The following is a 60,948-nucleotide window of genomic DNA, read 5'->3' on the forward strand; positions in this document are numbered from 1 at the left end:
TAAGCTGAATAATAATAATAATGAAGAGGAATTTACAGACCCACTGGGGTATAGGTATTTCTTTTCCAGATGGAAAGAAAGAATTCATCTTTGGTAGACTTTTAGCAACGACTTTCCCACTAAGGAACCTTTGATGCGGTAGCCTGCTCACCTAGTTACAAATTATCTTAGAGTCTGTACAGGCAGACTTCAGAGATATTGCAGGTTCTGTTCCAACCACCACAATAAAGCGAGCATCACAATAAATTGAATCACACAAATTCACTGGTTTCCTAGTGCATATAAAAGTCATGTTTATACTATACTGTAGCCTATTAAGTGTACAATAACATTATGTCTAAAAAAACAATGTATATACCTTAATTAAAAATACTTTATTGCTAAAAAATGCTAACCATTACCTGAGCCTTCAGCATGTAGTAATCCTTTTGCTGGTGGACGGTTTGAAACATTGCTAGAATGATCAAAATACGACACGGACACGTGAAGTGAGCAAATGCAGCTGGAAAAATAGTGCTGACCGACTTGCTCGATGCAGGGTTGCCAAATATCAATTTGTAACAAAACGCAACGTCTGTGAAGCTCAATAAAATGAGGTATCCTGTACTTGGCCCCTTAGAGCTATTCAAGAAAAGCACAAAAAATAAATGTATGGTGATTATTAAACTCATATTGACCTGAAAATGAAGCGCTTTGTGACTCCCAAAAATGGTGTCCTGAAAAACACGTGAGGCAGTTACAGACAGGGCCTGGGAATTTGGGAAGCGTTCTAAGCATTCTCCTTCCTATTATTGGTGCTATATCACAAAAGCTACTTGGAGAATGGACTTGACAAAGCTTCGGCCAATAAGCTAGAGGAATAGATTCACACTGAAGTCTTCTGATGTTAAATTTTGTGGCCTACTACACATCCAAAATTCAAGTCATAGATCTCTGCTTTCAAGACAAGATTACAGCTACCCTTATTAAATGTGCAATCACCCCAGAAACAGACAACAGCCAGGTACATGAGAAAGCATGTCAGGAGACTTTTCCAGGACTGCCTTGACATTAAATACCCAACTGGATATTATCCCCATAAACCTCTCAAGTGTCCTAGAAATGCCAATACTTCAGCAAATAGTGACAGAATTGAGTCAGTAATCATAGCAATTCCAACTTCAACAACTCACAGGGATCACATCTCAGATCATATGTCCTTTGTCCTTCACTGATATTGACAACATAACGCTTCAAATTTGAGAGAGGCGTTCTTTTTTTTTTTTTTTGGGCTGTGCCGTGTGGCTTTTGGGATCATAGTTCCCCACCCTCTGCAGTGGAAGTGTGGAGTCCTAACCACTAAACCGCCAGGAAATTCCCAAGAGAGACATTCTTATAGGTAGGTTTTCAGCTGGAGATCTTTGATTGTAAGCAAAAAAAAAAAAAAAAAAAAAGAATTCTGTGTAACTTGAGCAAAAATGAAAATGTATTGGAAGACTATAGGGAAGCTCAAAAGAAACTCATAGGAAAACTAAAGAACCAGGCTTGGAACAGCCAGGAACCAGGGACTCCAGAGGGTCTGGCACCACTCAGCAGCTTGACCCAAGCATATACCACCACTGGAATACATTCACTCAGCCAATACATATTTACAAGTACCTACCACATACCAGACACAGTTCTACATGCTAGGGATATAGCAGTAAACAAAACAGACAACATCCCCTTTCTTGTGGGTCTTTCATTCCAATAAGGGGAGAGAGACAATATTCCAAACAGAATAAACATTTAAAAAAGCCATGCTAGTCCAGTGGTTAAGACTTCGCCTTCCAATGCAGGGGGTGTGGGTTCAATCCCTGGTTAGGGAGCTAAGATCCTACATGCCTCGTGGCCAGAGAAAACAGACATATTACATACAGAAGAACAAACATAAGAATACAATAAACTTCTCATCAGAAACTATGCAAGCCAGAAGACAATGGAACAACTTTAAAGTGCTGAAGAAAGAAACTGTCTACTTAGAATTTTATACCCAGGGAAAATATCTTTCAGAAACAAAAGCAAAATAATTTTCCAGACAAACAAAATCTGACATGATTCATTGCCATCAGACCTGCACTGCAAGAAATGTTAAAGGAATCAAACAGGAGGAAAATGATACCAGATGAAAACATGGATATATACACAGAAATAAAGAGATCTGGAAAGGTTAAATATGTAAGTAAATATTTAAACAATTTCTTCACATTATTTTTAATGTCTTCAAAAACTGACTGTTTAAAGCAACAATATACTATGCATTTTGGTGTTAATAACACACATAGAACAAAAATCTATCAAAATGATATCATGAAGGATAGGGGAGGAAAATGGAAGACTATTGTTGTGGGCTTCCCTGGCGGTGCAGTGGTTGGGAGTCTGCCTGCCAATGCAGGGGACATGGGTTCCAGCCCTGGTCCGGGAGGATCCCACATGCCGCGGACCAACTAAGCCCATGCTGAGCCTGTGCTCTAGAGCCCACGAGCCACAACTACTGAAGGCCACGCACCACAACTGCTGAGGCCCGCATGCCTAGAGCCCATGCTCCGCAACAAGAGAAGCCACCGTAGTGAGAAGCCAGCGCACCGCAATGAAGAGTAGCCCCTGTCTGTTGCAACTAAAGAAAGCCCGCACAGCAATGAAGACCCAATGCAGCCAAAAATAAATAAATAAATAAATGAATTTTTAAAAAGACTCTTGTAAGGTTCTCACAGTTTACTAAGAGGTATAACATCATTTAAAACTCGATCATGATAAGATAAAGATGCATATTGCAAATACTAGGGCAACTACTAAAAGGGTAAAAGAGGCGGAGCTAATAAGCCAAGAGAGGAGACTACATGGAATACTAACAAGAATATTCAAATAATACTAACAAGTTCAGGAAAGAGAGAAAACGACATTTATAAGACATTCCATCCACTAACAGCACAAAGATATACCGATGTTGGGCCATAAAACATGTCTCAATATATTTAAAATAATTGAAATTATACAGAGACATTTCTACAGTCACAGTGGAATTAAACTAGAAATAACAAAAATATCTGGACAAGTCCCAAATATTTGGAAGTTTAGAAAAGCTACTGAACATTACTTTTAATTCCAGTCAAGACAAAGTATGGAAGGGATTTACCCTCCCACTTGAAACAACTGAAAACAAACTAGACAAAATATGCAAACCACGTCACTCAAGACATTGGACGTGAGGCAATGCAAAACAATTATCTCTGAAATATAAAAAATAAGTGAGGTGAGTCCTAATATTGCTTCACATTACCAGCTGGAGAAAGTTTCCAGGGTACAGCAAGGGAGGGGGAACCTAGGCAGGCCCCCTGAATTGGGTACACAGAGATGGGAGTCTGACAAAAAGAGGGTGACTAGAGTTCATATGATAGAGTATGAGAGAGGTGAGAGCTGAAAATAAAGAGGAGTCCAGAGGTCTTCAGGGTCTCCCTCAAATATTCATAAAAGTACTGATTAGTGCATGCAAGTGAGAAAACTACCCAAGACCAGGGAAATAACCACCAAAAACGATTACAGGGAGCAGTGCTCAGAGATCACACACAGTCAGGAATAATACCTCTTGTCTACAGTCAGTGTGGGAAATCTCATAATTAAGTGAGCATCAGTTAGAGCTGTGGTTCCCAAATGGAAGGCACTTTTGTCCCTAAGGCGACATTTGGCAATATCTGGAGACATTTTTGTTGTCACAACAGGGGGCATGCTACTGGCATATAGTTTGTAAGGGCCAGGGATACTGTTAAACATTCTACAATGCACAGGACAGTCCTCCACCACAAGGAATTATCTGTCCCCAAATATCATTAGAACTGAGGTTGAGAAATCCTAGGTTAAAATAATAAAAAGAATGTTGCCTCGGTAGTGGTGAAAAATAAACCCCAGACTAAACCCTATTCTTGCCCCAACTAACAAAATTTAGCTCATGCAAGACCTGAAAGCATCAAACTATTTCCACATAACTGCATCCCAGAACAAAGCTCAAGAATATTTATTCAATATCCAATAAGGTAAAACTGTCAATCCCCAACATCTAATAAAAAATTACGAGACAGGCAAAGAAGAAGAAAAACATAACCCATAATGAGGGGGAAAATCTGTTGAAGTTGACAGAGAAATAATAGATGGTGAAATTAATAGAAAAGGACATTAAAATAATTATTATAACTATATTCCATATGTTCAAGAAGCTATAGGAAAGGTCGGACATGTTAAGTAGAGGAATGGTACATGTGAAATGATCCAAATTAACTTCTAGACATGAAAACTAAAATGGCTAAGATGAAAAATATACTCGATAGGCTTAATGACAGACTGCACATTGCAGATGAAAAGATTACGAAGACATAACAATATATACCATCTAAAATGAAACACGGAGTGAAAACAAACTAAAAGCATAAATAAATAAACAGAGCATCAGTGAAATATGGCACAACTTCAAGCAACCAAATATATATACAATTGAAGTCCCCAAAAGACAGAGGAGAGAGGGGCTATTCAAAAAATGTTTAAAGAAATAATGGCCAAAACCTTTCAAAAGTTAATGACAACTATAAACCAGCAGATTCATGAAGTTAACAAACCCAAGGATAAGAAACAGAAGAAAGCTACACTAACACATATCATAATCAAATTGCTTGAAATCAGTGATAAAAAGAAAATCTTAGAAGTAGCCAGAGGAAAAAAGAATAATATACTATGTATAGAGGAAAAAAGGTGAAGATAATAGAAGATTTCTCATTGTAAATCATACTATGTGATTCCATTCATATGAAAGTCCAGAATAGGGATCCATAGAGACAGAGAGTACATCAGTGATTGCTTAATGCTGGGGGGAGAGTGAGGACAAGGTGTAGGGAGTGATAGCTAAAAGATACAGGGTTTTTTCTTCAGATGATAAAAATAATCTAAACTTGACTGTGGTGATGGTCGAACATACCTCTGAACATATTAAAAACCATTGAATTGTATACTTTAAATGGGTGAATTATACGGTATATGAATAAATCTCAGTAAAGATGCTTAAAAAGATAATGGACTATTTTAAAGACAAAAACAACAACATTGCACTGGGAGATTTATAATATAGGTAGAAGTATAATGAATGAAAACTATAGCACTAAGGTGAGGAGGGAAGAAATTGAAGTATACTTCTACATGATTCTCATACTTTATTTGAAACAGTATAATGTCACTTGAAGACAGATTGTGATAAGTACAAAATGTATATTATAAACCTTACAAGAAACACTGAATAACAAAACAGAGTTATAGCTAATAAGCCAACAAAGGAGATAAAATGGAAACATAAAAAACACTCAATTCATCCAAAAGATGGCAGAAAAAGAGAAACAAAGAACAGATGGGACAAATAGAAAACAAATAGAAAATGACAGATTTAAACCCAACAGTAATGAGAATCAGATTACAATAAACAGGCTAAACACCACACACACAAAAGGCAGACATAATCAGATTGGATTCAAAAAAAGCAAAACCTAACTATATGCTGCCCACAACAAAGCCACTCTAAATATAAAGAAAAAATAGGCTAAAATTTAATTCTGACACTAGTCCAAAGAAAGCTGGAATTGCTATATTAATATCAAAGTAGATTTCAGAAGAAAGAATATTATTAGAGATAACAAAGATCATTTTATAATGTTAAAGGTGTCAATTTATCAATAGAACATAACAATCTAAACATTTGTGAACCTAAGAACTGACCTTCTAAATATATAAAGAAAAATTAAAAGAACTTGAAAATTAACTAGAAAAATCGCCATTATAACTGGTGATTACAATACTCCTCTCTCAATAACTGAAAGTATGTACATAAAATTCAGCAATGTTATAGAAGACCTGAACAAGAAAATCAGTCCATTGGACCTCATTGACATATATAGCAGAAATCACACTTTGTTTTCAAATGCACATGGAATATTTACCAAGAAAGCCCATACTGTGGGCCTTAACACAAGTCAAATTAAATATTAAAAGACTCAAGTTATATAAAGTATGTTCTCTGACCGCTATAGAATTAAAGTAGAAATCAGTTAAGAGAAAGATATCTGAAAAATCCCCAAATATTTGTACTCTAAATAAAATACATATATATATAACTTATGAGACAAAGAAGAAATCAAAATGGAAATTTTAAAATGTATTAAACTAAATGAAAATGAAAATATACATATCCAAATTTATGGGAGACAGCTAAAGCAGTACTTAGAAGAAAATTTATAGCATTATACACCTCTGTTAGAAAAGAAGAAAGGTCTCAGATCATTGACCTCAGCTTGTACATTAAAGAACTAGAAAAAAAAAAAAGAGCAAATGAGCAAACTAAGCATAAGAATGGAAATAATAAAGATCAGAGCAGAATCATTGAAACAGAAAACAAAAACAATAGAGAAAATCAATAAAATAGAAATCCGGTTCACTGAGTCAATCTATAAAATTGATAAACACCTAGCCATGATGATGAGGGAAAAAAGTGAAAAGACATAAATTATCAATATCACAAATGAGAGAGGTAACATCACTAAAGATTCTGCAGCTATTAAAAGACCACAAGAGGATATTATGTTTCAACACATGAAAATCATTCAGTGTAATACACCAGATTAACAAAATAAAGGAAAAAAAATACATGATCATCTCAGTTGATACAGAAAACATTTGAGGAAATTCAATGCCCTTTAATGATTAAAAAAACACAATAAACTAGGAATAGAAGGAAACTAACTCAGCAGGGACAGAGTTTTAGCTGTATAAGATGAAAAGAGTTCTGGAGATGGACGGTAGGGATGGTTGCACAATAATGTGAATGTACTTAATACCACTGAACTGGATAATTGTAAAGGGTTAAAATGATAAATTGTATGTTATGTATATTTTATTTCAATTTAAAAATGAAGGGGAAGATGGTGGAAGAGTAAGACGTGGATATCACCTTCCTCCCCACAGATACAACAGAAATACATCTACACAGGGAACAACTCCTACAGAACACATACTGAACGCTGGCAGAAGACCTCAGACCTCCCAAAAGGCAAGAAACCCCCCACGTACCTGGGTAGGGCAGAAGAAAAAAGAATAAACAGAGACAAAAGAATAGGGACAGGACCTGCACCAGTGGGAGGGAGCTGTGAAGGAGGAAAGATTTCCACACACTAGGAGCCCCTTCACGGGCGGAGACTGCAGGTGGCAGAGGGTGGAAGCTTTGGAGCCGCGGAGGAGAGCGCAGCCACAGGGGTGTGGAGGGCAAAGTGGGGAGATTCCCGCAGGGAGGGTCGGTGCCGACCACCACTCACCAGGCCGAGAGGCTTGTCTGCTCGCCCGCCAGGGCAGGCGGGGCTGGGAGCTGAGGCTCGGGCTTCGGTCGGAGCGCAGGGAGAGGACTGGGGTTGGCAGCGTGAACACAGCCTGCAGGGGGTCAGTGCGCCACGGCTGGCCGGGAGGGAGTCCCGGGAAAAGTCTGGACCTGCCGGAGAGGCAAGAGACTTTTTCTTCCCTCTTTGTATCCTGGTGCGCGAGGAGAGGGGATTGAGAGCACTGCTTAAAGGAGCTCCAGAAACAGACGCGAGCTGCGGCTAAAAGCGCGGACCCCAGAGACGGGCGGGAGACGCTAAGGCTCCTGCTGCCGCCACCAAGAAGCCTGTGTGCGAGCTCAGGTCACTCTCCACGCCCCCCTTCCGGGGAGCCTGTGCAGCCCTCCACTGCCAGGTTCCCGGGATCCAGGGACAACTTCCCCGGGAGAACGCACGGCGCACCTCAGGCTGGTGCAAAGTCACGCCGACCTCTGCCGCTGCAGGCCCGCCCCGCACTCCGTGCCACTCCCTCCGCCCCCCCCACCTCGGCCTGAGTGAGCCAGAGCCCCCAATCAGCGGCTCCTTTAACCCCGTCCTGTCTGAGCACAAAACAGACGCCCTCAGGCGACCTACACGCAGAGGCGGGGCCAGATCCAAAGCTGAGCCCCTGGGAGCTGTGAGAACAAAGAAGAGAAAGGGAAATCTCTCCCAGCAGCCTCAGGAGCAGTGGATTAAAGCTCCACAATCAACTTGATGCACCTGCATCTGTGGAATACCTGAATAGACAACCAATCATCCCAAATTGAGGAGGTGGGCTTCGAGGGCAAGATCTATGATTTTTTTCCCCTTTTCCTCTTTTTGTGAGTGTGTATGTGTATGCTTCTGTGTGAGATTTTGTCTGTATAGCTTTGCTTCCACCATTTGTCCTAGGGTTCTATCCGTCCATTTGTTTTTTGTTTTTTGTTTGTTTTTTCTTTTTAAAAAATTTTTTTTACTTAATAATAATTTTTTAATAACTTTATTTTATTTTATCTTACTTTATTTAATCTTCTTTCTTTCTTTCTTTCCTTACTTCCCTCCTTCCTTCCTTCCTTCCTTCCCTCCTCCCCTCCCTCCCTCCTTTCTTTCTTTCTTTCTTTCTTTCCTTCTTTCTTTCTTTCTTTCTTTCCTTCTACTTTTTCTCCCTTTTATTCTGAGCCGTGTGGATGAAAGGCTCTTGGTGCTGCAGCCAGGTGTCAGTGCTGTGTCTCTGAGGTGGGAGAGCCAACTTCAGGACACTGGTCCACAAGAGACCTCCCAGCTCCACATAATAACAAATGGCGAAAATCTCCCAGAGATCTCCATCTCAACACCAGCACCCAGCTTCACTCAAAAACCAGCAAGCTACAGTGCTGGACACCCTGTGCCAATCAACTAGCAAGACAGGAACACAACCCCACCCATTAGCAGAGAGGCTGCCTAAAATCATAATAAGGCCACAGACACCCCAAAACAAACCACCAGACGAGGACCTGCCCACCAGAAAGACAAGATCCAGCCTCATCCACCACAACACAGGCACTAGTCCCCTCCACCAGGAAGCCTACACAACCCACTGAACCAACCTTAGCCACTGGGGACAGACACCAAAAACAACGGGAACTACGAACCTGCAGCCTGCGAAAAGGAGACCCCAAACTCAGTAAGATAAGCAAAATGAGAAGACAGAAAAACACACAGCAGATGAAGGAGCAAGATAAAAACCCACCAGACCTAACAAATGAAGAGGAAATAGGCAGTCTACCTGAAAAAGAATTCAGAATAATGAGAGTAAAGATGATCCAAAATCTTGGAAATAGAATAGACAAAATGCAAGAAACATTTAACAAGGACATAGAAGAACTAAAGATGAAACAAGCAACAATGAACAACACAATAAATGAAATTAAAAATACTCTAGAAGGGATCAATAGCAGAATAACTGAGGCAGAAGAACGGATAAGTGACCTGGAAGATAAAATAGTGGAAATAACTACTGCAGAGCAGAATAAAGAAAAAAGAATGAAAAGAACTGAGGGCAGTCTCAGAGACCTCTGGGACAACACTAAATGCACCAACATTCGAATTATAGGGGCTCCAGAACAAGAAGACAAAAAGAAAGGGACTGAGAAAATATTAGAAGAGATTATAGTTAAAAACTTCCCTAATATGGGAAAGGAAATAGTTAATGAAGTCCAGGAAGCACAGAGAGTCCCATACAGGATAAATCCAAGTGGAAATACACCAAGACACATATTAATCAAACTGTCAAAAATTAAATACAAAGAAAACATATTAAAAGCAGCAAGAGAAAAACAACAAACAACACACAAGGGAATCCCCATAAGGTTAACAGCTGATCTTTCAGCAGAAACACTGCAAGCCAGAAGGGACTGGCAGGACATATTTAAAGTGAAGAAGGAGAAAAACCTGCAACCAAGATTACTCCACCCAGCAAGGATCTCATTCAGATTTGATGGAGAAATTAAAACCTTTACAGACAAGCAAAAGATGAGAGTTCAGCACCACCAAACCAGCTTTACAACAAATGCTAAAGGAACTGCTCTAGGCAAGAAACACAAGAGAAGGAAAAGACCTACAATAACAAACCCAAAACAATTAAGAAAATGGGAATAGGAACACACATATTGAAAATTACCTTAAATGTAAATGGATTAAATGCTCCCACCAAAAGATACAGATTGGCTGAATGGATACAAAAACAAGACCCATATATATGCTGTCTACAAGAGACCCACTTCAGACCTAGAGACACATACAGACTGAAAGTAAGGGGATGGAAAAAGATATTCCATGCAAATGGAAACCAAAAGAAAGCTGGAGTAGCAATTCTCATATCAGACAAAATAGACTTTAAAATAAAGACTATTAGAAGAGACAAAGAAGGACACTACATAATGATCAAGGGATCGATCCAAGAAGAAGATATAACAATTGTAAATATTTACACACCCGACATTGGAGCACCTCAATACATAAGGCAAATGCTAACAGCCATAAAAGGGGAAATCGACAGTAACACATTCATAGTAGGGGACTTTAACACCCCACTTTCACCAATGGACAGATCATTCAAAATGAAAATAAATAAGGAAACACAAGCTTTAAATGATACATTAAACAAGATGGACTTAATTGATATTTATAGGACATTCCATCCAAAAGCAACAGAATACACATTTTTCTCAATTGCTTATGGAATATTCTCCAGGATAGATCATATATTGGGTCACAAATCAAGGCTTGGTAAATTTAAGAAAATTGAAATTGTATCAAGTATCTTTTCCGACCACAATGCTATGAGACTAGATATCAATTACAGGAAAAGAACTGTAAAAAATACAAACACATGGAGGCTAAACAATACACTACTTAATAACGAAGTGATCACAGAAGAAATCAAAGAGGAAATCAAAAAATACCTAGAAATAAATGACAATGGAGACACGACGACCCAAAACCTATGGGATGCAGCAAAAGCAGTTCTAAGAGGGAAGTTTATAGCAATATAATCCTACCTTAAGAAACAGGAAACATCTCGAATAAACAACCTAACCTTGCACCTAAAGCAATTAGAGAAAGAAGAACAAATAAAACCCAAAGTTAGCAGAAGGAAACAAATCATAAAAATCAGATCAGAAATAAATGAAAAAGAAATGAAGGAAACTATAGCAAAGATCAATAAAACTAAAAGCTGGTTCTTTGAGAAGATAAACAAAATTGATAAACTGTTAGCCAGACTCATCAAGAAAAAAAGGGAGAAGACTCAAATCAATAGAATTAGAAATGAGAAAGGAGAAGTAACAACTGACACTGCAGAAATACAAAAGCTCCTGAGAGATTACTACAAGCAACTCTATGCCAATAAAATGGACAACCTGGAAGAAATGGACAAATTTTTAGAAATGCACAACCTGCCAAGACTGAATCAGGAAGAAATAGAAAATATGAACAGACCAATCACAAGCACTGAAATTGAGACTGTGATTAAAAATCTTCCAACAAACAAAAGCCCAGGACCAGATGGCTTCCCAGGCAAATTCTATCAAACATTTAGAGAAGAGCTAACACCTATCCTTCTCAAACTCTTTGAAAATATAGCAGAGGGAGGAACACTCGCAAACTCATTCCACAAGGCCACCATCACCCTGATGCAAAAACCAGACAAGGATGTCACAAAGAAAGAAAACTACAGGCCAATATCACTGATGAACATAGATGCAAAAATCCTCAACAAAATACTAGCAAACAGAATCCAACAGCACATTAAAAGGATCATACACCATGATCAAGTGGGGTTTATTCCAGGAATGCAAGGATTCTTCAATATACGCAAATCAATCAACGTGATACACCATATTAACAAATTGAAGGAGAAAAACTATATAATCATCTCAATAGATGCAGAGAAAGCTTTCGACAAAATTCAACACCCATTTGTGATAAAAACCCTGCAGAAAGTAGGCATAGAGGGAAATTTGCTCAACATAATAAAGTCCATATATGACAAGTCCACAGCCAACATCGTCCTCAATGGTGAAAAACTGAAAGCATTTCCACTAAGATCAGGAACAAGACAAGGTTGCCCACTGTCACCACTCTTATTCAACATAGTTTTGGACGTTTTAGCCACAGCAATCAGAGAAGAAAAGGAAATAAAAGGAATCCAAATCGGAAAAGCAGAAGTAAAGCTGTCACTGTTTGCAGATGACATGATCCTATACATAGAGAATCCTAAAGATGCTACCAGAAAACTACTAGAGCTAATCAATGAATTTGGTAAAGTAGCAGGATACAAAATTAATGCACAGAAATCTCTTGCATTCCTATACACTAATGATGAAAAATCTGAAAGAGAAATTAAGGAAACACTCCCATTTACCATTGCAACAAATAGAATAAAATATCTAGGAATAAACCTACCTAAGGAGACAAAAGACCTGTATGCAGAAAATTATAAGACACTGATGAAAGAAATTAAAGATGATAGAAATAGATGGAGAGATATACCATGTTCTTGGATTGGAAGAATCAACATTGTGAAAATGACTCTACTCCCCAAAGCAATCTACAGATTCAGTGCAATCCCTATCAAACTACCACTGGCATTTTTCACAGAACTAGAACAAAAAATTTCACAATTTGTATGGAAACACAAAAGACCCTGAACAGCCAAAACAATCTTGAGAACGAAAAACAAAGCTGGAGGAATCAGGCTCCCTGACTTCTGACTATACTACAAAGCTACAGTAATCAAGGCAGTATGGTACTGGCACAAAAACAGAAAGATAGATCAATGGAACAGGGTAGAAAGTCCAGAGATAAACCCACGCACATATGGTCACCTTATCTTTGATAAAGGCGGCAGAAATGTGCAGTGTAGAAAGGACAGCCTCTTCAATAAGTGGTGCTGGGAAAACTGGACAGGTACATGTAAAAGTATGAGATTAGATCACTCCCTAACACCATACACAAAAATAAGCTCAAAATGGATTAAAGACCTAAATGTAAGGCCAGACACTATCAAACTCTTAGAGGAAAACATAGGCAGAACACTCTGTGACATAAATCACAGCAAGATTCTTTTTGACCCACCTCCTAGAGAAATGGAAATAAAAACAAAAATAAACAAATGGGACCTAATGAAACTTCAAAGCTTTTGCACAGCAAAGGAAACCATAAACAAGACCAAAAGGCAACCCTCAGAATGGGAGAAAATATTTGCAAATAAAGCAACTGACAAAGGATCAATCTCCAAAATTTACAAGCAGCTCATGTAGCTCAATAACAAAAAAACAAACAACCCAATCCAAAAATGGACAGAAGACCTTAATAGACATTTCTCCAAAGAAGATATACAGACTGCCAACAAACACATGAAAGAATGCTCAACATCACTAATCATTAGATAAATGCCAATCAAAACTACAATGAGATATCATCTCACACCAGTTCAGAATGGACATCATCAAAAAATCTAGAAACAATAAATGCTGGAGAGGGTGTGGAGAAAAGGGAACCCTCTTGCACTGCTGGTGGGAATGTGAATTGGTACAGCCACTATGGAGAACAGTATGGAGGTTCCTTAAAAAACTACAAATAGAACTACCATATGACCCAGCAATCCCACTACTGGGCATACACCCTGAGAAAACCATAATTCAAAAAGTGTCATGTACCACAATGTTCATTGCAGCTCTATTTACAATAGCCAGGAGATGGAAACAACCATTATTGGATGAATGGATAAAGAAGATGTGGCACATATATTCAATGGAATATTACTCAGCCATAAAAAGAAACAAAATTGAGCTATTTGTAATGAGGTGGATGGACTTCGAGTCTGTCATACAGAGTGAACGTCAGAAAGAGAAAGACAAATACCATATGCTAACACATATATAAGGAATTTAAGGAAAAAAATGTCATGAAGAACCTAGGGGTATGACAGGAATAAAGACACAGACCTGCTAGAGAATGGACTTGAGGATATGGGGAGGGGGAAGGGTAAGCTGTGACAAAGCGAGAGAGTGGCATGGACATATATACACTACCAAACGTAAAAGAGATAGCTAGTGGGAAGCAGCCACATAGCACAGGGTGATCTGCTCGGTGCTTTGTGACCACCTAGAGGGGTGGGATAGGGAGGGTGGGAGGGAGGGAGACGCAAGAGAGAAGAGATATGGGAACATATGTATATGTATAACTGATTCACTTTTTGTGAATTTGTTATAAAGCAGAAACTAACACACCATTGTAAAGCAATTATACTCCAATAAAGATGTAAAAAAAAGATTTGTATAACAGTTTGCCTTTTAGAAACGTCTTTCATATCTATTGACTTAGTTAATCTTCATAGCAATCCTTTGCTGTTGAAGTGGGAGTAGTACTGATAACTCCTACTGAGTGCTTACTCTGCACTAAGCTCAGAGGATAGACAAGTACAATTACTAATTCTACAGATGATGAAACTGACTCTTGGAAAAGGAAGTATTGAAATTTCAGCTCAGTTATTCCTCATTTTTTAAAAAAAATTAAAAATAAAAATGAAAAATGGTATGAATAACTTTGTGCCAATATGTATGTCAATTTGGATGAAATGGACAAATTTCTTGAAAGACACAGATTACCAAGGCTCATAAAGAAGATATATGTAACCTGAAAAGTGCTGAACATATTAAAGAAATTGAAGAGCTGTTTACAACTTCCCACAAAGTAAACTCCAGGCCCAGATATCTTCAGAGGTAAACTTCAGCAAATATGTTTTAAAAATTTATATTCAAACACTTCCAGAAAATTGAATAGGAGGATCTCCTATTCTAAGTCCCCAACTAATTCTATGAAGCCAGTATTACCGGTAAACTCAAACCAGGTAAAGACATTAAATGAAAAGAAAACTCCAGGTAGATATCCTTCCTGAACATAGCTATACATTTCTAAGACAACATTATCAAATCAAATCCAACAGCATGAAAAAAAGATCATGACCAAATGGAGTTTATCCCAGGAATACAAAGTATATTTAACATTCAGCAATTAGTTAATGTAATTTACCATTTTAACAGACTAAAGAAGGAAAACCATGAGACCATCTCAACAGAAGGAGAAAAAGCCCTTAAAAAGTTCAACATCCATTCATAATTGAACCTGTCAACAAAACTAGGAATGGAAGGGAACTTCCTCAATCTAAAAAAAAACATGTTAAAAAACCCCACTAAAATCAACGTCATACTTAATGGTGAAAGGCTGACTGCTTTTCCCTTAAAATCAGGAACAAGCAAGGATGTCTACTCCCATCACTTCTGTTCAGCACTGTACTGGAGCTCCTAGCTATTGCAATAAGGCAGTGAAATTTATGGGAAAATAAATATATATATATATATAAACAAATTCCTTTCCCCCACAAACAACATGATCATGTACACAGAATATCCTAAGAAACTTATAAGATGTTAACTAGGATTAGTAAGTGATTTTCGCAAGGTCGAAGGGTACAAGGTTACTATGTAATAACCAGTTGTAATTCTAAATACTAGTAGAAAACAATTAGAAATTGAAATTTAAAAAACAATACAATTTATTATGGGATTTAAAAAACCCAGAAAATATGAGGGATAGACTTAATCAAATAAGCATACTGAAAACCCCAAAACACTTTTGAGAAAAATTAAAGGCACACGTAAACAAAGAGATTTGTCAAGTTCGTGGGACGAAGGCTCAATATTGTTAAGATGTTAGTTCTCCCCAAATTGATCATTAGATTCAACCTAATCACAATCAAACCCTAACAGGATATTTTAATAATAATTGTCACACTGATTCTAAAAGTTATATAGAAATGGAAGGACTTAGAATATCCAAAGGAACATTTAAAAATAAAGAGTTTAGAAGGCTTACCCTATTTAATTGCAATGCCACAGTAAGCAAGACAATGTGGTATTGGCATAAGGATACATGCATAGATCAATGGAAAAGAATAGTCCAGAAATAGAGCCATGTATATATGACCAATTGATTTTCAACAGGTGCCAAGGTAATTCAATAGGAAAAAAAAAATCTTTCAACAAATAATGCTGGAATAACTGGGTGCCCATATGGAAAAAAGCAAACCTTGACCCTTACATCACACCACATGCAAAATTAATTCATGAAAGGATTATAGAATAAAAGCTAAAAATATGAAACTTTGATAAGGCATCACAAGAGAAAATAGTTGTGGCTTTGGGGTAGGCAAAATTTTGTTAAATTGGATGAAAATAGCATGATGTATAAAAGAAAAATTGACAAATTGGACTTCACAAATTAAAAAGTATCTGGCCTTAAAAGAAAACATTAGCAAAATGAAAAATGACAAAAAGAATCATATACAGAATGTACAAACAACTCTTACAGGACAATGATAAGAAAACAAACCACCCAATTAGAAAATCAACAAAAGATTTGGACAGACTAGTCATAAAAGATGCTATACAAATGGTCAACAAGCACACGAATAGATATTCCACACCGCAAATCATCAAAAAAATGCAATTTAAAACCACCTGAAGCATCTCTAATAACTAATACTAAAAATAACTAATACTAAAAAAATTTTTAATACCAAGTGTTGGCAAGGATGTGAAGTGACTATAACTCCCATTCACTGCTGATGAGAATGTAAGATGATACATCCAATTTGAAAAACTGACAGTTTCTTAAAATGTTAAGAAACACCTAACTTATGACCTAGCAATCCCACTGCTAAGTATTTACCCAAGTGAATTAAATATAAAATGTTCACGGCGTATTTATTCACAATACTCAAAAATTGAAAACAGCTCAAATATTTCAAAACATATGAATGGGTAAATAATTGTGGTGTATTTATACAATAGAATACTATTACACGATTAAAAAAGGACTATTGATCCACACAACATTAATGAATCACTAAAATATTAGTGTTAGCAAAAGAAGCCAAACACAAAAAGAGTACATGTACTGTGTTTCCATTTTTATGAAACTCTAGGAAAAATATATCTAATCTATAGTGATGGGAGGCAGATCACTGGGAGTAGGGTGTGGGGATGGACCAGAAAGAGGCACAGGAAAATCTTTTAGGGCAATGGAAGTATTCTATATCTTGATTGTGGTTGTGATTACACAGCTGTATACCATCCAACTATAAAATAAAATGTACCCATTTAAAATGTATGTAAACTATACATCTGGATAACTTAAAATGTATGAATGGCCAAAATCCAAAAACTGACGATACCGATTGTTGGCAAAGATGTCACATAACAAGAGTTCTCATTCATTGCTGGAGGGAATGCAAAATGATACAACTCTGGAAGACAATTTCTTACAGACAGTTTCTTACAAAGCTGAACATAGTCTTACCATCCAGTCCACTAATTGTGCTTCTAGATATTTACCCAGATATATCTGTCCTGGATGGAATCCTGGAACAGAAAAGGGAACTTAGGTAAAAACTAAGGAAATCTAAATTAAGTCTGGATCTTAGTAATAATCATATATTGGTATTGGCTTATTAACTGTGACAAATGTACCATACTAATGTAAGATGTTAATAATATGGGAGACTGGGTGTGGGGTATATGGGAACCCTGCATTATCTTTGCAATTTTTCTGTGAAACTAAAATTATTCTAAAGTTTACGTAAAAAAAAAAAAAAAAACCTGACGCCTGATCCAACTCCCCAGAAATTCTGATTTAATTCGTCAGCTTTGCAGCCTGAGCATTGGGAGTTTTGAAATCTCTCCAGGTGATTCTAAGGTGCAGCCAGGTTTGAGAACTCTAGGATGAGAGCCTGAGGGTGAGGACTCCAATCTGGACAAGTGCCAGGAGCTATACACATATCCACAGTGCCTCTCATGCCAAATTTAACCTCATAAAATCGTATTTCCTCAGCAGATAATGTTGCCCTTTTTATAGAATAAATAGGTGGAACCAGACAAAATATCTTTTCTTATTATCCTAGATTAAATAGCGCTGTTCCAAAGAGCTTTCTGTAATGATGAAAATGTTCTATATCTACTCTCCAAGATGGCAGCCGCTAGCCGCCATGTGGCCATTGAGTACTTGAAATGTGGCAAGACTGAAGAAGTGAAATTTTCATTTCATTTCGTTTCATTAATTCAAACTTAAATAGCCACATGTGACTAGTCACTACTGTATAGGACAGCACTGCTCCATAAAAACACAATCAAATCCCTAAGAAAAGGCTTCTCAATGTTCTTTTTTGTATTTGGACTAATTTTTTCTCTCTCCAACTTTTTTCTTCCTACAGTTGGAGTCTCCTATTTGCTAGGAGGCGCTTGTACTTTAAAACAGCAGGACAAGTGCTACCTCACTCCCCTACCTTAGCAGCAGAAGGGTTTGGCATCCTTCCTGGGCCTCCCCAACCTGTGGTGGTGCCTGGTGCCGCTGTTGGCTGCAGGAAGCAGCCATTGTGCCCTTGGAGGAGGGCGTTTCGTCCCATCCCTGACACCCCTTCCTGGAGTATTTTGGTTCAGTCCAACACTAATTTTTCAACTGCTCTCTCTGGAGTTAATTCCAAACTCCTAGAGAAGAAAGGAAAATAGGGTCCCCTGGCAGAGGGATGCAGATGTTCTGCTATTTATCTCCATTTAAAAAATAGCTTCTCCCCAACCCTCTACCACATCCACAAATTTCTACTATACTGCACAGCTAATGACTACATTAAGCATTTGGAAGGTCTGCATTATTGTATTGCTGTTAGCTCCACGGCAGAATACAATTACACTATAGATTGCTTAGGCTGTCTGGGTGATGGGAAGAAACAAACATTCCGGAGGGGCAGTATAGATTGAGCTTTATCACATACAACTCCCCCGATTGCCAGCTCCGTATCCTGAATACTGAAAGCAAAAGAACAAAGGCAAGATTTTAGAAATACTGTTGCTGTGCTGGGGCCGCACACCTTGTCACTTACACATTACAGGCGGAAGTTCAGCTGTCTGTTTGTAATAGGTGTGGGTTTGTGTGGTTTTTAATGATGCAAAGAGGTCAGGTGAGGATGGTATTTTTTTTTTTAAGTAACAGCTTCCACTGTCAGAGGCTGTTCCAAGCTTATTTCACAGAGATCAGGAAGAAATCTAGATTACCATGAGCAATTAGCAAAGGACAAAAAACTGTGATTAGCATTAGAATTAGAAATTCTCAATTGATTTAGAATTGAATTCTAAATTCAACTTTGCCACATCCTAGGCAGGCCTGTGGTTTCAGGGTTTGTGTTTTTAACAGCCTCGTTGAGATGTAATTTTAAATACTATAAAATCAGCCACTTTTAATGCACAATTCAATGATTTTTAGTAAATTTATATTTTTGCAACCATCACTACTCTCCAGTTTTATAACATTTCTTCCACTGCAAAGAGATCTCTCCTGCCTGGTCAGTCACTATTTATTATCCCCACCCTTCTCCCAAATTTAAGCAACTACTAATCTATTTTCTGTCTCTACGGATTTGCCCGTTCTAGATATGTCATATAAATGGAATCATGCAAGTTGTAGTATTTTGTGACTGGCTTCTTTTACTTAGCATAATATTTTCTTTTGGTTTGTTTGTTTGTTATTTTTTTTTGGTTGTGGTTCTTCTTTTTTTTTTTTTGGCTGCAGCATGCAGGAACTTAGTTCCCTGACCAGAGATCGAACCCTTGCTCTCTGCGTTGGGAGCGTGGAGTCTTAACCACTGGCCCGCCAGGGAAGTCCCTAGCATAATGTCTTCAAGGTTCATCCATGGCAGAGCATGTATTGGTACTTCATTCTTTTTTATGGAGGAATAATGTCCAATTGTGTGGCTATACAACATTTTGTTTATCCATCATCAGTTGATGGATATGTAGGTTGTTTTCACCTTTTATCTATTATGAATAATGCTGCTGGGAATGTTTGTGGACAAGTTTTTGTTTGGACAAATATTTTCAATTCTTTTGGCTATATACCTAGGAATGGAATTGCTGGGTCATATGGTAACTCTATGTTTAACTTTTAGAGGAACGGCCAAACTGTTTTCCAATGTGGCTGCACCATTTTACATTCCCACCAGCAATGTACGAGGGTTCCAATTTCTCCACATCCTTACCAACATGTTATTTCCCATTAAATATATATACAGCCCTCCTAGTGCGTGTGAAGTACGCATTAGGATGCTGTGACTTACATTTCCCTAATGACTAATGATGTTGAGTATCTTTTCATGTGCTCACTATTCATTCACAAATGTTCTATGTTGAATTTTTAGTTGAATCAATTGGATTGTCTTATTATTGAATTGTAAAAGTTCTATTCATATATTGGGTACACGTTCCTTATCAGACATAATATTTGCAAATATTGCCTCCAATTCTCTGTTATCTTTTCCTTTTCTTACTGATGTTTCTTGAAGAGCCTAAGTTTTTCGTTTTGATAAATTCCAATTTGTAATTTTTGCCTTTTACTGATTGTGCTTGCTTTTTTAAAAGTCATATCTAAGCAATCTTTGCCTAACCCAAGGTCAGGAAGATTTTCTCCTGTTTTCTTCTGAAAGATTTACAGCTAACAAAATATCCTATCTTTATACCTCAACAAATAATACCCTCATGACAACCTGGAAGGCCAGGTTCAAACGTAAAACTCTTGGACTCGAAGTTCTACCTCTCAATATAGAATACCAGCCCCCTGCAACTGACCCCACACCTACCCGGCTTCCGTTCCCACTCTGGGCTCACCCCTCACTGTGAGGGGCTGCACACGTGTTTATGTGCACTTACTAGCCCATGCCTCTAAATTCCATTCCCAGTGCCCCCAAATAGCAAATAGCTGCCCCCTGGCCACCCCTCGGGCACAGAGGTGCCCACACCAACTGCAGCATGTGTCCCTGGGGAGACAGACACAGGGAAGGAGCTTGTGAAAGCTCTGGAAATGGGCTTGCAGCCATCTAGGCAAGGAATTCCAGCTTCCCAGGTATCCACTGTGTGGTCTAGAAAAGGGCCAGCTGCTCTGTGTGGGCTCATCTCCTTGATTCCACTGTCTCCTCCTCAAAGTGAGGCCATCTAAGTCACAGGGACCAGAGTGGGGCTCTTTTTGCATAGGTCCAAGTGTGGTACTAAGCCCGCCAAATCCTCAGGGGGAGGAAGACAGGAGGAAACCGATGGCCGGTGAGCCCAGAGAGTTGCCCACGGAGGTCTTGCTCTTCCACGGGCTCCTATCCAACCTGAAAACAGAAACGGGCAGCTTGTGCGAACAGGAGCAATTCATTTCCATCAAGGCAAAGGGGGGAAGCAAGCTCAGAGAGGAGGCTTCAGTCTCAGGCCTAGAAAAGCTGGACTACGATATACCTCCACTTTCCTGTTTTCTCTTCCATAATCAGATTTCAACCAGCATTCCAACAGTCTCGTCCATAGACCTATGGTTTAACAGGGCCGTCTATGGGGCTCCAAGATCTTCTTGCTAGGACAGTGGGAAATCTATTCCGGTGTGAGGATTTCCTGGGCCCAGGTTCTCGTCACTGGTTGCATCCAAAGGCAGTGCCCCTTTATTTTATAACTGAAAATTTGTACGTTTTGACCCCCTTCACCCATTTCAAAAGGTACAAACTTCCAGTTATGAAATAGATAAGTCATGGGATGTCATGTACAGCATGGTGACTACAGTTAATAATACTGTTTTGCATATTTGAAAGTTGCTAAGAGATTAAATCTTAAAAGTCCTCCTCACAAGGAGAAAAAAAAGAAAAGAAAAAATAATGTCATAACTACGTGTGGTGATAGCTGGTAGCTATACTTATTGTGGTGATCGCTTTGCAATGTATACAAATATTGAATCATTATATTATACACCTGAAACTAATATAGTTTTTTTTTTATTTTGTGGTACGCAGGCCTCTCACTGTTGTGGCCTCTCCCGTTGCGGAGCACAGGCTCCGGACACGCAGGCTCAGAGGCCATGGCTCACGGGCCCAGCCGCTCCGCGGCATGTGGGATCTTCCCGGACCGGGGCACGAACCCGCGTCCCCTGCATCGGCAGGCGGACTCTCAACCACTGCGCCACCAGGGAAGCCCCTAATGTAATTTTATATATCAATTATACCTCAATTTAAAAAATGTCTCCAGACGTTGCCAGATGTCCCCTGAGGGACAATATTTTCCCTGGTTGAAACCACTAGAACTAGATAGAATATTACACAGCCTTGACAATGACAGGTTTACAAATTTTGTGTAATAAAAATTGCTTATGTAACAACATAAAAAAGCAGAATAAAAATATACTCACAACAAGGCCACAATGAGTAATAAAGCAGTGTGTGAATGAAAGTTGTGACTGTAATAAAACACTGAATGAAAACAATGCCCCTTTAAACGGACGGTGAACACCAAGATACTGCATAGTAGCTGTTCCGTAGGTGTGTGGATGACGGCTCTGTTTATTCATGCTTGAGCAAGAGGCTGATAGGAAGGTAGCGCAATGCAGGGGGACATTCACCTCTGGGTGGCCCATGGGTGAGTATGCGTATGTTACAATTCCTTTGGTACAGGTGGGACATCTGACACTTATTCACTCAGAAGCAAGGGCTGGCCCGGAACTCAGGACCAGCTCAGCAGCATCAATCTGTCATCTTTCACATTCCTTCTTAGGTTGCCTTTCTCAGCTTGGCTGGAGCCTCTGAGCCAGGTAACCATTTCGAAGATTGCCATAGACACTAGAACTCTGTTGTGGTAGAAGCTTCCAGAAGACAGATGTCTCCAAGAGAGGGATGGCAACCAAGATTTTTGGGCATGCTGATACCCGGCAGCAGAGTATAGACTGGCACAAGCTGGAAAGATTTTGAAGAGGCAAAGGAATTGGAATCGTCTCCATGCACAGTAATGCGGACAGGTGCTTCCAGGAACAAAGAAATATATAGTTGCTGGGGCCTCAGTTAGCTCCCTGTTAGATGCATCAATATGGCAGAGACAGAGACGGAGAGAGAGGACTGAACCTGAGTGTACGAAAATGATGAGGGACAGAATGTGTTAGACCGCAGCATGCCCAAGAATGGCTCCCTAGGTCCCGTTCACAACACTGATTTCTATTCTTTACGGATTCCTGGAAGTTCTAGTACTATTACTCCATAGAACGATTATAATCAAGCTCCCAACTTCCTAATATTTTCTCTCTTCAGGGTTCTGTTAACCATCCATCTTCCTTTCCATTGTTCTGTGTCCAAAAATGCGATAGCATATGATGTAGAAAGTTCATCTCAGTAAATTTAGGGTTTTTCAATTACTTATTCATTTAACAAACACTTCTTGAGGTTCTACTATGTGCTAAGCCCCATGTTGGATGTTGAGACTCACATGATGAACGTAACCAACATGATCCCTGATCCGGTGGGATTTACATTCTATCAAGGAAGAAGGATAGACAGAAGTAAACACATAAGCATAATAGAAATATCATCAAATAATGAAAACGACTTTGAAGACAGAGTAGCAAAGTGACTATAAAGACAAAATAGCACAATGGCAGCACCGGAGTGAGGGTGGTCAGAGAAAGCATCTCTCGAGAGATAACCTTTGAGCTGAGAATTGAATGAAGAGAAGGAGGCAGCCACGCAAATACTGGGGGAAAAAAAGCATTTCAGGCAAAGGGAAGAGCTGATAAAAATGGCAAGGCAGAAACAAGCTTAGGTTGTCTAAGGAGCAGCCAGAAGGAGGAGGAGAAGGGGGAAAGGAAGAGGGTAGGAGATGGCACTGGAGGAGCAGGTGGAAACAGGTCATCTAGGGCCTGGTAGTTCAAGTGTAATATGTTAAGATTTTATTGCAAGTAAAGTTATAATTCACAGGAGGAGTTTAAGCATCCATCCCTCCATCTTTCAGTAATGGCGCCCCAATTTCCTTACTGGAAATGTCTTCTTTCCACACTGGAAATAGTTCAGTGGGACTGTCAGTCTAGGTGCCCCAGACCCTTGGCACAAGACCCAGGCTAAATCAATAGAGTGTACCCTCACTGGAGGTTCTTCTTGTTGATCTTATAACAGCTTTATTGAGGTAAAATTCACAGACCATACGATTTACCCATTTAAAGTGGAAAATTCTGTGGTTTTTAGTATATTCAGATTTGAGCAACCATCACCCCAGTTGATTTTGTAACATTTTCATCATCTCAGAAAGAAATCCTGGGTGGGATAGGGAGGGTGGGAGGGAGATGCAAGAGGGAGGAGATACGGGGATGTATGTATATGTATAGCCGATTCACTTTGTTTTACAGCAGAAACTAACACACCATTGTAAAGCAATTATACTCCAATAAAGATGTCAAAAAAAAGAAAGAAAGAAATCCTGGACCCTTTAGCTCTTACCCCTCTACCCTCTTCTGTCCCTCCCCTGCTCCAGTTCTAAGCAAACCCTAATCTACTTTCTGCCTCTGCAGTCTTCCTTTTTCTGGACCTTTAATATGAATGGGATCATATAACATGTGATCTTTTGTGCCTGGCTTTTTTCACTTAGCATAACGTGTTCAAGGGTCATCCATGCTGTAGTATGGATGAGGGCATCATGGCTTTTAATGGCTGTACATATATACCGCATTTTGTTTATCTGTTCTTCAATTGATGGACATTTGTGTTGTTTCCACTTTTTGGCTATTTGTACTAATTCTACTATGAACACTTGCGTACAAGTCTTTGTGTGGCCATATGCTTTCCATTCTCTTGGGTAGATACCTAAGACTGGATTTGCAGGGTCATATAGCCACTCACTTTGAGGAACTGCCAAACTGGTTTTCACAGTGGCTGCACTAATATACATTCTAAAGAGCGAGGCACGAGGCTTCCAATTTCTTTACAATCTCACCAACACTTGTTATTTTCCATTTAAGAAAAAATTATAGCCATCCTAGTATGTGTCTGGTCGTGTCTAGAAGTGGTACCTAATTGTGGTTTTGATTTGCATTTGCCTCATGCCTAATGATATTGAGCATCTTTTCATGAGTTCACTGTCCTTTCTATAACTTTTTGGACAAATGTCAATTCAAATCTTTTGCCCACTTTTTTTTTATTTGTCTTTTTCTTATTGAGTTGAAAGAGTATTTTTTAAAACATATTCTGGATACTAGCTCCTTATCGGATATATGATTTGTAAATATTTTCTCCAAAGAATTTAATTACGATGCACCGAAGGTTTTAATCATGATGAAGTCTAATTTATCTATTTTTTCTTTGGTTGCTTGTGCTTTTGATGCCATATATAAGAAGCCATCGCTTAGTCCAAGGTCATGAAGATTTATAACTACGTTTCATTTTCTTCTAGGAATTACATAGTTTTAGCTCTTATGTTTAGACCTTTGATCTATCTTGAGTTGGTTTTCGTATAATATATGGTGTGGGGAAGGGGTCAAAAATCCTTCTTTTCATGTGGCTATTCAGCTGTCCCAGCACCATTCACTGAAATAGCGAATCTATTGACCACAGATGTATGGGTTTATTTCTGACCTCTTAAATCTGTTGCATTGATTTATAGATCTATCTTTATGCCAGTACCACGCTGTCTTGATTACTGCAGTGTTGTCTGAAAACCAGGAAGTGTGTGTCGTCCAACTTTGTTCTTCTCTTTCAAAATTGTTTTCATTATTCTTGATCCCTTGCATTTCCATGTGAATATTAGGATCAGCTTATCCATTTCTGGACATATCTTTTTCCATCCTTTTACTTTCAACTAATTAATGGCTTTCAAACTACAGTGTGTCTCTTGTAGACAGCTTATGGTTGGATAATGTGATTTTTAAGTCAATTGTACTAATTTTTGCCTTTTAATTGTGTTAATCATTTACATTTAATATAATTACTGATAAGGTAGGATTTATGTCTGCCATTTTTCTGTTTGTTTTCTACATTTCTTATGTATTTTTTGTTTCTCAATTCCTCCATTACTGCCTTGTTTTGAGTTAAATATATATGTTATAGTGTACAATTTTTTTCATTGTTATTTATTTTATTCTATATTTTTGAATTATTTTCTTCATGGTTGCCCTGGGGATTACTATTAACATCTTAATCTATAAATGTCTAGTTCAGATTAGTGCGAAGTTAATTTCAATAGTGTACAAAGACTTTGCTTCTTCATGGCTCTTTTCCCCATATAATATTATCATCAAAAATTGTCTCTTTATACATTTTGTGCCCTTCAACGTGTATTTATAATGATCACATTATGCAGTTGTCCATTAAATCATATAGAATATAAAAGGAGTTACAAACAAAAATACATTTATGCTGTCTTTTGTATTTACCTATGTAGTTATCTTTACTAGTATCCTTTATTTCTTCATGTGGATCCAAGTTACAGTTTAGTTTTCTTTCATTTCAGCCTGAAGGACTTCCTTCATTATTTCCTGTCGGGAAGGTTTGCTTGCAACGATGTCCTTCAGTTTTTGTTTATCTGGGAATGTCTTAATTTCTCCTTCATTTTTGAATGATATATTTTTTTCTGTATACGTAATTCATGGTTGATAGTAGCTTCTTTTGTTTCGTTTTTTTCCCTTTCAGTAAATTCATTTGAAAATGTCATCTCACTGCTTTCTGACCTCCATGGTTTCTGATGAGAAATCAGCTTACCTTATTGGGGATCCCTTGTAAGTGAAGAGTCACTTCTCTCCTGCTCCTTTCAAGATTCTCTCTTTGTCTTTGGGCATAATTCGATTATGTTGTGTCTAGATGTAAATATCTTTGAGAATATTGTACTAAGAGTTCATTGAGCAGATATACAAATGGTCAATAGCACATAACCACATGACCATAATGATGGTCAACGTCATTAGCCATCCGGGAAATGCAAGTCAAAACCAAAATGAGATATCACTTCACACTAAGTAGGATAGAAATAATTAAAAGGTCATATAATAACATGTTGGCGAGGTTGTGAAAAAAATTGAAACTCTCATACTCTGCTTGTGGGAATGTAAAATGGCACAGGAGTTTGCAAAACAGTTTGGCGGTTCTCCAAAAAGCTAAACATAGTTATCATATGACCCTGGAATTCCACTCCTAGGTATATACCCATGAGAAATGCAAAGTATGTCCACACAGAAACCTGTACATGAATGTTCATAGCAGCATTAGTCATAATAACCAAAGGGTGGAAAAAACCCAAATGTTCATCAACTGATGAAAGAATTAATAATATGTGGTATATCCATGCAATGGAATATAATTTGGCCATAAAATAAATGGATACTACAACAATGCATGAACCTTGAAAACATTATGCCAAGTGAAAGAAGCCAGTCACAAAGGACTATGTATTATAAGATTCCATTTATATGAAATATTCAAAATACGTGAACCCATAAGCAGAAAAGATGTTACTGGTGGCTTAAGGCTGGGCACGGATAGAGAGATTGGGAGGTGATGACCGTGGTGTGTAGGGTTTCTTTCTGGAGTCCTGAAAATATTCCAAAGTTTATTAAGGTGAAAGCTGCAGAACTCTGTGAATATATTGAGTCATTGATGTGTACACTACAAATGGGTGAATTGTATGGTATATGAATTATATCTCAATAAAGCTGTTTAAAAAAATAGATCAACAAGAAGTGTCTTCGTGAAGGTAGCTTACTAGTTAGTGCTTTGTAATCATAAAATGCTTGGCAATAAGACCTGGGCTTGAGTCTTTACTGCTCACTAGCTGTGTGACTTTGGGTGAATCATTTTCTCTTTCTGACTCTCGTTTTCCTCATCTGTAAAATGGGGTCAATAATAGTACCTACCTTATAAGGTGATTGTAAGGATTAAATTAAATATTGAATAAAAGGTGATTTCCAATCCTGAATATATGAAGACCCCAAGAACACATCTGTGGACTCCTGAGAATATGTTCTGTGGTCTCAAGTTTGAGAAACACTGCCATTTGCATTGATCACAATCACCAATACCAGTGCTAAAGCAGACACGGAAGCCAAGTATCACAGTTCACTTATGTGTGGTCCCCAAGATCATCCAGAATATACTTACTCATCAAAATCATAGAGAACTCACTGACCCTAACCCCCTTGAGAATATATCCACTGCAACTATAACTCTCATTACTGCTGGAGGGAGTGTAAAGTGTTACAACTACTTTGGACAACTGGTTGGCAATCAGTATACCTACAATGGAATATTATTCAGCCTCATAAAGGAAGGAAGCTCTGACACCGGCTACAACGTGGATGAACCTTGAGGACGTTATGCTAAATGAAACGAGCCAGTCACAGAAAGACAAATATTGATACTACATGATTCCATTTCTGTGAGGTCCCTAGAGTAGTCAATTTCATAGAGACAGAAAGTAGAAGGGTAGGTGCCAGGGGATGTGGGCAGAGAGAAACAGGGAGTTGCTCTTCAATGGGTATAGGGTTTCAATTTTGCAAGATGAAAAAATTCTAGAAATCTGTTGCACAAAGGTATGATATTGTTAACACTACTGAACTACACACTTAAAAATGGTTAAGATGGTAAATTTTATGTTACAGGTTTTAAACCACAATTAAAAAAAATAAAAATAAAATACTTTCGAAAGAAAAGAAAAGGAGTATTTGCCGTTGGGCCACAAAAGCCAGAAGAGCTGGCAGCTGGGAAGCCATGTGGTACCAACACAGCCAGCACTAAAGTTTCTTCTGTCTATTTGCTCTGGCATCAGGGTCCAGCTTCTCACCTAAAGTCCAACACAGTGGTCTTCTAGCTTCGTTGCATGTTGGAATCACCTGAGGGGATTTTATATGTTCTGATGTCTCAGCCCCACCCTAGAGATTCTGACCTACTTTATCCAGGGTATGGCGTGGTAATTTAAAAAAACAAAACCAAAAAACAGGTATTTCTCAAATACAGCCAGGATGGAGGCCCACTGATCTAGGGAGATTCAGAGCTGGTCTCCTTGGGGACTTGTGATGGGGTTCCCGGGACTGATGCACTTTAAGGGCCTGAAATGAAGTAGCTAGTGGCGACAGAGAGAAGGCAGAATCAGCTGAGCTTGGTGATGATTGGAGTGGTTCGGGGGAGTCAAGGGTAACTTCCGGGTTCCTGGTTTGAACGACAGAAAGATGGTAGTGTGAATCAATCCGGTAGGGAAGACTGGCTAGAGGAACAGTATTTGCAGGGGAAGACCATGGATTCAGGTTAGGAGAAGACTTACGGAGCTTGAGATGCCTATTAGAGGTCCAGGTAGGGATGGTGCGTAGGGAATTGGATGTTGTAATCTGGAGCTTGGGGAGAGGTCCACGGCAGCGGTAAATCTGTGTATCATTGAAAGGTATTGGGATTGATGAAATCACCCTGGGGAGGAAGTGTAGAGAGGGAAAAGAGAGCTCAGGACCAGCTTCTTGAGTACTCCAGTACTGGCTTAGGAAACTGAAAAAAAATGGTAAAAATAATAACAGCTAATCTTTATTAGAAATTAATTTGTGCAGAGCCCTGTTCTCCAACCCTGTTCTAAAGGCTTTACTTGTTTTAACTCAACGCTCAACAACTCTATGAGTTAGGGCGTTGTGATCAGCGTCTAACTGAGTTTTGGTTTCTGACTGCTTTGTTTGTTTCGTTTTGTTTTTTTCTGGCTGAGCCGTGCAGCATGCAGGATCTTAGTTCCCCGACCAGGGATCGAACCCACGCCCCCTGCATTGGAAGAGCAGAGTCTTAACCACTGGACCACCAGGGAAGTCCCATGGTTTTTGACTGCTGAGAGCTTTCAAGCCCCATTCCTCCTCCTTTCCCTTTGGCCCCATATCTGAGCAAGTTCAGTGCTCTGTCCTGGGCACCAGTGGGAATTTCAAACCATGAAAGGCCCAGCCTCTGCACACAAATTCCCACCCCAGCTCCACCCCCTCTCACCACCATAAAAACCTGAAGCCATCCACCATCACCTCACTGCTGTTTTGCCCTAAACTGAACCTGAGCCCTTCACCTTGGGGAATCTTTGTGCTGTTCACTGTGTGAGTAATCGACTATATTAGTTTCCCGTGGATGCTATAACAAACTACCACAAACCTGGTGGCGTAAACAGTAGAAATGTATTTTTTTACAGTTCTGGAGTCTGAAATCAGTTTCACTTGCCTGAAATTAAGTGGTTAGCAGGACCACACTTCCTCCGGAAGCTCCAGGGCAGAATCTGTCCTCAGCATCTTTCAGCCTCTGGTGGCTGCCAGCATTCCTTGACTTGTGGCTGCATCCTCAAAAAACTAGAATCTTCAAATCTTTCTCTGTTCCATCTCCATATTGCCTCCTCCTCTGTGTGTGTGTGTGTCACCTTTGTCTCCCTCTGACAAGGATACATGTGACTGCATTTAGGGCTCACCTAAATGGCCCACCTAAAGATAATCCAGGGTAATGTCTTCATCTCAAGATCCTTAACTTCATCACATCCACAAAGATCCTTTCTTCAAATAAGGTAACATTTCCAGGTCCAAGGGATTAGGGCCTGATGTCTCAAGGAGCCATTTTTCAGCCTACCTCCCATGCATTGGTGCATTCTTGTGTGGAAGAAGCCTGTCCAGTATCCAGCAGGGGATAGCAGCCTCCCAAATAAAACAGCAATATTCTTCCCAATTCACAGATGACTGGAATGAGGGAACTGAGGAGCTTGCGGAAGTGAGGGAAGATGTGTTGTTTGGTTTTGTTTCTGCCCACAGGACTACTCCCTCATTACCTGAAAAAAACTCCTGGATCCTTAATAGTGATCAGGCAAGAAGTGAAAAGGCCATCTGTAGTGCAGTTTGCTGGCCTGGAAGTATCGGAGGAAAAGAAAAGAAAAATGCAAGACCCAAAGGAGCATGCCAATTCCTCAGTATAGAATGAGCTGATTGTAACCATTACCGCTGAGCAGAGCGAATACCTTGAACGCCTGCAGGGAGCTAGCAAGTAACTCCAAAGCTACAGTAGCTGTTCAGACCTGTTTACACGGAATTAAAGCTACAGTCGTTATCCATCACCCTACTTTCAGCGAGCAGCACATACTCAATTCACATCGGTAGTTACCTTGACAGTAGTTACTCTGATGTAGTTTTTCATAATTATCAGGCTGACTTTGACGTTTGTTCTTCACAGTTCCTTACCAGTTTCCCCTGACAGTTTATCCAGCACGTATGGTTAGTTGTATCCTTTGACATTCCTCAGTGAAGTTGGGTTAAGTTCAGTTTCCCCACAGAAGTTAGAAGATCCGGGTTCAAGTCCTGGTTCTGCCACTCTTGCTGAGCAACATGGACCAAATCCCTCCTGCTCTCTGGGTTTCAGATGTTGCATCTGAAAAAGAAGGGAGGTGTATGGCCCTTTGCAAAAGCACACAATTCTTTATAGTGGCTGAAGCATCCTGGACCTTCCCCGAAGACAAATGGTCTAAAAGGCAACTCAAACCACAGTACCACTGACCCACACAGGAGGCTGCTGCCTTTGCAGTGTCTCACGTTGGTCCTGAATTCTAAGACGTGGCATTGGGCAAAGAAAGGTCATCATTCTTCTTTGCAATGACTGTAACAGAGCTCATTCTTGGCAATTACTGTAGATGGGAAGGAGAAAATGCTTTCATGATGAACAAAAGCTTTTGTGTCTCCTCCAAGCAGTGGAAAACTGCCTAGATGGACACACTAAACCACCCTGATGGGAGACTTTGGAATGTCTAATTTGAAAAACAGGCACGTGGCAAGCCAATGAAGGCTTCTGCTTCCCTTCATCTCCATCTCTTTGCTTCTCCCCTACTTGTTCCACTGTGCCAAAATTGAACCGTCTTTTCTCCAGAAACTTTAAAAGTTTACCATAATCATTTTTATTGGTTTTAAGCAATTACTAAATTAATCAGCAAAATAGTACAGCCAGATAACCAGCTTAATGTGCTCCTGGGGTAGACAGCCTTTAAAGAGGCTCTTTATTCCATAACAGCTAACCCATTTCCCTCTAGGATAAAACAGTGGGGACACGGGCTTTGAGCCTGATAAAGTCAGGCTGTCATCCCAAGTCTATTATTTCCCGTGTGACTTTGGGCAAGTTGTTAACTTTTCTGGCCCTCCATTTCCTCATCTATAAAATCAGTCTCATAATAGCTACACCCTACGGTAAGTGGGTTACGTGGATTCTATCCCTTAATGCTCACAGTAGCTTCGGAGGTGGCCGTCATCTGCCTTTACTGTGAGGATTAAGTGAGATAACTCAGGCAGGCAACCAGCATGCAGTAGGGTGCTCAAGAAAATGGTGACCAGTTACCTCCGTGCGCTCAGCTTTGTGCCAGGTACGATAGAGGAAGTCAAGAAGTATTTACTCACTAAACATGAATTGAGCACCTACCATGTATTCATTTTAAAAGTAGAGGGAGAATGTTCAGAGAAAGTACACAACTCAGTTTCTCAATCTTGACTGGTGGTCTTCTGTTAGGAAGGGTTTGGATGAGGTTGGATTAAATACCCCTACTGGCCAGATAGCCTCCAAGTGTCATAGGTTTCTCTCCCGTATTTCCTAGTTCAGAGCTCAGGGCCACAAACTGGGATTTGATCCTCTGGTGGGGGTGGGGTTGTGGAGGAAGCATCCCTGGCATTGCTGATGAGGCTGGATAGAAACCAAAGCAGAGGCGGAAAAGATTTGGGCCATTCAAGTGGTCTCTGCAAGAGAAGCCAGGGGCTTGCACTCCCTCCTGAACAGAAAGGCCTTTCCCCGAGTTGGCCCCGGTCCACTGACTCTCCCTCCCACATCCCCGTCTGTCGCACATGCTCCTTACAGACCTTGCCAGACTCCCACTCTTTGATCTTCTTGGCATCTTCAGGTTATTCCCTGGGTCTGGCAGGAGACTTATATGCCCATTGAAATTCAACTCATCTTACGAGTTTGAATGGCCCCTCTGGGGACACTATCAGGACTGACATTTGAGGCCACCTTTCTATGACATATGGTGAGAACGGCAGCTCTTTAATATGATATGAGCTGATGAGAGGAATTTAATCCCTATTAAAGCCATCACAAATGTATGGTTAATTTTTCAATAAAAATAAGAGTGATATTTATGTAGTACGCATAAACCAATTATGAACATAAATCAATTAATTAAAAGTATCTGGTGGTACTACACACCAGATGTCAGCTTATTGCCAGATGCCAATATTTATAACCTTATCCATCTATATCATACATATACCCTGCTGCATTGATTAACATATAAACACTTTTGAATTACATGTGGTGTATAGGTTTATATATGAGAAAACACAATTAACCAAGGAAAAAACTATAAAGATGGTTGAGGCACTAAACAGCCTAAACAACAAAGGAATGCCAAAGATTAGACTATGGTACATTCAAGCATCAGTGATTTAAAGTGAGAAATGCTGTGTATAAAGACCTCACACTTAGCTTTCAGATTACTGGTTCCAAATTGCAAAAAAATAAAATAAAAATTTTATCCACTGAATTTCACTGAGCCACTGTAGCAGGTTGAATAGCGCCACCCTTCACCCCCCAATTCATGTCCACCTGGAACCTCAGACTGTGATCTTCTTTGGAAATAGAGTTTTTGCAGTTACAATTAGTTAAGAATCTCAAGATGAAATCATTCCGGATTTAGAGTGAGTCTTAAATCCAATGGCTGGTGTCCTTATGAGAAGACAAGAGGACACAAAGAGACAAACAGGGGAAAGCCATGTGAAGATGAAGGCAGAAATTAGAGTGATGCATCTGCAAGTCAGGAAATGCCAAGAATTGCCCACAACCACCAGAAGCTAGGAGAGAGAGGCATGGAACTGATTTCCCCTCAGAGCCTCTAGAAGGAATCAACCATCTCTACACCTTTATTTCAGACTTCTGGCCTTCTGAACTGTAAGACAACACATTTCTGTTGTTTTAAGCCACCCAGTTTGTGATCATTGGTCCAGCAGCCATCGGAAACAAATACAACCAACCACCTTAACTTCTATATCCAAACTTGACAAAGCATCAAAAATGAGAACTAATACGCCACCTGATTTGTGAATATAGAAGTATAAACTCCAAATAACATATCAGCAAAGCAATTCCTGAAAAATAATAACTTTTTAAGACTTGTTTACTAGGACCAGGCAGGTTTTATTTTACATGTTTATTAGAAAAATCTATGATTAGTATTCATCACATCAGAATCAAAGCCATATGACCATCTTAATAGGTGTTAAGAGGGCATTTGTTAAAATCCACATGAGTTCCTAATAATCGTTCTTAATAACATGTGATCATGAACATATTTCCTTAGCAGGACATACAATATGCATCTGAATGTGTGTATGTTGTGTGTCTGTGTATACACACATGTTCTTCCTAGCTCTATCTACTGAGAGGACCTAGAAGCAATGACCCCAATGGCAATGACCACACCTAGTGCCCAGATCCTGATTTCTGAATACCATTCTCCTTGGAGAAATGGACTGGGGCGGTAAATGTACAAGATGCGCCCGAAGCATCTTGTATACCAGAAAGTAGGAAATGCTCGAAGAATAAAAGGATGAGGATATGTCAAAGGAATTTAGGAGCCAACCTGAAAGAGCAGTCAACGGTTAAAGTTGGACCAATTCGAGCAACAAAATAAAGTAGTATAACCCGAAGTATAAAATAAATATACATGAGTTCATACTGACATATACATACTTGATTGAATAAATAAATGAGGTAGAAAGAAAAGCTCTTTCAATTCATAAATATAGGCAGAATAATGGACATAGAAAATCACCCTTTGGCAAACGCCACCGTTTTTAAGAAGAATCAATAGCAGATGCTAAAATTGGTGCATGAAACTATGATGAGCAACAGGATATTTACATAGTCTCAAAATATTTTACCACAAGATATTTATTATTACTAAGGGAAGCATACTAACTTTACAGTGAAGAAAGCCGGCAAAAAATGATCAAAGTTAACATGATCAGCATGGGACGTATCACCGTCACGCACCTCCTGATATCATGCCCTAAGAAGCACACAGAATCACTTCTGAGGCATTCTTGCCCCAAATGCAAAATATGAATTTAATCAAGGAAATGTCAGACAAACCCAGCTTGAATGACATTCTACAAAATAAGTGGCCAGTTCTCTTCAAAATTTCAGAATCGGTAAAGATAAAGACTAAAGGACCATCCCAGATCGTAAAAGATGCAGGAGACATGACAACTACATGCCATGCGTGATCCTGGATTGGATCCTGGACCAAAAAAGAACAGATATCAGTGGAACAATTGTTAACATCTGTGTAACATCTGTAGATTGGTTAATAATATTGTATCAATGTTAATTTTCTGGTTTTGATACTTATACTATGGTTATGTAAGATGTTAACTTTTGAGGAAACTGGATGAAGGGAATATGAGACTCCTTTGTACTATTTTGCAAATTTTTGTCAATTTGAAATTATTTCAAAATCAAAAGTTAAATTTAAAGAAGCGCCTCTCAAATTTTTAAAATCCTAGTGTATATCATGCAATGGAATTTTATGCAAATATTAAATTTAGGGTTTTCTTAAAGTAATAAGGTACCAATGAGGAAATGCTCACACTATATTAAATGAAGATATACTTTGTATGTAAATTTTATGTTCTATATGATCCCAATTCTGTACAATTATTCATAGATATACACATAGCAAAGCAAGAAAAATGAAGGTAATACTGCGAAGGAGAGGACAAGATGATCGTATTTTCAGATGTTATCACACTCTGCTTCTACTTAGAAATACACGAGAATCAACTATAAGAACTCTTAAGATAATTCAATTAGGTGGTTATAAAATAAATGTACAGGATTTAGAGTATTCTGTATGCCAGCAATAACAAGTTGGAAAATACAATTTTAAAAGAAAATCCCATTCACAAATAAAACCTTTAGAATATTAAGGGTAGACTAAGATTTTAGCAAGAGGGATTTGAAATCTAAGCTAGTAAAGAGTTTGGATAGAGCTGGTAGAATTGGTTCAATATGGGGAAAAATAAAGTGAATCAGTATTCTTGCACTATAGGCCATTGAAGAGTAGCAGAATATGCCACCCCAAAATATGACTCTTTGTTAAGGATTATTTTGAGCTGATTATTTTGAGAAACTGCAGACACAGGAGAAGCTCTAAAAACAGAGTAGAAGCTACCCTTTTGTAAGAGACATTTACATTAGAAAGGGGTCTGTACCAGGAAGGGAGCTGTTACTAGAGATCTTTATTTTTTTCATCTGAGACGCTTACCTACATGGCAGGGAAAATTCTGTTTACCGTATATTTCCTCTTCTCACCCTCCTGTGAGTGGCCTTCTTCCCCTTTGAAACCCCAGAGCCCTGTCCCTTTCCTTAGCCCAGGATGGTATATAAGCCTGAATTGCCTGGCTGCCTTTTTGAGACTCATATCTTTGTGGGGTTCCTGTACCTACATATGTGCATACATAATTAAAATCATTTTCCTCCTTTTAATCTGTTTCTTATTACAGGAGCGTCTCATCCAAGAATCTAGAAGGGCAGAGGCAAAATTATTTTTCCTCCTCTACACCATTATAAATACCCTATGAAATAAATAGTTAAATGTGAAATGTTTAACCATTGGGGGAAAATAAGCTAGACATCATTGAGGTGAATATTTAATCCCAGGGGAAGGAATAATTCTTTAAGCATAAGTAGGTAGAAGATATAAAGGAAAAGACTGCTAGTTTTGACTACATAAAAGTTTTAAATTTATTTACTTCAACAAGACCATAAATAAGAATAAGAGAGCTTCCCTGGTGGCGCAGTGGTTGGGAGTCCACCTGCCGATGCAGGGGACACGGGTTCGTGCCCCGGTCCGGGAGGATCCCATGTGCCGCAGAGTGGCTGGGCCCGTGAGCCATGGCCGCTGAGCCTGCGCATCTGGAGCCTGTGCTCCGCGGCGGGAGGGGCCACGGCAGTGAGAGGCCCGCATACCGCAAAAAAAAAAAAAAAAAAAGAATAAGAGAAATAACAAATTTGGAAAAAAATTGAAATATATTTTACAGACAAGGGTCAGTAACCTCAATATGCAAAGAGTGCTTACAAATAAGCAAGAAAAAAACCTCACACAGAAAAAAAGAGAATCCTAGAGTCTCTACCCCAAAACTATTAGAACTAATAAATAAATTCAGCAAAGATTGTAGGATACAAGCATAATATACAGAAATCTGTTGCATTTTTTATACATTTATAATGAAATATCAGAGAGAGAAAGTAAAAAAAAAATCCCATTTAAAATCACATCAAAAAATAAAGTAAAATACCTAGTAATAAACCTAACTGAGGAGGTGAAAGAATTATACACTTAAAACTATAAAGCATTAATGAAGGAAATTGAAGATAATTCAAAGAAATGGAAAGATATCCCATGTTCTTGGATTGGAAGAATCAATATTCTTAAAATGGCCATACTACCCAAAGAAATCCACAGATTTGATACAATCTCTATCAGAATATCCATGACATTTTTCACAGAACTAGAACAAATAGTCCTAAAATGTATATGGACCCACAAAAGACCCCAAATTGCCAAAGCAATCCTGAGAAAAAAGAACAAAGTTGGAAGTTTAACCCTCCCAGACTTCAGATTATACTACAAAGCTACACTAATCAAAACAGCATGGTATTGGCACAAAAGTAGACACATAGATCAATGGAACAGAATAGAGAGCCCAGAAATAAACCCACACATCCACGGTCCATTAACAAACAAGGCAAGAATATGCAACGGAGAAAAGATAGTCCTTCAATAAGTGGTGCCAGGAAAACTGGACAGCTACATGTAAAAGAGCAAAATTAGAACAGTCCTTCACACCATATACAAAAATAAATTCAAAATGGATTGAAGACCTAAATGTTAGACCAGATACAATAAAACTCCTAGAGGAACACATTGGCAGAACATTCTTTGACATAAATCACAGCAGTATCTTTTTGGATCCTTCTCCTACAGTAATGGAAACAAAAGCAAAAATAAACAAAGGGGACCTAATTAAACTTAAAAGCTTTTGCACAGCAAAGAAAACCATAAACAAAATGAAAAGAAAACCTAAGGAATGGGAGAAAATATTTGCAAACTATGCAACCAACAAGGGATTTTCAAAATATACAAACAGCTTACACAGCTCAATATCAAAAAACCAAAAAACCCAATCAAAAAATGGGCAGAAGACCTAAGTAGTCACTTCTCCAAAAAAGACATACAGATGGCCAACAGGCACATGAAAAGATGCTCAATGTCGCTCATTATTAGAGAAATGCAAATCAAAATTAAAATGAGATACCACCTCACACTGGTCAGAATGGCCATTATCAAAAAGTCTACAAAGAATAAATGGTGGAGAGGGTGTGGAGAAAAGGGAACCCTCTTACACTAATGGTGGGAATGTAAATTGGTTCAGCCACTATGGAGAACAGTATGGAGGTTCCTTGAAAAAGTAAAAACAGAGCTACCATATGATCCAGCAATCCCACTCCTGGGCATATATCCAGAAAAGACAAAAACCCTAATTCGAAAAGATACATGCACTGCAATGTTCATAGCAGCCCTATTTACAATAGCCAAGACATGGAAGCCACCTAACTGTCCATTGACAGATGAATGGATAAAGAAGATGTGGTGTATATATATATACATACATACATATATATATATATGTGTATATATATATATATATATACACACACACAATGGAATACTACACAGCCATAAAGAAGAATGAAATAATGCCATTTGCAGCAATATGGATGAAACTAGAGATTATCATGCTAAGTGAAGTAAATCAGACAGAGAAAGACAAATATCAGATGATATCACCTATATGTGGAACCTAAAAATATGATACAAATGAACTTATTTACAAAAACAGAAACAGACTCACAGACATAGAAAACAAACTTATGGTTACCAAAGGGGAAGGGGAAGAGGGATAAATTGGAAATTGGGGATTAACAGATACACACTATTATATACAAAATAGGTAAACAACAAGGACCTACTGTATAACACAGGGAATCATATTCAATATCTTGTAATAACCTATAATGGAAAAGAATCTGAAAAATAATATATATATGTATGTATAACCGAATCACTTTGCTGTACACCTGAAACATTGTAAATCAACTACACTTCAATAAAAAATATACAAAAAAATGAAACCAAAAACAAGACAGTTGGATTAAGAAGATATGGTATATATATGGAACACAATGGAACATTACTCAGACACAAAAAAGAATGAAATACTGCCATTTGCAGCAACATGGATGAACCTAGAGAGTATTATGCTTAGTGAAAAAAGTCAGACAAAGACAAATATTATATGATATCACTTATGTGTGGAATCTAAAAAATAAAACAAGCAAATGTGTATACAAAACAGAAACAGACTCACAGACATAGAAAAAAAAAACTTGTTGTTACCAAATGGGAGAGGGAAAAGGGGAGGGACAGATTAGGGGTATGGGATTAACAGATACAAGCTATCATATATAAAATAGATAAGCGAGCTTCCCTGGTGGTGCAGTGGTTGAGAGTCCGCCTGCCGATGCAGGAGACACAGGTTCGTGCCCCGGTCCGGGAAGATCCCACATGCCGGGGAGCGGCTGGGCCCATGAGCCATGGCCGCTGAGCCTGCGCGTCCGGAGCCTGTGCTCCGCAACGGGAGAGGCCACAACAGTGAGAGGCCCACATACCACAAAAAAAAACCAAAACAAAACAGATAAGCAACAAGGATGTACTGTATAGCACAGGGAATTATACCCATTATCTTGTAATAACCTATAATGGAATATAATACGCAAAAATACTGAATCATTATGCTGTACACCTGAAACTAACACAACACTGTAAGCCAACTATACTTCAATTTTCAAAAAGTGAAAAAAACATACAACAGTACTTACAGGAACAAAATATTAAAAACAGTATAAAGGGACTTCCCTGGTGGCACAGTGGTTGAGACTCCATGCTCCCAATGCGGGGGGCCTGGGTTCGATCCCTGGCCGGGGAGCTGGATCCCACATGCATGCTGCAACCAAGACCCGGTGCAACCAAATAAATAAATAAAAAAAAAAAAAAAAAAAAGTATAAAAAATCCTGGTCCATTTATCTTATACGATAAAATACCACACATCAAAAATTATCTGACAAAAATATCAGAATTATAAAAATAGTTACAAAATACAATATATTGTCAAGTAAAATACAATACAGGGTAAAGTAATAAAAACATGTTATAAAATAGTATTAAAGTATAATCTCAATTTAAATATATATATATATTTATATTATATATTTTAAGTATATAAGTACCTCCACCATTTGGCTTACTTCAAATATAACAAGAAAGTCTGTTTTGAATGTATCGGGAAGCCACTAAGAGTACAAAAATTTTAAACATAATTGAAATTGAAACAGTGTGATATTTTAATAAAAGAAAATTTAATTATATGATTTTAAATCACATATATATAAGTTCATTTATTCAATAAATATTTATCAGGCACCGATTATGTAGCAATCACTCTAGTAGGTTCTAGGGATACAGTCATGAACAAGAACACAAACTTGACCTGTGGCATTTACACTCCGGTACAGCACATGTATTCAGCATACAAATACACAAATAAATATATAACTACAGATTTCAGTAAGTGTCTTGAAGAAATATTACAGGTTACTACAATGGCACATAAAGAGGGACTCATTTGTTAGGAGGGTGGGCATGGTGTGAAGAGCATAGAAAAAGAACTAAAAGTTGTTTTTCAAACGTTAAAAGTGATGATGATTTTAATAGGACCATTAGTAATCATTAGTGATTTTTCCTTTTTATAACTTTTGCTATATTTCCCTAAATTTCAGCAATGAACCTGTATTACTTTTATAATCAAAAGAGAAGAAAATACTTAGGAGCATGCTTAACCAAGGAGGTGAAAGGCTTGTACACTGAAAACTATAAAATACTGATGATGGAAATTAAAGCAGACAGAAGTAAATGGAAAGCTACCTCGTGTTCATGGATTAGGAGAATCAATATTGTTAAAATGTCCATGCTACCCAAAGCAATATACAGATGCAGGGCAATCCCTATCAAAATCCCAGTGGCATTTTTTACAGAGATAGAAAAAACAACCCTAAAATTCATATGGAACCACAAAAGACTCCACATAGCCAAAACAATTTTGAGCAAGGACAAAGCTAGAGGCATCACACTTCCTGACTTCAGACTATACTACAAAGCTACAGTAATCAAAACAGTATGATACTGGCATAAAAACAGATATATAAACCAATGGAACGGAATAAAGAGCCCAGATATAAACCCACACATATACAGTCAACTGATCTTCCAAAGGATGCCAAGAATACGCAATGGAGAAAGGATAGTGTCTTTAATAAATAATGTTGGGGAAACTGGATATCTGCATGCAAAAGAATGAAATTAGACCCTTATCTTGCACCATACACAGACGTAAAGTCAAAATGGATTAAAAACTTAAATGTAAGACCTGAGACTGTAAAACTCCTAAAAGAGCTTCTTGACATCGGTTTTGGCAATGATTTCTTGGATATGACATCAAAAGCACATGCAACAAAAGCAAAAATAAACAAGGAGGATTACATCAAACTAGAAAGTCTTTGCACAGCAAAGGAAACAATCGATAAAATGAAAAGACAACCTACAGAATGGGAGAAAATGTTTGCAAACCATGTATATGATAAAGAGTTAATACCCAAAATGTATAAGGACCTCTTAAAACTCAACAGCAAAAAAACCAGAAATAATTCAATTAAAAACTGGGCAAAGGACTTAAATAGACATTTCTCCAAAGAAGACATACAAATGGTCAACAGGGACATGAAGAGGTGCTCAACATCACTAATCACCAGGGAAAAGCAAATCAAAACCACAATGATATATCACCTCACACCTGTTAGGATGGCTATTATTAAAAAAAAAAAAAGAAAAAAGATAGCAAGTGTTTTCAAGGATGTGGAGAAAAGGGAACCCTTCCATACTGTCAGAGGGAGTGTAATTTGGTGCAGCCACTATAGAAACCAGTTTTGAGGTTCCTCAATAAATTATTTTTTTAATAAACTTATTTACTTATTTTATTTTTTGGCTGCATTGGGTCTTCATTGCTGTGTGCGGGCTTTCTCTAGTTGCGGCGAGCGGGGGCTACTCTTCATTGCGGTGCACGGGCTTCATTGCAGTGGCTTCTCTTGTTGCGGAGCACAGGCTCTAGGTGCATGGGTTTCAGTAGTTGTGGCACGTGGGCTCAGTAGTTGTGGCTCACAGGCTTAATTGGTCCACGGCATGTGGGATCTTCCCGGACCAGGGCTCGAACCCGTGTCCACTGGATGGCAGGCAGATTCTTAACCACTGCACCACCAGGGAAGTCCCAAGGTTCCTCAATAAACTAAACAGAGCTACCATATGATCCAGCTATCCTACTGCTAGGTATATATCCAAAGGAATTGAAATCAGGATCTCAAAGAGATATCTGTAATCCCATGTTCATTGCAACATTATTTACAATAGCCAGGACATGGAAGCAACCTAAATGTTCATTATCAGATGAATGGACAAAGAAAAGGTGGTTGTCTTAGTTTGGGATGCTATGACAAAGTACCATAAACTGGATAGCTTAAACAACAAACATTGATTTCCCCAGTTCCAGAGGCTAACGGTACTGTATTGTATACTTAAAAATCTGCTAAGAAGATAGATCTGTTGTTAAGTGTTCTTATCATAAAAAATAATAGTAAATAAACATGGTGGTAAAAAGTTTTTGGAGGTACTGGGTGTGTTTATGACATAGATTGTGACGTTGGTTTCATGGGTGTATACTTGTCTCCAAACTCATCAAGTTGTTTATATTGAATATGTACAGCTTTAACGAAGTGTTTTTTTTTAAAAAAGACATAAACAGTAAATGTAAAAGAAAACATAACAAAAATAAAACAGAAATTTTAAATATTACTGCTTACTTTAGCCAATCCTCCAAAAATCATACTGTCTAACAAGGACAAGCTGACTTACCTAAAATGTGTCCCTGTGTACATCTCCTCCCGTGGCCTGATGAACACAAAGGGACACCTGAGCCTTGTCTCAACTGCTCTTCAAGTCATTTTTTAAACTTTGTCATGACGTTGATATCTCCACCACTGGCTTACCTCAAATGCAAAAAAGAAAGTCTATTTTGAATATACTGGGAATCTTCTAAGAGCAAAAATTTTAAACATAGTTGAGAAAATAAGATAATGAACATAAAGTACTTGGCCCAGTGGGCGGAAGACGGTGACTGTTCAGTCAATGATGACCAACACCACCATCATTGTTATTACTTCTCAGTATATATTTACAATCCTCCTTTTGAAATACCATAAGACCAATAACTTGGTAGCCTCATGGCTCTCCACATACTAGGGATAAGCATTTTTTTGCATGCAAATACGCCATATTTATTGATTCCTCTGTCTCTCCTCCATGGAAGAAAATACCGTTGGTAGAAATAAGATATCAGCCTCAACTTGTACAGATACCCAAGATCTTGTAAGTCATTACAATGTGTTTTTGAGAGTTGCCACTTCACTGCTCTATAAAAAGCTTCCTGGAAAAAGTATTAACAGATGGCCTCTTACTCTCTGAGACTGTTAGTAGCACACCAGATGGCAACCCAAATGAGAAGATTCAACTTAAATTCTCCAAACTGAAGGAACTGTGACACTAGCTTTTTAATAGGTGTGCAGCATTAGAGGTAGCAAAGAAATGATCAGCTAAGATAAAAACTCACTTTCTCTCCTTATTTCAATGTGGAATACAGTCTTCATTGCCTTACCAGTTTGCCAGATCGTTCTGATAAAATGCTGGAAATGGTTCGCCCGACACAAACAGAAATTTTATTTGAAATGACTGACAGATTTATGAGGTGTAAGGCTAGTCTAAAGAATGAACATACAAGGCAGTGCCCCAGGGACGAGTGCTCTGTGGCACAGACACTCCTTTTTCTCCAGGACAAGTCAGTCATTAGTTTGCAACATTTTGCTCTTATTGTTAGAAATATTAGGCCTCAGCTCAACTATCAAACTTTTGACAGGGAGGTAATAACTGTTCTGAGATACTCATCTTTCCAGATGTCCAGTTCATCCTACTGGTGAATAAAAGCCTGGGCTGCAGGTTCCCTTCTCAGGCATCGCTACTGTACCAATTCTCTCAGGGTTCCCTGCGTGCCAAAATAACATTGCCCCATTAGGGTTCAGAAAAGGCCAACGGAGTCTTCATGTTGGCTTAGGAAGGTATCCTTCTACCATCTTAGGTTACATTAGTCAATGAAGATGTTTTTGGATATCAGAGAGTACCCAAATATCAATGTTTCAAGACACCATGGAACCGCCCCCCCAAGTTGGCACTCAACCACTTCATTCTGCAGGCTACCTTGGATCTTCAAATATGGAAGCCAACGGGGCACACTGTACAGATGGATTTTTGGCAAAGTGGCTGGAACTATGGTCTGCAGTACAAACACACCATATTAGAATATGCATATATATGCTGTGAATCAGTCATTTGAGAGACATGGTGGATCACAGGCTCTCTGACTATACAAGACTGCCGTCCTCTCCTGTCTCAAGTGCAACTCTACCGCAGGGCTGAGGTAGACACAAAGGAAACATGAAGGCCACAGACCACATCCAACTGTCAGGAGTTCCTTCCAGTTTTCTTGCAAGCTCCTAGGACAGCTAGAGGCTGTGAACCTCTAGCTGTGAACCAGGGATTGGGTCCATCCCCTGCTCTCACGAACCCTCCATACCTGTGAGTTTTAAGCTAAGACTGTGAGCACCGTTTCACAGTCAGACATGGCTCCAGGGTTCCAGAGCACAGGTGCTGTCTAAAGAAAGAGTGAGTCCATCAAGGGGGCTGACCAGCCTGGAAAACCAAGTTCAGAGAAGTGCAAGTTGTCATGCATAGCCAGCACCATCTGAAGGAGAGAAATCCTGGATCTGGGGTTGCTAAGGAGATGATCCTTGCTCAAGACAGGAACAGAGCACCGAGCTCCCTCAGTGCTGGAGTAAAAAATGCCCACCCCCAGGCCACCCACCTCTCCAAGCAATATCTGGCTTAATGATTCTGCTTCCCAGGTCTCTGGATACCAAGAAGGAGACACACAAACATTCTGGCTACTGGAAAGAGGGAAGTACTGTTATAGGTTCTTCGACTTCTTGCTTTCTGTGTCACTGCCTAGTATTTCAGTTGGCACGAGTCTGTCCTCACTTCTGGCACCCTGACATGACACAGCTTAAGTCTGAGAACCAGCCTGCAGAAGTGGAGTTCTTCACCTGGGGTTCATGGCCTTTTAGGATAGGTCTTTAGGAGTTCAAGGAATTCCACGAAGTTATATGTATAAATGTGTGCACTGGTGTGTATGACCATGTGGGGCTAGGAAGTAAAAAAAAATTCAGATTCCCAAAGTGGCCTGTGACTCAAAAAAGGTTCAAAAGCGCTTCTCTAGCTTCCTGGTTGGTGAACACACGTGGGTGCTGGGAGGGTGGCATGCCCAGAGAAGTCACGGAAGCTCCGTGCCGCCCCCTATCCACCCACAATACCCTGCCCTATGCACCTCTTTCATTCGGCTGTTCCTGAGTTGTGCCCTTTATAATAAACCAGTAATAGTAAGTTTCTGTTTTTACTCACTTCTCTAGAATGTGGTGACCCAACCAAGAAGCTGCTCTTGGGAAACCCTGAGATGGTACCTAGGTATCTAGACAGCATCACCGCATCCCCTTAAATTGCAACAGTGCAATGCCTAAACCATACCAGGCAGGACCATTTCTATTATTTCTAAAGATTGTCAGAAAAGATTTTACAACACCTCTCAGTTATAATCCAAAAGACAACTGTCCTCAAAGTAAAATAATAATTCTATTATTTGCTACCAAGCCTCACCCCACAGAAAGTTCGTCTTTTCTGTACTTCTAAGTCTTAGTGTCATTGACTCATATTCCCCAGGAATTATAAGGGAGGTCTGGTGGAAGGGTAGTCCTTCTTAATCCAAAAATGCCTGGGCTTTCTTTACCACGTGATGTATTAGAGCTCAAAAAGAGGTGGCATTAATCTCCTAATAATTAAATGAATCCATGATTGCCAATGAACAGCAGAGGACAATGTATGAACTTGCAAACCATGCAGATGTCCTCTCAGACAAAGAAAGGATTTATAGAAAGTCAAATATACTGACAATAACATCACATATTTATCATGGTGGTGGACGCAGGCAGAAACCCACAGAGGAAGTCTTCCTCTTGGCTTCGGCATTGGCTGCCAGCCAAAATTCACAGGCTATAAACAATGAAAACCTTTCCATGAAGAAAGTTAGGAGTGGAACTCACTTGGGGTCCCCAACTTTCTGAGGAAGTGCTCAAGCCATAAGTCAAAGCAACATTTTCATCAGCCCAAGGTGGCAGGCAGGATAAATGACCTGGCCATGAATGCACACGTTGAGAGGGAACTGTGAGAGGGGCCCTCAGGAAATACCTGAGGAATGCTGACGCCCATCTCTGTGGGCCTGGGCTGGAGACGAAGGCCCCAGCGAAGGTGTTAGCCCACCGTGGGAAGCCGAGCTCCTCCAAGCCTGTCTCGCTCCAGTAAAACACAAAGGCTTCATTGTTGACTTTCTGTGGAAACAAGGTTCTGGTTTTACTAGCAGCCTCATTCAGGGAATGTGCTGCCTGGCCTTGTGTGTTATGCAAAGCTAAGAAGGTTGAAGGTGGCCCTAAGTCGGGTCGTGGGCCCTAAAGCCTAGTGATGGCCTGGTCCATGAGAGCAGATGTCCACAGATTTTCCACTCTACTTTCCCAAGGTGTTGACGTTTCCCAGCTTTTGAAGATGCAAATTTGTGACGTGTGAAATGAAAAGTCCAGTACCCGTTCCTTTGAAAACCTAAAAGAAAAAAGTCACTTAGAAAAACTTCTTTCCCCTTGAGGTCACTGGGTTGAGTCCACCCTCGACTGGTTGTTACCAAAGTTCATTACTCAGACTTAAGTTCTAAATATCAAGGTTTCAGGGCATTGAGAGATGAGGGGAGAAAGGGGGGCTGAGAGGAAGCTGGGGGAAAGATGGGGGCACCGGAACTCTCAGCGGCTGGGCCAACGGGGGTCCAGACCCCAAAAAGCAGTGCATTATTGCTAGGGAACCCGGAAGAGTGGTCTCAAGTCCATGAGGAGCTTGCAGGAATGAACCCTCCTTATTCTTTGTTTCCACTGTTGAAATATCTGCAGGACGTTCTTGGGATAAAGAAGGGGAACAGGTCCTCTCCTCCTGCCCAGTGAATCATAATCACGCTCTGCTCAAGAGTTTTTTCAGGATCCTGGTCTCCCACTCGGGACGAGTAGAAAGTCAGAGGTGATGATGGACACCTATGATTCCCAGAATACTTGCCATTATAGAATTGGGGTTCAGAGAAGGGCTCCCACAAAAAAGATGTATCACTGGGAAATTTAATGGGCACGTTCGAATCCTTAATTAGAGCTTTTCTGTGGGCAGGAATGGGTAGAGAAGGGCAAAACCATGTGAATCTGCAGATGCTAGATGCTGGGCTAGATTCCTTCCTGTGTACCAACCTCCCAGTGCCTCCATCAGAGTTACAAATGGCTACATGTTCTGAAACAGTCACTGAAACCACATAAAATAAATACACACCCAAAGGTCAAAAGACTCCTCAATTTGTCAAGTGCCTGGCACAGCGTAGAGGAGTCAGCACATGGAAGAAATTGTTATGATCACATAGTTGTTTGAAACTGTTCCCAGCTTCTCCAACTGGACTGAGTTCCTTGAGAGCAGATGCCTCTTGTTATCTCCCTGCTGTACAGAGCACAGTTTCTGAAAGATAGAGTCAATGTAGGCAGCATTCAGTAAATGTTTTTCAATGACTGAATGGAAGGAAGAAAGGAAGGAAGTAAGGAAGGGAGGGATGGAGGGAGGGAGGGAGGGAGGGAAGGGAAGGAGGGAGGGAGGAAGGAAGGGAGGGAGGGAGGGAAGGAGGGAGGGAGGGAAGGAGGGAAGGAGGGAGGGAGGGAGGGAGGGAGGGAGGGAAGGAGGGAAGGAGGGAGGGAGGGAGGGAGGGAGGGAGGGAAGGAAAGGAGGGAGGGAGGGAGGGAAGGAGGGAGGGAGGAAGGGAGGGAGGGAGGGAGGAAGGGAGGGAGGGAGGGAGGGAAGGTGGAAGGGAGGGAGAGAAGGAGGGAGGGAAGGAGGGAGGGAGGGAGGGAAGGAGGGAAAGAGGGAGGGAAGGAGGGAGGGAGGGAGGGAAGGAGGGAAAGAGGGAGGGAGGGAGGGAGGGAGGAAGGGAGGGAGGGAGAGACGGAGGGAAGGAGGGAGGGAGGAAGGGAGGGAGGGAGGGAAGGAGGAAGGGAGGGAGGGAGGGAAGGTGGAAGGGAGGGAGGGAGGGAAGGAGGGAAAGAGGGAGAGAGGGAGGGAGGGAGGGAGGGAGGGAGGAGGGAGGAAGGAAGGAAGAAGAAAGAAAAAGCGCTACATAGTCATTGCATGAAAAAAAGAACTTTCTCTCATCCTCCACAGCAGATTAGTACTTCTGATTTTACTTCCCAACATCTTTATTTTATTTATTTATTTATTTATTTTTTTGTGGTACGTGGGCCTCTCACTGCTGTGGCCTCTCCCGTTGCGGAGCACAGGCTCCGGACACGCAGGCTCAGAGGCCATGGCTCACGGGCCCAGCCGCTCCGCGGCATGTGGGATCTTCCCGGACCGGGGCACGAACCCGTGTCCCCTGCATCGGCAGGCGGACTCCCAGCCACTGTGCCACCAGGGAAGCCCTACTTCCCAACATCTTTAAAGCCATTCCTCCACTTCCTCTATCGCCGCTGCCACCATCTCGTCATGCACTCTAACCTGGCCTCTTCAAGTCTCGTAACTGGCCTTTCTTCCACCTATCTCAGCTCCCCTTCCAATCACACTCCACTCCGCAGTCAAAAGAATCTATTTAAAATTCATACCCAATCATCGCGACGGCCTCCTTCTTAAAATATTTCGGTGGATCCAATGCACACTTGGGATAAAGACCAACTCCTTACCATGGTGTGGCCGATTAAATGTGTGCTGAGAAGACCAGCATGGCCGCAGTGACGGGACTCCTAAAGGCAGAGCACACAAGAGGCCAATTCAACTTCCGAGGAACGATATCCGTTCCAGGCGAAGGCAGCCCAGGTGGCAGCTGCTGAAGAAAGCCCTACTCTACCCAGACGTGGAGGATACCTGTGACTGAGACTGAGCGGACTAAGAAATTAGAGAGAAGAAATTTTGGACTTTAATTCTTTGGAATTAAGAATTCTAAGCTTTGGACTTCACTCAAGTACTTTAAAAACACCCATTTACTAACCAAGAACTGCCATGTTGAGAAGTCATTATTGTCTCTCTTGTCTTTATTTTATAAATTTATTTATTTATTAAATTTATTTCTTTATTTTCGGCTGCGTTGGGTCTTCTCTAGGTGCGGCGAGCGGGGCCTACTCTTCGTTGCGGTGCGCGGGCTTCTCACTGCAGTGGCTTCTCTTGTTGCGGAGCACGGGCTCTAGGTGCACGGGCTTCAGTAGTTGTGGCTCGTGGGCTCTAGAGCACAGGCTCAGTAGTTGTGGTGCATGGGCTTAGGTGCTCCGCGGCATGTGGGATCCTCCCGGGGCAGGGCTCGAACCCGTGTCCCCTGCCTTAGTAGGCGGATTCTTAACCACTGTGCCACCAGGGAAGCCCCATTATTGTCTCTTCATTAAAGCGGGTTCTCAAAGATACCTTTTGATCCCGGTTCGAGTCACTGTATGAATTTATTTTACAGCATTTGCCAATGCGTAATGGATTCCAAGAAAGGCTTTCTGTTATATCCCCTTCATTTTTTTGGTCAAATATTTATTGAGCACCTACTATGTTTCAGGTACTCTGCTAGGTGATGGGGTATCAATAGTAAAAAAGAAAGATATGGTTCCTTCCTTCAAGGAGCTGGGAAGTGTTCTGAAGGAAAAGAACAGGGTGCTTTGAGAGTGTATAACATGGGACCTGACCTAGCCAGAGGGGACAGAGAAAATACGACATTCTCTCTGAGACCAGAAAGGTGAATAGGAATTACCCTGACACGGCACCTGTCAGTAGGATCTTGGTTAAATGGAATATTCAAGAAATACGGTATTTAGGTTCATTGAAAGTTCTAGCTTTTTAATTAAATAATTATACCTCATTTATAAAGACTAAAATTCCAGTCCTTTCATTTCTATTTTCTCGCTTTACTGTTATAAACCCTCAATGAGAGAGACTGAGAACGTATCATTCTCTCTGGTTTTGTAGATATTTTCTGTGTCCCATCCACATCCCTCAGCCCTTAGCATTTCCATGCACACTGGCCCTGCTTCTTGCTGCCAGCATCTGCATCTCTTTGCCTGAGCGCTATCTCTGAACACAAGTGTCTGCTTCCCCTGCCCACGTGGCAGGCCTGAAGGATGAGGAACTAACCCTGTGCTGGAAGCAGCTCTGAACCAATGACTGGTGGAAGTCAGTATATGAACGACCTAGACCTTCATCCCTTAGGCAGGACAACTTGGAGGCAGGTATTCTACTCTGGTACCTAGAGATCTCCAGAGGGATTAAGCTGCCATTGTCCACAGTGGTAACTGACTTCATAACACACACTTCGGTGGTTGTTTTCTGCCTTGTGGCATTTCTGTATTCCTCTGTAGGTGTTTCCTGAGATCACCTCTCTAATGGTTAATTTTATATGTCAACTTGGCTAGACCATGGTGCTCAGCTGTTTGGTCAAACACCGCTCTACATTTTCTGTGAAGGTATTGTTTACATGTAATTAACACTGAAATCAGTAGACTTTGAGTAAAGCAGGTTGCCCTCCATTGTGTGGGTGGGCCTCATCCAATCAGTTGAAGGTGTTAAAAGAAAAAGACTGAGGTTCCCCCAAAGAGGAAGCAATTCTGCTCTGGATGGCCTTCAGACTTGAGCTGCAACGTCAATTCTTCCCTGCATCTCCAGCCTGCTGGCCTGCCCTGCAGATTTCAGGCTTGCCAGCCCCCCAAATCTATAGCTATATCTATGCAAATATATACATGCAAATATACATATAGAAATGCATACATAAACAAATACATACACAAATATATACATATATGCATTATAAGTAGAACATACGTGTATGTGTATATATATCTTTGGATGCATATATTTGAATAGATAGATAGAGCTAAGTGACTTACTGAAGTCACAAAATGTCCTCGACATAGAGTTCAGCCGAGAAGCCCCATCTCCTCACTGGCACGTGATTTGGCAAACACTTGCTTTGCCCTCCTCTTCCCACGTCCATGCAGACGTGGTGAGTCGATCTTTTCCTCTGGGCCCAGTCGTATCCTCAGAAACGTTCTCAAGCCTCACGCTGGGCAGCCTTTTGCAGTCAGTAGGGCCTGGTGTACAAGAAGAGACCCGTTCACCACCCCTGTTCTGGACCGCATGGAGAACCTCTCTGAAACACATCGCCATACTTTCTGACTTTGGTAGCGGCTGGCAGAATCTGACTAGCTCTTCCCACCTCTGACGCCCGACCAGCAACTTGAAGTGCATTGCAGACCCACACCCCACCCTGCCCGCCACTCCACACACTTCCATGCCCATTCAAGCCTGCTCCATTTCCTGACAGCACCCCTCCCCCCGAACACCCACGCCCAGGCACTGAGCTGGGAACTGTGGCACTCCCAGAGCCCAGATCTGATGGCCCAGCCAGAGCTGAGGCTATCATGGGCCTGGCCAGGAAGAGGTGGTACTCTCTGCTGATGGGCTGAGAAAAGCAACTCAGGAGGGAATGAACTCCTCTAGACACAGGGAGTTATTTCGGTCTCTCCTTCCAGTGGCCTTTGGGGGAGCGGCTGGCTAAGAAAAGAACAAAAAAGTGTCCCAGAGCCGATCCTGTTCTTCACGCGTCCTCACACATGAGCCTAGAGCTCGTTCACATATTTGCCAAAGTGCTTGCAGATGCTGCAACTTCTCTTCTTATGGAATCTAAGGCCACAGATTTGGGAAAGTGGATTCGCAAGATAAACGCAGCAGAGATGGCAAACCCTAGTGGGTTAAGAGCAGCAAAGGGGGCTGGTGCAGGGACCCCTGGCCCAGCTGGGAATCTTCCGACTGTCCCCGGAGACAAAGCTGACCATGTTGGTCTGGGCGGCTCCTGGAAGATGGAGGCGTGGAAACAGCGGGCCCCTCCCCCCTCCAGGCTGCGGGTCTGCAGCACACAGCTGCAGCGCATCAAGACAAAAGGGAGAAAATGAAAGGGCTCTAGGCTGCAGGTTGAGCGGGACACGATGACGAAGACAGCAGGAACCTTCCACGAGAGGAAATGCTTTAGCAAACAGGGCCTGGCCTCTGAGCCCTCACCCCCACCTTTGGCCTGCTTTGATCAGCACAGGCCAGTGGCAAAAGCGAGGATGCTGGGAACCAGCAAAGCCGAGGCTCCCAATTCCTAGCGGGAAAACAGTCTACCTTTTCTCCTACGTGCGTACATAGTTTGTCAAGGTCACGTTGATGAGACCAGAAATAGTGAACCAAAAGCCATCTGGATCAGAGATTAGGAGACCAGGGTCCAAGTGTCAGCATGACCACCGACCCCCAAGGTGACACACCCAAGGTCAAGGGCCGTCCACACGCAGGGTGATATTGCGGTAGCATAACCACTCTGAGGCTTTGTGTTTGGACAGTTGTCTGTACAGTTCACTGGTCTGAGCAAATCCTGAAAACAACCCAGTGAGACAGGCAGGTGTATCATCCCATTTTACACATGACGTGACTAAGACTCAGAGAGGTTAATGCGCTTACCTAAGGCCACAAAGCTAGTCAGCGGTGGAGTCAGAATTCACACTCTCAAATCTGGGCCCATTCTTACCTGCCATGGTTTCTCTTACAAGCTCTCAGAGACTGATCAAAAAGTGATGCAGGGCTTCCCTGGTGGCGCAGTGGTTGAGTCCGCCTGCCGATGCAGGGGACACGGGTTCGTGCCCCGGTCCGGGAAGATCCCACATGCCGCGGAGCGGCTGGGCCCGTGAGCCATGGCCGCTGAGCCTGTGCGTCCGGAGCCTGTGCTCCACAATGGGAGAGGCCGCAACAGTGAGAGGCCCGAGTACCGCAAACAAACAAACAAACAAAAAAGTGATGCAACAAATACTTTTTCAAGCACTCGTGAGGCCCTGATCTGAGTGCTGAGTGTGAGAGGGCAGTGGTAAAGAAGATATGACAAGGAAGATATGCCCCAGGAAGTCGGGAAATGTGTGTGTGTGAGTTTGGTTTGAGGTTCAACTCATCCAAGTCTAGTTTATAAAGAAAGAAGAAAAATAAACCCAGGAGATTACGTTGCTGCTTATAGCGAACACAGCTCCCACGCGGACAAGAGCAGGCCTTTTTCAGGACTCCTGAGTGTGACAGCTGGGAAGGATTGGCCCCAGATGGGGAGACCCAGGCCCAGGAAGGAGATCTGTCTCAGGTCACCCCATGGGTCACGGGCAGGATAAGGGTCAAGGCTTCAATCTCAGGACTGGGAGGACAGAGATGCGAACATAGTCCCTAACCTCCAGGCAAACAATGAAGAAATGTTATAAATATGTCAGAGACCTTAATACTTACAAAGTCATTATTCCATTAAGTAGCTTCTTTTTAGCAGAAGTATTCCCTGACCAGAGACCCCCTTCCCTCTTAATGTTTCTACTCCAGCAGTGGCAGCTTGGAGTGTGCAGATTCATCAGAAGGTCCCTCATCTCACGGAGCTTGGAAAAAAAGAGGGGACATACTTCTGGAACAGATGCCAGACATTCCCCGGGCGTGACACGTTCTCAGGCCCGAGAGGGGGCGTGGCTTGCACAAGGTCATCCAACCTTCAGGCGGCAGAATAGGATCAACCCGGATCTGTGTGGGCTCTCCCGGACCCTCCTGGGAATTCTGCTTGGCCACCTGAAGGTCCAAGCTGACCCGAAAAAGGGGACCAGAGGTGGGGGGCTCATTGGAAAATCTGATTTAGTCGTCAAGACCAGAAGATAGAAATTCCATGGCTGCGCATCCCCACTGAGTCCTGGAGCCCTCCTACCAGGTGGGAGAGCCTTGAGAAGAGTCTGGAGATGTGGACATGAATGTGTTGGGACCCCAGTGATTTCAGGAGCCCCCCGTTCAAAATGCCCTATGTTGCCACCTATAATACCAGGCAAATGCCCCTTGGCAGGCTTCACCTCCTTCTTGGGCTTCCCAGAGTTAAATCACTGCTGATCCTTCCACTGAGGGGTCTGGGTGCCCACGCCAGGGGCAGGGCCTGTATCAATGCATCCTGTATGCACAGGGCCTCCCAGAGCCCAAACCCGGTGACCAGTGGTTGAACTCAATGGAGCTCGGAATAAAGTCCCCCGAAACTGGTGTGCCCGTGTAGGTGTTAGAGCGAGGGCAGTAAACAAAAAGAGAAAAGTAGAGTATTCCCTCCAGTTGCTGCTTCTGAGACTCCTAACCGCTAGGCGGGTCTAAGGACCTATTTGTCCTCTGTCTGAACACATGGACTTATCACCGCTCACCTTGGACTAGAACTCTTGGAGCCGCTCCCAGGCTCTGGGTCCCCTCAGGGCAGCTCACTGCTACCCGACCCGAGTCACCCTGCCCGTGGAGGGTGGCCAGAATTGGCAAATCATAATCCCGGATTCCCAGTTAAGTTGGAATTTCCGATAAACAACAAATCATTGTTTAGTTAAGTATGACCCATGCGATATTTGGGACGGACTGATAGTAAGCAATGTATTCATTGTTCATCTGAAATTCGTATTTAACCAGGCATCCTGGATTTTATCAGGCAACCCTATTCCTGCAGCCCACTTGGTGGCTGGCACCTGCTGCCAAAACTGGTTGAGGGAGAAAACAGTAAGATATCCTGCTTTGCAAAAGTATTGGGGGATTTTCACCATATATAAAGCCTGCATCTCATGGCATGCAAATGAGACCCAGTCCCAGAGGGGGGAAAATGAGTTAGAGAGTAGTTAGAAAACAACCCCAGGGAATCCGAGACCCGCGCTTCATCTGCCGAGTCTTTTCTTCTCGTTAATTCATAACAGTGTCTTTTAAATCCTGGACTAGAATTCGAGAACAGTCGGTGTGCGAGTGTGACAGTCATTACTTCTAGAAGACGCCCTCTCCGCCAGCTGGGCGCCCTCCTCGTGTTCTTGGTGCCACAGCGGCCTCCAGTGGTCGCCCGAGGAACCGCACGCCGTCTCCACCGCCGGCCAGAGCCCGAGCCAGGCCCAGGCGGCTGCAGGGAGGAGCGGCGCCGGAGGCCCCGGGGCCCCGGCTGGGTGGGAGGATCGCAGCCGAAAGGCACAAATCCAAGCGCGCCACGTGGAAACAAAGCTCTTCCCTGCGGCTGTGAAGCTCCGACCAGACCAGGGTTATATTTCATCTTGTGTGCCAACATGCAACGTGTCTGCTGACCCAATTTTACAGACGTTCTCTTCAAAACGGACTCGGCTTTGTGAATATTTTTCTTTATCAAGCCGTGATGATGGAAACGTCAAAAAAAAAATCCTTTAAATAGAGAGAAGGTTGGGCTTGGAATTGATTCTTATTCTACCAGGTGGTGATGCTTAAACGGATAGTTGGGGAGATGTGGTAACACCGCTGGAATTAGTACTCCCACCCCCAGCCCTTGCCTCTTACCTCCAACCTAGCAACAGTCTCGCTTCATTTCCGAGCAAGGGCGGCACGGCCGATCCATTATTGAAAACACACGGCTCCCAGAACCTTGTTCATTTTCATATATGCAGCTCGGGGCAAGAGGTTCTCTGCCACAGCTTCCCTTTGATTTGAAAGCAATACAAAGAATAAAGGGAAATGAAAAATATGGCCATAGAGGGGCCGGCGCTTGATCCTTACACACACACACACACACACACACACACACACACACACACACACGTGTGCGCCTTCCAGGTACGTACAAAGGCAATTTTCCGAACGGGTGGGTCACCAGCCTTTCCCCTTTCGCAAGTTGATATTCTGGCGGCTCCACAGCTTTGAGTTGGCTCGTTTGCACATTATTTCAGCTGAAATCTACCTCCTGGGTGGGGAGACCCAAGGAGAGGAACAATGCCCACGCAGCAGCCCCTGCAGCGGGGCCACGGAGAACTGGATCGGAGGTGGCGGGAGGAGAGACGCGTGGACCTGGGTCTGAGGCCTGCCCGCTCGGGTACCTGCGAGTCCTTGGCCCTGCGGCTTCCGGGCTCTGCGCTTCAGCGCCTCCTCGTGGAATAAGGAGCTGCCTGGGCGTCCTCCCAACCCGGAGTCTCTCTCAATGCCCTCAAGACGCCTTCGGTCTTCCTCAAATTCTTTTTTAGAAATTCCTTTCGTTCATTCATTTCGCAAACATGTATGTGCCTAAAATGTGCCAGGCACTGGGTTAGAAGCTTAGCATAGAGAAGTGAATAGGAAATGCCCCCTTCCTAGGAACAAGGTCACTGCAAAGTGACAGAAGGTGTACCAGGGGAGAGGTATCAACCCGGGTACCCTGCTCTGCTGATGGGAGTGTAAATTTGGGCCACCTCTTTGGAGGCCAGTTTGGCACCAGCTTCCAGATTGTCACGTGCACAGACTGCATGAGTCAGGAGCCCCAGCTGCTTGGCTGGCTCTGGTTAACTTAAGCAGAAAAGATTCTGGCTTGTTTTCTTTTTTCCAGGTTATTGAGTAACTCACTGAGTCCCAGGGAAGACTGCTGTCTCAGGCTCAGGTAGGGACGTAGGTGACCAGGCAGCTGCCATGACCATAACCAAAATCGCACCACAGAGCAGTCTGGCAATGACACTGCCGTTGTCCCTGCGGGACGCGGGTGGCTGCTGCTTGCCGGCTGTGAGCGCAGAGCCTGTGTGCTGGGCCGTGCCACCCTCGCCTCCTACGGCAAGGTGGGGAGAAGTGTGTCTGCTTAGCTGGGTAGACGTTGTATACCCGCTCTCTAGCCACAAGGAAGCCACAGGGAAGGTGAGGATATTTTCTGCTACTCCGATGGCAAGTGGGCTGTGCCTCCCACCCAAAAAAAAGAGCGTGGGGAATTGCCGCAGCAGAGGAAGACGTTTACTATGCTGGTGGCCAAAATTATGACAAATGTCTTCCACACGTGCCTTTGACCTGGAAATTCCATTTCTACAAGTTAATCCTTTAGTGTTACATTAATACTTACACAGGTGCTCATTTATCCCACGAACATTTGTTGTGTGTGCTACCATGTGCTAGGCACTAGGAGATAAGGGCACAAAAATGGACACTCTGTACCCCCGTGGAGCTTCCCGTGAAAACAGATACAAATGAAGTCATTCCCGAAATGAGTGTGAAAGTACAAGTGAGCTGAGGGCTACGAGGGAGTGGGGTGGGTATGATGCAGCAGGGAAGGATGCTCTTGGGACGGGAGGGTCCAGCTGGCCTGAGGACAGAGGAGTCAGGATGGGGGAGACATGGCAGGTCTGTAGGGGCCAAACCACGAAGGGTCTACACGAAGGCCAGGTTGAAGTGTTTTCTGCATGTCCTTGTTTCACTTGGGAAGCCACTGAAACATTTGGAGGTGAGGGAGGTGAAAAGAGTGACACGATCAGATTTGCATTTTGCAAAGATCAGAACTGTGTGAACTGGACTGCAGTGCAGCAGGAGGGGGAGATCCCTTAGGAAGTGGCTGTGTGTCCAAGTGACTGGAGATGGTGGCATGGACGGTATGAATGTCAAGGCTGGGAAGAGCAGCAGTCTTGATGTTAACCTTTGTAGAAATATTCACGTGGATTAGGTGCCACGGGAGACGAAGGACACGCCGAGGTTTCCGGCTTTGTCCTCCAGGAGACAGCATCACGTGCTCACATCGTGTTATACATAGAAAGTTGGGGTTGGGGAAGACCTTAGAAATCATGCAGCGTGAAAAGCAGGTTGTAAAACAGTATGGAGAAAAACAGGATGCAGAACAGCGTCCAATTGTTGCATATATTGTGCACAGGAAGGGAGGGCTATGCCGAGTTAACGGTGGAGTTAGATTGTCTTTGCTTTGTACATTTTTCTAATTTTTCTGTGATGAATATATAAATACTTTCGCAATAGGGGAGGAATCCAATCTTATTTTTTAAAAGAAATTACCTAGTATATATAACTCCTCTGCGATCAGAGAGAAAACTGAGATGGGAAAAATCTCTCTGGACAGGAAGAAAGGAGAAATTCAATCAATTACTACCAGAGAAACTTTTTTTGTTGTTTGAAAATCTTCATCTGTATTTGAAAGCTCCTTGCCCTCCTGAAAGATTGTTTTCAGGGTTATTTGCAAAGGGCCACTCCCCTTATATAGTCAGCACATTATTTTAATAATTGAGTGTGTATTCCCCGAATCATAAAAGTGTCAGAGACAGAAGGGGTTTTGGGAGTTTGTCCTGCTCCGGCAAATGATGGCCTGCCAGGGTCTCTGGACCTCGACACTCCTGCCCTGGGGGGCCGGCTGGGTTTTGTCCTATGCATGCGTCCTATCAGCCCTGGCCTCTCCCCACTCCATGCCAGCACCCCGCCCGCAGTTGTGACAACCAAAGGTGACTCTAGACATTGCCAAATGTCACCGAAGGCAGAATCGCCCCTGTCGAGAACCACCGGCCTAGGTGTTGCTTACATACCTCAGGTGACAGAGAGCTCACCACACCTAGGAGCAAGCTCTTCCAACCCTGAGTCGCTGTTGGAGAGTTCAGCCTTCCACTGAGCCGCCATCTGTCTCCCTCCAGCGTCAGTGCTGCTTCTTCCTTTGGGCCCCTTCCTTTAGCAAGCGTGTCCAGTCTCACTTTCGTATGATGCTTCTGCAGAGATTTCAAGACAGTGCCCTGCACTGGTCCCCATCGCCCCCCTCCGCCTGCTCCCAAGTCATTTCTCTCCCAAGTTGAACATTCCTCCTTCAGCTGTTTGCCTCACAGGACACGCTGTGTCTTTTGTTGGTGCAGGCCCCTGGCTAAACACGATTCTCCAGGTGCTGGCTGGCCGTGGGGTGACCACCTCCCTCTTCCTGGACGCCCATTTATGTAGCCCGCAGCTATGTCACACCAGGTCCCCATACCAAGCTGCTGGCCAAAATGCTGAAGGTTTGCCTGTGTGACTGCTTTCTTGGGTCACCCCCCAACCCAGCACCTTGGATCTGGGCCCCCGCCCCCTCTGTTAGGACTAACTACCTTCATCTTCTCAAATTTCACCATTTCACAAGAAATCTGTAACCATGCTTGCCTCAGAGGACAGCGCGGGGTTGGGGGGAGAGGCTGGGGACGGGATGGAAGAGAAAATGACTCTTCATTGCACACGTCTGTGCCTTTTAAACTTTGTACCGCACACGTGTATTACCTGGTCACAGTAAACAAGCCAGCAAATAAATACATGGGACATACTTCACCTGCTTAGGGTCACCCAATCCATCCAGCCTGTCCTGACCCATTTGGAAATGGATGACGTGTCTTCCAGTATCCTCACTTTCATCCCCAAAGACCTTCCAAATCTTCACTGAAGGCCATCCACGAGAAAGCCTCACCAAGGCACTTTTGAGTCAAGGTACTGAAGGGTGACTTTTCCAGTTGGGACCCCAGGAACTCACCCATTTTCTGCGAGAAGACAAGTCAGCCCTCCTCTAAGCGGTCGCTATTGCGTATCTGGTCTCCCTAAACACAGGCTCACCTGACTGGCCACCCTACCTCCTCCTTTCTGGGGAGTCTCTAACTGCAGGGCAAGGATCACCACGCCGAAAGGCGCTTCTACGCTCTAGTGCAACTCACCCTCACCACCACGAACCCAGCTCCTGCACCCGTCCCACGGCGCACCTGCACTGCCCTCACCCGGCTGCACACCTGGACTGCGGCACTAAGATCTGCTAAAAGCCTCCATTTATTGATATTTTAAGGCAGCAGCGAGCAGTCCTGAAGTAGCAGCAAGAATTTCACACACTGATAATGGCAAATGTATATGATTTATTCATACAATACCTCATGCTGCACTTAACACACCTACAAGGCCACCTTTTCAATAGTGTGGAAGAGATTAATTGATAAAACCTGTTAAGTAAATAATGCGTTTTGAATACAAATCACCTGCAAAAGGTTCTTTCCAAAACACACTCGAAACGACGATAAATTAGGACAAGGGTTTTGTAAATGTCAGCCTCGGTCCTGCTGCAAACCATCTTACCGGCAGAAATCACAGTCCCTGACTGTCACAGGCAGGAAAAAGCAGAAGCGGTTATTAACCCTTGGCCTTTGCCCCTCCCTTTGTCCGCATCCTAACTCTTGCTTCCTAGCAAGTGCCAAGTACACTAGACCTCGTGGCTTTGTTCCCCCCGGCAGGGGGTCTCTGCTCCCCTGCCCGTGATCCTGTGCGGGCACCCGCAGGTGGTCTCCCAGACACCTCAGTCAGAGCCAACCCAAGCCACGTTGGTTTCCTCCAGCCTGGACTCTTCCCCATCAGAGGCCTAAAACCATCGTCCGGAATCCAGCGCTAAACAAGGACATCCTCCGGTGACTGGTGCCATTGGCTGCCAGGGATCTTGGGCAGGAAACTCTGTCCCAAAGAAAAGCCCTTGAAGGTGGGCTCCCTACCACATCAGACACTCGACAGGAAGGCAGCCCCTGCCCCAGCAGGAGCTTCCTTAGCACGTGGAGGGCAAGTCCCGACAGCAGTGAGGGCTCTGAGCATCACAGCAACAGTGTGGGTGACCCGAGGGCCCCAAGTAGTGACAGCCCTCTCAGCTTCAAGGTCTCGTTCACAGAAGAGCCAAGGGGACACCGAGTGCGTCGGGGCGGGAAGGGGCTAGGCTGAGAGCAGGTTCAACCACAACGGGCTGTACCTAAGGCCCAAAGAGACCCTGGGTGGAGGCCGAAAGGAGCAGCTGGGTTCTAGCCCAACACCCGAGCCCAGGCCAGACCTTGAGACTCCTCAGAGGAGCTATAACCTGCAGGTTGGACTTGAGCAAGAAGGGGCTGAGCCTCATTTAGGAAAGTGTGCCCCCAAATTCTCACACAGTGAGGTATGACAGCTGGGGCGCCTGGCCGGC

At 41.9% G+C, this 60,948-nt stretch overlaps 2 long non-coding RNA genes across 2 annotated transcripts in view; both read right to left on the reverse strand.

Moving 5' to 3' along the window:
* Positions 1-662, reverse strand: part of LOC117198849 (uncharacterized) — a 6,153-nt gene extending 5,491 nt beyond the window's left edge. Inside the window, exon 1 of the long non-coding RNA XR_004480098.2 lies at positions 402-662. This is a non-coding gene — a long non-coding RNA (uncharacterized LOC117198849). The remainder of the gene's footprint in view (positions 1-401) is intronic.
* Positions 663-29,963: 29,301 nt separating this feature from the next.
* Positions 29,964-51,092, reverse strand: LOC117198850 (uncharacterized). The gene is made up of 5 exons (XR_004480099.2): positions 48,857-51,092; positions 47,547-47,726; positions 46,383-46,787; positions 42,891-44,073; positions 29,964-31,143 (listed from the first exon to the last, which is right to left on the reverse strand). It is a non-coding gene; the product is annotated as an uncharacterized LOC117198850 (long non-coding RNA).
* Between the last annotated feature and the right edge of the window lie 9,856 nt (positions 51,093-60,948).

The sequence above is a fragment of the Orcinus orca genome, chromosome X, assembly GCF_937001465.1.
Source record: "Orcinus orca chromosome X, mOrcOrc1.1, whole genome shotgun sequence".
NCBI classification, from domain to species: Eukaryota; Metazoa; Chordata; class Mammalia; order Artiodactyla; family Delphinidae; genus Orcinus; species Orcinus orca.